This window comes from Rutidosis leptorrhynchoides, chromosome 11, assembly GCF_046630445.1.
Source record: "Rutidosis leptorrhynchoides isolate AG116_Rl617_1_P2 chromosome 11, CSIRO_AGI_Rlap_v1, whole genome shotgun sequence".
In the NCBI taxonomy this organism is placed as follows: Eukaryota; Viridiplantae; Streptophyta; class Magnoliopsida; order Asterales; family Asteraceae; genus Rutidosis; species Rutidosis leptorrhynchoides.
In genome coordinates, this window is record NC_092343.1 from 201881846 (window position 1) to 201953934 (window position 72089).

Genomic DNA, 72089 nt, shown 5'->3' on the forward strand with positions numbered 1-72089 from the left:
TCGTCCATAAATTTTTAGCTGTAGAAGGTGTTGACGAATCTTCTGGAAATAGGTGCGGGTATTTCTTCTTCATCATATCTTCATGCTCCCAGGTGAACTCGGGTCCTCTATGAGCATTCCATCAAACCTTAACAATTGGTATCTTGTTTTGCTTAAGTCTTTTAACCTCACGATCCATTATTTCGACGGTTCTTCAATAAATTGAAGTTTTTCGTTGATTTGGATTTCGTCTAATGGAATAGTGAGATCTTCTTTAGCAAAACATTTCTTCAAATTTGAGACGTGGAAAGTGTTATGTACAGCCGCGAGTTGTTGAGGTAACTCAAGTTGGTAAGCTACTGGTCCGACACGATCTATAATCTTGAATGGTCCAATGTACCTTGGATTTAGTTTCCCCCATTTACCAAATCGAACAACGCCTTTCCAAGGTGAAACCTTAAGCATGACCATCTCTCCAATCTCAAATTCTATATCTTTTCTTTTACTGTCCGTGTAGCTCTTTTGTCGACTATGGGCGGTTTTCAATCGTTGTTGAATTTGGATGATTTTCTCGGTAGTTTATTGTATTATCTCCGGACCCATAATCTGTCTATCCCCCACTTCACTCCAATAAATCGGAGACCTGCACTTTCTACCATAAAGTGCTTTAAACGGCGCCATCACAATACTCGAATGGTAACTGTTGTTGTAGGAAAATTCTGCTAACGGTAGGTGTCGAGCCCAACTGTTTCTGAAATCGATAACACATGCTTGTAGCATGTATTCAAGGGTCTGTATCGTCCTTTCACTTTTCCCATCAGTTTGTGGATGATAAGTAGTACTCATGTCTAGACGAGTCCCCAATGCTTGTTGCAGTGTCTGCCAAAACCTTGAAACAAATCTGCCATCCCTATAAGAGATAATTGAGATTGGTATTCCATGTCTGGAGACAACTTCCTTTAAATATAATGCCAACTTCTCCATTTTATCACCTTCTCTCATTCGCAGAAAGTGTGCTGATTTGGTAAGACGATCGACTATTACCCAAATAGTATCATAACCACTTGCAGTTCTTGGCAATTTAGTAATGAAATCCATGGTAATGTTTTCCCATTTCCATTCTGGGATTTCAGGTTGTTGAAGTAGACCTGATGGTGTCTGATGTTCAGCTTTGACCTTAGAACACGTCAAACATTCTCCTACATATCTCGCAATATCGGCTTTCATACCCGGCCACCAAAAATGTTTCTTGAGGTCCTTGTACATTTTTCTCTTACAATGCGAATCGCATTTTTGTAACATACGATTTCCGCTCTCTCCTTTTTCAACCAGTCCATACCGATTATCACATCAAAACTCCCTAACTCTACTGGTATCAAATCAATCTTAAACGTTTCACTAACCAGTTTAATTTCTCGATTCTGACATATCTTATCTGCTGTAATTAATTTATCGTTTGCTAATTCGAGTAAAAATTTATTATCCAAAGGCGTCAATGGACAAATTATTTTAGCACATAAATCCTTACTCATATAGCTTCTATCCGCACCCGAATCAAATAAAACATAAGCAGATGTATTATCAATAAGAAACGTACCCGTAACAAGCTCCGGGTCTTCCTGCGCTTCAACCGCATTAATGTTGAAGACTCTTCCTCGGCCTTGCCCATTATTATCCCCTGATTTGGACACGCATTTTGTAATGGCCCTTCTTCTCGCATCCGAAACAGGTAATGTCGGCATAACTTGTCCCGACATTATTTGTTCCCTTAGCCATTGATCCGTAGATTTCGCACTTTGTCGCACCATGGCCCTTTCGTTTACACTTAGTACACACTGCCGTTGATAATGCTAAAAACGAACATATATTTCATAGCATTATCCCTCAAGAAAGACAAGCTTTTAGTTGCAATTGTTCTATTTACAAGTGATATTCGTTTAAATAATAAAAGGTTAAGACAAAAGACAGATTCGACGAATTGAAGACGCAAACTACCAAAAAGCTCAAAAGTACAAAGTATAATCAAAGAGGTTCCAATTATTGATGAGAAACGTCTCAAAATTACAAGAGTACAAGACGCGAAACGCAAAGTACAAGATATTAAATTATACGCAAGGACGTTCGAAAATCCGGAACCGGGACCAGAGTCAACTCTCAACGCTCAACGCAACGGACTAAAAATTACAAGTCAACTATGCACATAAATATAATATAATATATAAATAATTCTTAAAATTATTTATATATTATATATATTTAATTAAAACCGTCGGCAGAAGAAAACAACAACATGTGAGCCTCCCCAGCTGGCCATGCGATCGCATGGCCTTGAAGAGCAAAGCTCATGCGATCGTATGAGCCCCCTTTTCAGCTCACATGCCTATAAATTTCGAGCTTTGGTGCATTATTTAACATATCTTTTTCTCCTCATTCATCATACGATATATATATATATATATATATATATATATATATATATATATATATATATATATATATATATATATATATATATATATATATATTATATTTTAATTTTAATTTTAATTTTAATTTCTAATAATAAGGGTATGTTAGCGAATGTTGTAAGGGTGTAAGTCGAAATTCTGTCCGTGTAACGCTACGCTATTTTTAATCATTGTAAGTTATGTTCAACCTTTTTACATTAATGTCTCGTAGCTAAGTTATTATTATGCTTATTTAATACCGAAGTAATCATGATGTTGGGCTAAAAATATTAAAATTGGGTAATTGGGCTTTGTACCATAATTGGGGTTTGGACAAAAGAACGACACTTGTGGAAATTAGACTAATGGGCTTTATATTTGTTTAACTAAATGATAGTTTGTTAATTTTAATATAAAGATTTACAATTGGACGTACCTATAAATAACCATATACACTCAATCGGACACGATGGGCGGGATATTTATATGTACGAATAATCGTTCATTTAACCGGACACGAGAATGGATTAATAGTCAATGGAATTATTAAAACAGGGGTGAAATTATGTACAAGGACACTTGTCATAATTGATAACAAAATATTAAAACCTTGGATTACACGCAGTCGATATCTTGGTGTAATTATTAAACAAAGTATTAAGACCTTGTTACAGTTAAAGTCCCCAATTAGTTGGAATATTTGACTTCGGATATAAGGATAATTTGACGAGGACACTCGCACTTTATATTTATGACTGATGGACTGTTATGGACAAAAACCAGACGGACATATTAAATAATCCAGGACAAAGAACAATTAACCCATGAGAATAAACTAAAATCAACACGTCAAACATCATGATTACGGAAGTTTAAATAAGCATAATTCCTTTATTTTCATATTTAATTGCACTTCTAATTATTGCACTTTTATTTATTGTTATTGTATTTAATTGCACTTTTAATTTTCGTACTCTTTAATTATCGTAATTTTATTTTATCGCACTTTTATTTATCGCAATTTCATTATCGTTATTTACTTTACGCTTTAAATTAAGTCTTTTATTTATTTAATATTTTACATTAGGTTTTAACTGCGACTAAAGTTTTAAAAATTGACAAACCGGTCATTAAACGGTAAAAACCCCCTTTTATAATAATAATATTACTTATATATATATATATATATATATATTTGTATTTTTATAATTTAAACTAATATAGCGTTAAGCTTTGTTTAAAGATTTCCCTGTGGAATGAACCGGACTTACTAAAAATACACTACTGTACGATTAGGTACACTGCCTATAAGTGTTGTAGCAAGGTTTAGGTATATCCATTCTATAAATAAATAAATATCTTGTGTAAAATTGTATCATATTTAATAGTATTTCCTAGTAAAATATAAGCTATTTCGTATACGCCTCGCATAATAGCAAGTATTTTTGGCGCCGTTGCCGGGGAACATATCTGCTTAAACGCCGGAAGCGCAACGCTATATATAAAAAAAAAAATTTATTTTTAGTTTACTTTTATAAAAAAATATGCTTTTGTAAAAATACATTTTAAAAATTCAAAAATATAAAAAGATAAACAAAAATATAAATATTTTTAAGAGTTTGTTAAATATATAAGTTTTATAAAGTTTCTTTATTTTTATTTTAGTTTGTAAAAATATAAATTTTATTTAAATATTTTGTTTTAATATAAATCAAAACAGCAAAAAAAATATATAAAAAATAAAAACACTCGAGTCGAGTACTGTAGCAGCCCAGTCACTGGCCCGAAACCCTAGCTCATGCGATCGCATGAGCCCGAAGGCAATTTCTCATGCGATCGCATGAGCCCTGCTGACACGCCAAACAACCCTAATTCTGTAATCATTACGGAGTAATTATTATTATTATTATTTAAATTAAACCCTAATTAGGGTATTATTATTATATAATTTAGTTTTTATTATTATTTTGTATATTTAGTTTAATTAGTTTAATTAAATTATAAAATTAATAGTTTTATAAAATAAATAATCTAAAAATAATATTTTTATAAAAAATTGTACTTTTTACAACTTTTAGTATATTTTTATATTTTGTCTCTTTTTAATTATTTTAGCGTAATTTTTGTATTTTTCGCTCGTATTTAGTTTTAAGACATAGTTTTTGCCATAGTTATTTTTATTTCTAGATTTTTAGGCTTTGCCGTAAAATTCCTTAAGTGCTTTTTCTTTAGACTAAGATCTAGGTGCTTTAGAATTTTGCGACGCTGTTTTTAGTTTTAGTACCTTTTTAAGTTTAGACGCGCTACTTTCTTATTTTTATTTTTCGACGTTTTTCGACGCGCTCTTTTTCTCTCTTATTTCTCGCCATTCTAGTTTTTAGGACTTAGAATTTTCTCTATTTCTTATCTATTTCTTTAAATTTCAAACAAAAAATTATTTTAAGCGGTTAACTTGATAGACATCAAAATTTTCTGGTTCGTAGTAATAGTTGGATTTGTACGTGGACCGGGTTATTGGAGCCAAACAGTACTCAATTATATTGTGAAATGTCCCGTTCTTATTGATTAAAAACGTTCCATATTAATTGATTTCGTTGCGAGGTTTTGACCTCTATATGAGACGTTTTTCAAAGACTGCATTCATTTTTAAAACAAACCATAACCTTTATTTCATAAATGAAGGTTTAAAAAGCTTTACGTAGATTATCAAATAATGATAATCTAAAATATCCTGTTTACACACGACCATTACATAATGGTTTACAATACAAATATGTTACATCAAAATCAGTTTATTGAATGCAGTTTTTACACAATATCATACAAACATGGACTCCAAATCTTGTCCTTATTTTAGTATGCAACAGCGGAAGCTCTTAGTATTCACCTGAGAATAAACATGCTTTAAACGTCAACAAAAATGTTGGTGAGTTATAGGTTTAACCTATATATATCAAATCGTAACAATAGACCACAAGATTTCATATTTCAATACACATCCCATACATAGAGATAAAAATCATTCATATGGTGAACACCTGGTAACCGACATTAACAAGATGCATATATAAGAATATCCCCATCATTCCGGGACACCCTTCGGATATGATATAAATTTCGAAGTACTAAAGCATCCGGTACTTTGGATGGGGTTTGTTAGGCCCAATAGATCTATCTTTAGGATTCGCGTCAATTAGGGTGTCTGTTCCCTAATTCTTAGATTACCAGACTTAATAAAATGGGGCATATTCGATTTCGATAATTCAACCATAGAATGTAGTTTCACGTACTTGTGTCTATTTTGTAAATCATTTATAAAACCTGCATGTATTCTCATCCCAAAAATATTAGATTTTAAAAGTGGGACTATAACTCACTTTCACAGATTTTTACTTCGTCGGGAAGTAAGACTTGGCCACTGGTTGATTCACGAACCTATAACAATATATACATATATATCAAAGTATGTTCAAAATATATTTACAACACTTTTAATATATTTTGATGTTTTAAGTTTATTAAGTCAGCTGTCCTCGTTAGTAACCTACAACTAGTTGTCCACAGTTAGATGTACAGAAATAAATCGATAAATATTATCTTGAATCAATCCACGACCCAGTGTATACGTATCTCAGTATTGATCACAACTCAAACTATATATATTTTGGAATCAACCTCAACCCTGTATAGCTAACTCCAACATTCACATATAGAGTGTCTATGGTTGTTCCGAAATATATATAGATGTGTCGACATGATAGGTCGAAACATTGTATACGTGTCTATGGTATCTCAAGATTACATAATATACAATACAAGTTGATTAAGTTATGGTTGGAATAGATTTGTTACCAATTTTCACGTAGCTAAAATGAGAAAAATTATCCAATCTTGTTTTACCCATAACTTCTTCATTTTAAATCCTTTTTGAGTGAATCAAATTGCTATGATTTCATATTGAACTCTATTTTATGAATATAAACAGAAAAAGTATAGGTTTATAGTCAGAAAAATAAGTTACAAGTCGTTTTTGTAAAGGTAGTCATTTCAGTCGAAAGAACGACGTCTAGATGACCATTTTAGAAAACATACTTCCACTTTGAGTTTAACCATAATTTTTGGATATACTTTCATGTTCATAATAAAAATCATTTTCCCAGAATAATAACTTTTAAATCAAAGTTTATCATAGTTTTTAATTAACTAACCCAAAACAGCCCGCGGTGTTACTACGACGGCGTAAATCCGATTTTACGGTGTTTTCGTGTTTCCAGGTTTTAAATCATTAAGTTAGCATATCATATAGATATATAAAATGTGTTTAGTTTATTTTAAAAGTCAAGTTAGAAGGATTAACTTTTATTTGCGAACAAGTTTAGAATTAACTAAACTATGTTCTAGTGATTACAAGTTTAAACCTTCGAATAAGATAGCTTTATATGTATGAATCGAATGATGTTATGAACATCATTACTACCTCAAGTTCCTTGGATAAACCTACTGGAAATGAGAAAAATAGATCTAGCTTCAAAGGATCCTTGGATGGCTTGAAAGTACTTGAAGCAGAATCATGACACAAAAATAATTTCAAGTAAGATTTCCACTCGAAATAAGATTGTTATAGTTATAGAAATTGAATTAAAGTTTGAATATGATTATTACCTTGTATTAGAAAGATAACCTACTGTAAGTAACAAAGGTTTTTTGATCTTGGATGATTACTTGGAATGGATTTTGAAAACTTGGAAGTAAACTTGCAATCTTGGAAGTATTCTTGATTTTATGAAACTAGAACTTTTGGAATTTATGAAGAACACTTAGAACTTGAAGATAGAACTTGAGAGAGATCAATTAGATGAAGAAAATTGAAGAATGAAAGTGTTTGTAGGTGTTTTTGGTCGTTGGTGTATGGATTAGATATAAAGGATATGTAATTTTGTTTTCATGTAAATAAGTCATGAATGATTACTCTTATTTTTGTAATTTTATGAGATATTTCATGCTAGTTGCCAAATGATGGTTCCCACATGTGTTAGGTAACTCACATGGGCTGCTAAGAGCTAATCATTGGAGTGTATATACTAATAGTACATACATCTAAAAGCTGTGTATTGTACGAGTACGAATACGGGTGCATACGAGTAGAATTGTTGATGAAACTGAACGAGGATGTAATTGTAAGCATTTTTGTTAAGTAGAAGTATTTTTATAAGTGTCTTGAAGTCTTTCAAAAGTGTATGAATACATATTAAAACACTACATGTATATATATTTTAACTGAGTCGTTAAGTCATCGTTAGTTGTTACATGTAAATGTTGTTTTGAAACCTTTAGGTTAACGATCTTGTTGAATGTTGTTAACCCATTGTTTATTATAACAAATGAGATGTTAAATTGTTATATTATCATGATATTATGATATATAATATATCTTAGTATGATATATATACAGTTAAATGTCGTTACAACGATAATCGTTACATATATGTCTCGTTTCGAAATCATTAAGTTAGTAGTCTTATTTTTACATATGTATTTCATTGTTAATACACTTAATAATATATTTACTTATCATTTAACATAATTAACCAAGTGTATCAATATCTTAATATGATTCATATGTACCTAGTAAGACGTTGTTATAACGATAATCATTATATATATCGTTTTCGAGTTTCTTAAATTAATAGTCTCATTTTTATGTATATAACTCATTGTTAAAATACCTAATGAGATACATACTTATAATAAAATCATGTTAACTATATATATTACCATATATATGTCATCGTATAGTTTTTACAAGTTTTAAAGTTCGTGAATCACCGGTCAACTTGGGTGGTCAATTGTCTATATGAAACCCATTTCAATTAATCAAGTCTTAACAAGTTTGATTGCTTAACATGTTGAAAACACTTAATCATGTAAATAACAATTTCATTTAATATATATATAAACATGGAAAATTTCGGGTCACTACAGTACCTACCCGTTAAATAAATTTCGTCCCGAAATTTTAAGCAGTTGGAGGTGTTGACGTATCTTCTGGAAATAAATGCGGGTATTTCTTCTTCATCTGATCTTCACGCTCCCAGGTGAACTCGGGTCCTCTACGAGCATTCCATCGAACCTTAATAATCGGTATCTTGTTTTGTTTAAGTCACTTAACCTCACGATCCATTATTTCGACGGGTTCTTCAATGAATTGAAGTTATTCATTGATTTGGATTTCGTCCAACGGAATAGTGAGATCTTCTTTAGCAAAACATTTCTTCAAATTTGAGACATGGAAAGTGTTATGTACAGCCGCGAGTTGTTGAGGTAGCTCCAGTTGGTAAGCTACTGGTCCGACACGATCTATAATCTTGAATGGTCCAATGTACCTTGGATTTAGTTTCCCCCATTTACCAAATCGAACAACGCCTTTCCAAGGTGAAACCTTAAGCATGACCATTTCTCCAATTTCAAACTCTATATCTTTTCTTTTACTGTCTGCGTAGCTCTTTTGTCGACTCTGGGCGGTTTTCAATCTTTGTTGAATTTGGATGATTTTCTCGGTAGTTTCTTGTATTATCTCCGGACCCGTAATCTGTCTATCCCCCACTTCACTCCAACAAATCGGAGACCTGCACTTTCTACCATAAAGTGCTTCAAACGGCACCATCTCAATGCTTGAATGGTAGCTGTTGTTGTAGGAAAATTCTGCTAACAGTAGATGTCGATCCCAACTGTTTCCGAAATCAATAACACAAGCTCGTAGCATGTCTTCAAGAGTTTGTATCGTCCTTTCGCTCTGCCCATCAGTTTGTGGATGATAGGCAGTACTCATGTCTAGACGAGTTCCCAATGCTTGCTGTAATGTCTGCCAGAATCTTGAAATAAATCTGCCATCCCTATCAGAGATAATAGAGATTGGTATTCCATGTCTGGAGACGACTTCCTTCAAATACAGTCGTGCTAACTTCTCCATCTTGTCATCTTCTCTTATTGGCAGGAAGTATGCTGACTTGGTGAGACGATCAACTATCACCCAAATAGTATCATAACCACTTGCAGTCCTTGGCAATTTTGTAATGAAATCCATGGTAATGTTTTCCCATTTCCATTCCGGGATTTCGGATTGTTGAAGTAGACCTGATGGTTTCTGATGCTCAGCTTTGACCTTAGAACACGTCAAACATTCCCCTACGTATTTAGCAACATCGGCTTTCATACCTGGCCACCAAAAATGTTTCTTAAGATCCTTATACATCTTCCTTGTTCCAGGATGTATTGAGTATCTGGTTTTATGAGCTTCTCTAAGTACCATTTCTCTCATATCTCCAAATTTTGGTACCCAAATTCTTTTAGCCCTATACCGGGTTCCGTCTTCCCGAATATTAAGATGCTTCTCCGATCCTTTGGGTATTTCATCCTTTAAATTTCTCTCTTTTAAAACTCCTTGTTGCGCCTCCTTTATTTGAGTAGTAAGGTTAGTGTGAATCATTATATTCATAGATTTTACTCGAATGGGTTCTCTGTCCTTTCTGTTCAAGGCGTCGGCTACCACATTTGCCTTCCCTGGGTGGTAACGAATCTCAAAGTCATAATCATTCAACAATTCAATCCACCTACGCTGCCTCATATTCAGTTGTTTCTGATTAAATATGTGTTGAAGACTTTTGTGGTCGGTATATATAATACTTTTGACCCCATATAAGTAGTGCCTCCAAGTCTTTAATGCAAAAACAACCGCGCCTAATTCCAAATCATGCATCGTATAATTTTGCTCATGAATCTTCAATTGTCTAGAAGCATAAGCAATCACCTTCGTCCGTTGCATTAATACACAACCGAGACCTTGCTTTGATGCGTCACAATAAATCACAAAATCATCATTCCCTTCAGGCAATGACAATATTGGTGCCGTAGTTAGCTTTTTCTTCAATAATTGAAACGCCTTCTCTTGTTCATCCTTCCATTCAAATTTCTTCCATTTATGCGTTAATGCAGTCAAGAGTTTTGCTATTTTGAAGAAATCTTGGATGAATCTTCTGTAGTAACCAGCCAATCCTAAAAATTGACGTATATGCTTCGGAGTTTTTGGGGTTTCCCACTTTTCAACGGTTTCGATCTTTGCCGGGTCCACCTGGATACCTTCTTTGTTCACTATGTGACCGAGGAATTGAACTTCTTCCAACCAAAATGCACACTTTGAAAACTTAGCGTACAGTTTTTCTTTCCTTAATACTTCTAGCACTTTTCTCAAATGTTCTTCGTGCTCTTGATCATTCTTTGAGTAAATAAGTATGTCATCGATGAAAACAATGACAAACTTGTTAAGATATGGCCCACACACTCGGTTCATAAGGTCCATGAACACAGCTGGTGCATTAGTCAATCCAAACGGCATAACCATAAACTCGTAATGACCATAACGCATCCTAAAAGCAGTTTTTGGAATATCATCCTCCTTTACTCGCATTTGATGATATCCAGAACGTAAATCAATCTTTGAATAAACCGACGAGCCTTGTAGTTGATCAAATAAGTCGTCAATTCTCGGCAGTGGATAACGGTTTTTGATGGTAAGTTTGTTCAACTCTCTGTAGTCAATACACAACCTAAATGTACCATCCTTCTTCTTGACAAACAAAACAGGAGCTCCCCATGGTGATGTGCTTGGTCGAATGAAACCACGTTCTAATAGTTCTTGCAGTTGGCTTTAATAGTTCTTTCATCTCACTGGGTGCGAGTATATAAGGAGCACGAGCTATTGGTGCAGCTCCTGGTACAAGATCTATTTGAAATTCAACAGATCGATGTGGAGGTAGTCCCAGTAATTCTTTCGGAAATACATCGGGAAATTCTTTTGCGACGAGAACATCATTGATGCTCTTTTCTTCAGTTTGTACTTTCTCAACGTGTGCTAGAACAGCATAGCAACCTTTTCTTATTAGTTTTTGTGCCTTCAAATTACTAATAAGATGTAGCTTCATGTTGCCCTTTTCTCCGTACACCATTAAGGGTTCTCCTTCTTCTCGTACAATGCGAATTGCATTTTTATAACATACGATCTATGCTTTCACCTTCTTCAGCCAGTCCATGCCAACTATTACATCAAAACTCCCTAACTCTACTGGTATCAAATCAATCTTAAATATTTCGCTACCCAGTTTAATTTTTCGATTCCGGCATATATTATCTGCTGAAATTAATTTACCGTTTGCTAATTCGAGTAAAAATTTACTATCCAACGGTGTCAATGGACAACTTAATTTAGCACAAAAATCTCTTCTCATATAGCTTCTATCCGCACCCGAATCAAATAAAACATAAGCAGATTTATTGTCAATAAGAAACGTACCCGTAACAAGCTCCGGGTCTTCCTGTACCTCTGCCGCATTAATATTAAAAACTCTTCCGCGGCCTTGTCCATTCGTGTTCTCCTGGTTCGGGTAATTTCTAATAATGTGGCCCGGTTTTCCACATTTATAACAAACTACATTGGCATAACTTGCTCCGACACTACTTGCTCCGCCATTACTCGTTCCGACACCATTTGTTCCTTTCGTTCTGTTAACCCCTGGTCCGTAGACCTCACACTTCGCCGCGTTATGACCATTTCTTTTACACTTGTTGCAAAATTTGGTGCACAACCCCGAGTGATACTTTTCACACCTTTGGCATAGCTGCTTCTGATTGTTGTTGTTGTTGCGGTTGTTATTGTTGTTGGGATTATTGTTGTTGTTGTTGTTGTTGTTGTTGTTGTTGTTGTTGTTGTTGTTGTTGTTGTTGTTGTTGTTGTTGTTGTTGTTGTTGTTGTTGTTGTTGTTGTTGTTGTTGTTGTTGTTGTTGTTGTTGTTGTTGTTGTTGTTGTTGTTGTTGTTGTTGTTGTTGTTGTTGTTGGGCCATTTGTTGTAGTTGCGATTGATGTTGCGATTGTTGGGATAATTGTTGCGATTATTATTGTAATTGCTGTTGTTGTTGTATTGGTGATTCTTATCACCGTTTTCCTCCCACTTTCTTTTGACTTGCTTCACATTGGCCTCTTCAGCCGTCTGTTCTTTAATTCTTTCCTCAATCTGGTTCACTAGTTTGTGAGCCATTCTACATGCCTGTTGTATGGAGGCGGGCTCGTGTGAACTTATATCTTCTTGGATTCTTTCCGGTAATCCTTTCACAAATGCGTCGATCTTCTCTTCCTCATCTTCGAACGCTCCCGGACACAATAGGCACAATTCTGTGAATCGTCTTTCATACGTAGTAATATCAAATCCTTGGGTTCGTAACCCTCTAAGTTCTGTCTTGAGCTTATTGACCTCGGTTCTGGGACGGTACTTCTCGTTCATCAAGTGCTTGAATGCTGACCACGGTAGTACGTATGCATCATCTTGTCCCACTTGCTCTAGATAGGTATTCCACCATGTTAACGCAGAACCTGTGAAGGTATGCGTAGCGTACTTCACTTTGTCCTCTTCGGTACACTTACTTATGGCAAACATAGATTCGACCTTCTCGGTCCACCGTTTCAATCCGATCGGTCCTTCGGTTCCATCAAATTCCAAAGGTTTGCAGGCAGTGAATTCTTTGTAGGTACATCCTACACGATTTCCTGTACTGCTAGATCCAAGGTTATTGTTGGTATGTAGCGCAGCCTGTACTGCGGCTATGTTTAAAGCTAGAAAAGTACGAAATTCCTCTTCATTCATATTCATGGTGTGTCGAGTAGTCGGTGCCATTTCCTTCAAAATAGTCAAATGGAACAAGTTAATTATACATAATATTAAGAGTAGTTAATAGTATTTCGTAGCATAATATGAACTTATTTATAAAAGCTTTTTCTTCATATTAGCGTTTTATAAGTTTAAATTCGGGTAGTACCTACCCGTTAAGTTCATACTTAGTAGCTAATATACAATTCAACTACTACAATTCTATATGAAAAACTGCTTATAATAATATTTCGCGTTCAAACTTTTATACAATATTTTACAAACTTACAATACCGCTTATTTTACATAAAGCATGAAATATAGCACACAATAACTTTGATACAAGATAGTTGTGAAGATAATTCTAGCTAGTACACAAGTCGTTCAGCAAAGGCAATAAAGACACGTAATTCATACGTCCAGAAACAAGTCATGCATTCTGGTTTTACTATGACTACTTCCCATCCTTGGTCTTGTGGAACATAATCGTTATGGCCGTTGATAAGACAGTGTGTTGTAACGTCGTCAAAGGGACGAGGGTTACGTAATGACCAACAGTCTCGTAATAACATAAAACCTCATTTCTTACCCCAATTACCGACTCCGTCACTTATGGGAACGTTTTGTTTAATAGTTGTAGCCCGGTGTTCTTTTTCTCACTTTGTTGAGAAGCGAACATTACTAACCCGTAAGCATAGCATGCTTATTTATAATGCATGTTAGCCGCTTTTTCTAAATCATGAAGTCCTATATTCGGATACATTGAGTCAAAATAATTTCTTAACCCGTTGCGTAAAATAGCATTTGGGTTCCCCGCAATATATGCGTCAAAGTAAACACATCGTAACTTATGGGTTTCCCAATGTGATATCCCCCATCTTTCAAACGAAAGTCTCTTATAAATCAAGACATTCTTGGAACGTTCTTCGAATGTCTTACAAACTGATTTCGCCTTAAATAGTTGTGCCGAGGAATTCTAACCGACTCTAGACAAGATTTCATCAATCATGTCTCCGGGTAGGTCTCTTAAAATATTGGGTTGTCTATCCATTTTGTGTTTTTATACTGTAAAATAGACAAGAGTTAGATTCATAAAAAAAAAATTCTTATTAATACAAGCAATTTTTACATATATCATAAAGCATAAGCACACTATATTACATATATTACACCACACGAATACAACTATCTTATTCCGACTCGCTCGTTTCTTCTTCTTCGGTTTTCGTTCGTTTTGCCAAGTTTCTAGGGATATATGATGTTCCCCTAATACGAGCCATCGTTTTCCACATTGGTTTAGAAAAACCTGGTGGTTTAAAGGTTCCCGGGTCATTGTTACAACTTAAGGACTTCGGGGGTTGACGATACATATAAAGTTCATCGGGGTTGGAATTAGATTTCTCTATTTTTATGCCCTTTCCCTTATTATTTTCTTTTGCCTTTTTAAATTCAGTTGGGGTAATTTCTATAACATCATCGGAATTCTCATCGGAATCCAATTCATCGGAGAATTGGTAATCCTCCCAATATTTTGCTTCCTTGGCGGAAACACCATTGACCATAATTAACCTTGGTCGATTGGTTGAGGATTTTCTTTTACTTAACCGTTTTATTATTTCCCCCACCGGTTCTATTTCCTCCTCCGGTTCCTCTTCTTCCGGTTCTGATTCTTCTTCCGGTTCTTCTTCGGGACTTGGGAATCACTCCAATATATATTCGACTCTTCGTTATTATTAGGTGAGTCAATGGGATTTGTGCTAGAGGTAGACATCTATCACACAATATCAAACATGTTAAGAGATTAATATATCACATAATATATACATGTTAATAATATATAGTTTCCAACAAAAATGTTAAGCAATCATTTTTAAAGAAAATACGGTCGAAGTCCAGACTCACTAATGCATCCTAACAAACTCGATAAGACACACTAATGCAAATTTTCTGGTTCTCTAAGACCAACGCTCGGATACCAACTGAAATGTCCCGTTCTTATTGATTAAAAACGTTCCATATTAATTGATTTCGTTGCGAGGTTTTGACCTCTATATGAGACGTTTTTCAAAGACTGCATTCATTTTTAAAACAAACCATAACCTTTATTTCATAAATGAAGGTTTAAAAAGCTTTACGTAGATTATCAAATAATGATAATCTAAAATATCCTGTTTACACACGACCATTACATAATGGTTTACAATACAAATATGTTACATCGAAATCAGTTTCTTGAATGCAGTTTTTACACAATATCATACACACATGGACTCCAAATCTTGTCCTTATTTTAGTATGCAACAGCGGAAGCTCTTAGTATTCACCTGAGAATAAACATGCTTTAAACGTCAACAAAAATGTTGGTGAGTTATAGGTTTAACCTATATATATCAAATCATAACAATAGACCACAAGATTTCATATTTCAATACACATCCCATACATAGAGATAAAAATCATTCATATGGTGAACACCTGGTAACCGACATTAACAAGATGCATATATAAGAATATCCCCATCATTCCGGGACACCCTTCGGATATGATATAAATTTCGAAGTACTAAAGCATCCGGTACTTTGGATGGGGTTTGTTAGGCCCAATAGATCTATCTTTAGGATTCGCGTCAATTAGGGTGTCTGTTCCCTAATTCTTAGATTACCAGACTTAATAAAAAGGGGAATATTCGATTTCGATAATTCAACCATAGAATGTAGTTTCACGTACTTGTGTCTATTTTGTAAATCATTTATAAAACCTGCATGTATTCTCATCCCAAAAATATTAGATTTTAAAAGTGGGACTATAACTCACTTTCACAGATTTTTACTTCGTCGGGAAGTAAGACTTGGCTACTGGTTGATTCACAAACCTATAACAATATATACATATATATCAAAGTATGTTCAAAATATATTTACAACACTTTTAATATATTTTGATGTTTTAAGTTTATTAAGTCAGCTGTCCTTGTTAGTAACCTACAACTAGTTGTTCACAGTTAGATGTACAGAAATAAATCGATAAATATTATCTTGAATCAATCCACGACCCAGTGTATACGTATCTCAGTATTGATCACAACTCAAACTATATATATTTTGGAATCAACCTCAACCCTGTATAGCTAACTCCAACATTCACATATAGAGTGTCTATGGTTGTTCCGAAATATATATAGATGTGTCGACATGATAGGTCGAAACATTGTATACGTGTCTATGATATCTCAAGATTACATAACATACAATACAAGTTGATTAAGTTATGGTTGGAATAGATTTGTTACCAATTTTCACGTAGCTAAAATGAGAAAAATTATCCAATCTTGTTTTACCCATAACTTCTTCATTTTAAATCCATTTTGAGTGAATCAAATTGCTATGGTTTCATATTGAACTCTATTTTATGAATCTAAACAGAAAAATTATAGGTTTATAGTCAGAAAAATAAGTTACAATTCATTTTTGTAAAGGTAGTCATTTCAGTCGAAAGAACGATGTCTAGATGACCATTTTAGAAAACATACTTCCACTTTGAGTTTAACCATAATTTTTGGATATAGTTTCATGTTCATAATAAAAATCATTTTCCCAGAATAACAACTTTTAAATCAAAGTTTATCATAGTTTTTAATTAACTAACCCAAAACAGCCCGCGGTGTTACTACGACGGCGTAAATCCGATTTTACGGTGTTTTTCGTGTTTCCAGGTTTTAAATCATTAAGTTAGCATATCATATAGATATAGAACATGTGTTTAGTTGATTTTAAAAGTCAAGTTAGAAGGATTAACTTTTATTTGCGAACAAGTTTAGAATTAACTAAACTATGTTCTAGTGATTACAAGTTTAAACCTTCGAATAAGATAGCTTTATATGTATGAATCGAATGATGTTATGAACATCATTACTACCTAAAGTTCCTTGGATAAACCTACTGGAAATAAGAAAAATAGATCTAGCTTTAAAGGATCCTTGGATGGCTTGAAAGTTCTTGAAGCAGAATCATGACACGAAAACAATTTCAAGTAAGATTTCCACTCGAAATAAGATTGTTATAGTTATAGAAATTGAATTAAAGTTTGAATATGATTATTACCTTGTATTATAAAGATAACCTACTGTAAGTAACAAAGGTTTCTTGATATTGGATGATTACTTGGAATGGATTTAGAAAACTTGGAAGTAAACTTGCAATCTTGGAAGTATTCTTGATTTTATGAAACTAGAGCTTTTGGAATTTATGAAGAACACTTAGAACTTGAAGATAGAACTTGAGAGAGATCAATTAGATGAAGAAAATTGAAGAATGAAAGTGTTTGTAGGTGTTTTTGGTCGTTGGTGTATGGATTAGATATAAAGGATATGTAATTTTGTTTTCATGTAAATAAGTCATGAATGATTACTCATATTTTTGTAATTTTATGAGATATTTCATGCTAGTTGCCAAATGATGGTTCCCACATGTGTTAGGTGACTCACATGGGCTGCTAAGAGCTGTTCATTGGAGTGTATATACCAATAGTACATACATCTAAAAGCTGTGTATTGTACGAGTACGAATACGGGTGCATACGAGTAGAATTGTTGATGAAACTGAATGAGGATGTAATTGTAAGCATTTTTGTTAAGTAGAAGTATTTTGATAAGTGTCTTGAAGTCTTTCAAAAGTGTATGAATACATATTAAAACACTACATGTATATACATTTTAACTGAGTCGTTAAGTCATCGTTAGTCGTTACATGTAAATGTTGTTTTGAAACCTTTAGGTTAACGATCTTGTTGAATATTGTTAACCCATTATTTATTATAACAAATGAGATGTTAAATTGTTATATTATCATGATATTATTATATATAATATATAATATATCTTAGTATGATATATATACAGTTAAATGTCGTTACAACGATAATCGTTACATATATGTCTCGTTTCGAAATCATTAAGTTAGTAGTCTTATTTTTACATACGTATTTCATTATTAATACACTTAATAATATATTTACTTTTCATTTAACATAATTAACCAAGTGTATCAATATCTTAATATTATTCATATGTACCTAGTAAGACGTTGTTATAACGATAATCGTTATATATATATCGTTTTCGAGTTTCTTAAATTAATAGTCTAATTTTTATGTATATAACTCATTGTTAAAATACCTAATGAGATACATACTTATAATAAAATCATGTTAACTATATATATAACCATATATATGTCATCGTATAGTTTTTACAAGTTTTAACGTTCGTGAATCACCGGTCAACTTGGGTGGTCAATTGTCTATATGAAACCCATTTCAATTAATCAAGTCTTAACAAGTTTGATTGCTTAACATGTTGAAAACACTTAATCATGTAAATAACAATTTCATTTAATATATATATATATATATATATATATATATATATATATATATAAACATGGAAAAGTTCGGGTCACTACATATTGAGACCAAACGAATCCTGCCCCTCTGCTGCATCTTTTGGCTATTCGAAACGTGGGCAAAATCAGAAAAGTCTATTAATTTGGTAACTTATATAATTTTTCTTATTTTTATAACTAATAGGATATTCAGTGAATGCACCGAGCAAAACGTTCACCACCTTTTGTACGTTCACCACCTGTAACTCGATCAAGACATCTAGCAAATATTGTCGCCGTTGATTTTTCTTTAGAATCGTCATCCAGTCGACCAAGTACTCCAATTCAAATTTCCGATAATCCATTTTTTGAACCCGACCTCACAATTGAGAATCCGGAGAATATTCAGGGACGATTCCGAGATCCTGAACCATTAATCTTTCCTCCGGAACCACCAATCATTCAAACAGAGATTGTTGAGGAACGAACCATTAAATCAGAATCCTCTAGTGATTCAGATTCAACAAATTCAATCATGGAAAATCTGGAACCTCTAAGTATGGAAGACTGAATGAGAGTTAAACGCACTGGCCAAGGTCACGCAATTACTCAACCTGACATAAATGCGCCAGATTATGAAATCAAAGGACACTACACATGGTGACTAATCAATGCCAATTTAGTGGTGCACCGAAGGAAGATCCAAATGAACATCTTCGTACCTTTAATAGGATCTGCACTCTATTAAAAATATGAGAAGTTGAGGATGAATAGATATATCTCATGTTATTTCCCTGGACTCTAAAGGGAGAAGCCAAAGATTGGTTGGAATCGTTACCTGAAGGGGCGATTGATACATGGGACGTTTTAGTTGAAAAATTTCTTAAACAATTCTTTCCGGCATCTAAAGCCGTGAGACTTCAAGGAGAAATTGTTACGTTCACACAAAAGCCAAACGAAACTCTATATGAGGCATGGACAAGATTTGAAAAGTTATTAAGAGGATGTTCGCAACATGGTTTAGACACCTGTCAAATAGTACAAATATTCTACCAAGGGTGCGACATCACTACAAGGAAAGGCATAGACATAGCAGCTGGTGGTTCCATTATGAAGAAAATCGAAACTGACGCTTATAAGATTATTGATAACACTGCTTTCCACTCACATGAGTGGCACCAAGAAAAAGATATCGTTAGATCATCTAAAGCAGCTAGAGTCGATTCTAGCCATGACTTAGATTCCATTTCTGCAAAGATAGATGCTGTCGAGAGACGAATGGAAAAGATGACTAAAGATATTCACTCAATACGAATTAGTTGTGTGCAGTGTGGAGGACCACATTTGACAAAAGATTGTCTCAGTATTGAACTAACAATGGAACAAAGAGAGAATGTTTCATACATAAACCAAAGGCCTGGAAATAATTATCAGAATAATTATCAACCGCTAAGACCGATTTACAATCAAAACCAGAATTATAACTGAAATGTTCCATACAATAACCAACAAGGTCCTAGCAATCAATAAGTATCCAATAATACTTACAATCAGCAAAGACCTAATTTTCAAAACAAACCACCACAAACCGATGATAAAAAGCCAAATTTAGAAGATATGATGACGAAGCTAGTTGAATCTCAAACTCAATTTTTCACATCTCAGAAACAAACCAATGAACAAAATGCTCAAGCATTTAGAAATCAACAAGCTTCTATTCAAAATTTGGAACAAGAAGTAAGTAACCTAGCAAGGTTAATAGGTGAAAGAAAACCGGGAAGTCTACCTAGTGATACAAATGCTAACCCCCGGAATGAAACAGCTAAAGCCATTACCACAAGAAGTGGTATTACACTTAAACCATCTGAAATACCTGTAATTTCTGATGAGGCTATTCCTACTCCACAAGAACCACAACCTGAACAAAATAAGGAAAAAGAACCGGTAGTTGAAAAGGTTAATGAAGATAACACAGTTAAGGCTAAACCTTATGTTAAACCATACCAACCACCACTTTCTTACCCGAGTAAAATGAGAAAAGGGAGACTTGAAGCCGAGCAATCCAAATTCTTGGATATGTTTAAACAGATAAATGTAAATCTTCCTTTCATTGATGTGATTTCAGGAATGCCTAGATATGCTAAATTTCTGAAAGATCTAATCTCGAATAGAAAGAAAATGGAAGAACTCTCGGCTGTTACTATGAATGCTAATTGTTCTGCAGTGCTGTTGAATAAGATACCAGAAAAACTATCTGATCCAGGAAGTTTCACAATTCCATGTTTTCTGGGTAGTCTTAATTCAATAGAAGCATTGGCAGACTTAGGTGCTAGTATAAATTTAATGCTGTATTCACTATACGCTAAACTAGACCTTGGATAATTGAAACCAACACGAATAAGCATACAACTAGCCGATAGATCAGTAAAATATCCTAGAGGGATAATGGAGAACATGCTAGTTAAAATTGGTACTTTAGTATTTCCAGTAGATTTTGTTGTTCTGGACATGGAAGAAGATTCTCGAGTACCTCTCATATTAGGAAGACCATTCTTAAACACGGCTAAAGCAATAATAGATGTGTTTGGTAAGAAACTGACCCTAAGTATAGAGGACGAGAGTGTTACCTTTTCAGTTGATAGAGCCATGCAACAACCGAAATCTGCAGATGATACATGTTATTATATTCAAACTATAGAATCACATGCAGAATTGTTAGAAGAATTTTCAGAATTACAAGGAACATGAGAATGTTCTTTAGGAGATATCGATATAAATCATCGATAGAAGAACCACCGACATTAGAGTTAAAGCCACTTCTAAACCATTTGGAATATGCTTATTTACATGGTGAATCTGAATTACCTGTAGTAATATCGTCTTCTCTAACTGAAAATGAAAAATCTCAACTCATTTCTGTGTTAAAAGCTCATAAACCAGCTATTGCATGGAAGATTCATGATATTAAAGGCATAAGTCCTTCGTATTGCACACATAAAATCCTTATGGAAGAAGGTCATAAAACGTATGTGCAACGCCAAAGAAGACTAAATCCTAATATGCAAGATTTTGTTAAGAAAGAAATTATTAAACTGCTAGATGCAGGTTTAATTTATCCAATCTCTGATAGTCCATGGGTAACCCAGTTCAATGCGTGCCTAAGAAAGGTGGCATGACTGTCATTACAAATGAGAAAAATGAGCTTATTCCTACTAGGACTGTAACAGGATGGCGTGTTTGTATTGATTATAGAAAATTAAATGACGCCACCAGAAAAGATCACTTTCCCTTACCTTTTATTGATCAAATGTTGGAAAGATTAGCCGGAAATAGTTACTATTGTTTTCTTGATGGTTTTTTCGGATATTTTCAAATTCCAATAGCACCCGAGGATCAAGAGAAAACCACATTCACGTGCCCTTATGGTACTTTTACTTACAAACGCATGCCATTTGGACTTTGCAACGCCCCTGCAACCTTTCAAAGGTGCATGATGGCGATTTTTTACGACATGATAGAAGAATGCATGGAAGTTTTCATGGATGACTTTTCAGTCTTCGGTGATACTTTTGAATCATGTCTAGTTAATCTTGAACGAATGCTTATTAGATGTGAACAATCAAATCTAGTTCTTAATTGGGAGAAATGCCATTTCATGGTTAAAGAAGGCATCGTTCTTGGACATAAAATTTCAAAGGAAGGAATTGAAGTGGATAGAGCTAAAGTAGATGTAATTGCTAAACTTCCACATCCCACCAATGTTAGAGGAGTTAGGAGTTTTCTAGGGCATGCCGGTTTTTACCGACGTTTCATAAAAGATTTTTCTAAAATTGCCACTCCTATGAATAAACTCCTAGAAAAGGATGCTCCATTCATCTTTTCAGATGAATGTATCAAATATTTTAATATTCTTAAAGAGAAACTCACTAATGCGCCGATTATGATAACTCCAAATTGGAATCTACCGTTTGAACTAATGTGCGATGCAAGTGATTTTGCAATGGGAGCCGTTTTAGGACAAAGAATTGAAAAACGATTTCAACCAATATATTATGCTAGTAAGATGTTACAAGGAGCACAAACGAATTATACAACTACTGAAAAAGAACTCCTTGCTATTGTCTTTGCTTTTGACAAATTTCGATCATATCTCGTTCTAGCAAAAACGGTGGTCTATACCGACCATTCTGCTCTTAGATACCTATTTTCGAAACAAGATGCCAAACCACGATTAATCCGTTGGATCTTACTCTTACAAGAGTTCGATATTGAAATTCGAGACAAAAAGGGAGCAGAAAATCTCGCCGCTGATCATCTCTCTCGTCTTGAAAATCCTGAATTAGAAGTTCTAAATGAATCAGCCATACAAGACAACTTTCCTGATGAATATCTATTGAAGATAGATTATAATGAAATTCCATGGTTTGCAGACTATGCAAACTACTTAGTATGTGGATTCCTTGAAAAAGGATTATCGTACCAAAAACGAAAGAAATTCTTTAGTGATATAAAACACTATTTCTGGGAAGATCCACATTTGTTTAAAAGTTGTCCCGATGGAATAATACGCCGATGTGTATTCGGAGATGAAGCTAGTAAAATCTTAAACTATTGTCACACAGGACCAACAGGAGGGCATTATGGGCCTCAACTTACAGCAAGAAAAGTTTACGATGCTGGATTCTATTGGCCTACAATTTACAAAGACGTACACCTTCTTTGCAAATCCTGTGATGCTTGTCAAAGGGCCGGAAAAATAAGTCAACGTGATGAAATGCCACAAAATGTCATTCAAGTATGTGAAGTATTTGACATTTGGGGTATTGACTTTATGGGTCCATTTCCAAAATCTCATAATAATCTCTACATTCTCGTAGCCATTGATTATGTATCTAAATGGGCGGAAGCACAAGCTCTCCCAACTAACAATGCACGAGTTGTAGTCAACTTTTTAAAACGTCTTTTTGCAAGGTTTGGAACACCGAAAGCTTTAATAAGTGATCAGGGAACTCATTTCTGTAATAATCAACTTGAGAAAGTTCTTAAAAGATATGGAGTAACTCATAAAATCTCCACTGCTTATCATCCACAGACAAGTGGACAAGTTGAAAATACCAACCGAGCTTTAAAACGTATTCTAGAGAAAACTGTAGGATCAAATCCGAAGGAATGGTCCATAAAATTGGAGGATGCACTCTGGGCTTTTAGAACAGCCTACAAAACTCCATTTGGAACCACACCTTTCAAACTCGTTTACAGAAAAGCATGTCATCTTCCAGTAGAAATTGAACACAAAGCATTTTGGGCTTTGAAGACATGTAATCTTGATTTACATGAAGCCGAACGTCTACGATTAAGTTAACTAAACGAATTAGAAGAATTAAGACATGAAGCATACGAAAATTCGTTAATCTATAAGGAAAGAACAAAGAAATCGCATGATAAAAGAATCAGAAGTTCAAAAGAATTTAAAGAAGGAGACAGAGTTCTTCTTTTCAATTCACAATTCAAGCTATTTCCTGGAAAATTAAAATCAAGATGGTCTGGACCATTCATAGTCAAAAGAGTTTTCCCGTACGAAACAGTAGAATTAATAAATTCAAATGGGATTGAATTTAAGGTTAATGGTTACAGAGTTAAACATTACATAGATAGTCCAATGGAAGTCGATAACGAAGTTAATCACAATTTCAACACCACAGCTAACTAAGTGTGGGGAGAATCAAGTCTTTAAAGGATAATATGTATTTCCGTTAGAGTTAGATTTTCTGTTTTCGTGTAGTTCTCGAAAATGGAACCCGAATGGTCTTTCCCTAGCAGACCCTAAAGAATTAGTCTTCTCCCCCCATTCTGAATTTTTATTTTTTTTTAGGTTTTACGAAATGAAGACTTCCTATGAACTAAACCATGGTCTAATGCTACACGCTTTGATCACAAAACGTAATAATGACACCCTTCCAAGTGAAATAGTATCATTAATCAGAGGTAAATTGGACGGAGTAAGAAAAGAATCCAGATGCGAAAATAATAAGTTACAATTTGGTAAAGGAAAATCAAAATCCGCAGCGAAAAGAAGAGCACGACACCTTGAAAGATGTCTCAAATGCAGAAAATGGTCACACGAAGGAAAATGCTCGACGAATCAGACATATTCCAATACCGAGTTCGTTATTTTATGCAGAGAAGGACCGTTTATATGTTTAAAAGAAAAAACGTTGAATGCTCGAGGTTACGCCTATGTAGCTATGGAAAAACCAATTAGTCCGACTATCTTATGAGTGGGCTAGAGTATATCACTAAGAAATCTATCTCACAGGTAAGTTTGTACAGTTTTTATTTTTATTTTTAACCTTTTGATAATAAAAGCTAATTTGTTCGCTATAAAGTATTAAATTGGTATTCGATAAAATTAGGTCTTGCGACCGAAATTATTGATATCATAAAAAAAATTTACTACATCACTGCGAAATTTACCGTTTATTCTTAAGGTATAAATATCTTTAATCAATCAACCCAAAATATTTCAAAAATTCGTCATGAGTTAAATTAGGTATTTAAACCGAAATTACTTTACCGAAAAGAGGGGCGTATATTTTTGATAATATTTGATTGATTAAAGTGGGATAAAAGACCAAAAAGATTTTCAATTTTATTTTTACCATATTTTTAAAATTAATATAAATATTAAATTAATATTGTAAACTTCTTTAAAATTGTAAATATCTGAAAAATTAATATTTTTAATATAAATTTGTATGTATAAAAACAAAAATATAATTTAAGTTTGGTGTAAATTTTTAATATGAATTTTTAATTTTATGCATCTTAAATTTAAGTTTGGTGTGAATTTAAAAACAAAAATTTACTTTATTTCGTTAAGTTAAAAATATGATTCTTAAAATTCGCCATGAGTTGAAGACTAGGTCGTTGAACCGAAATTGCTCTACCCAAGGGAGGAACGAGAACTTTTATTATCATTATTTTTTAATCTTATTGAATTAAAGTATGCCAAAAACATTAAAAAACCCAAAAATCTTTATTTTTAAAACCGCGCTTTGAATTGACAAATTTTAAAATTTTGTCGAGGGACGGACTAGGACAACGATCCGAAACACCCTCGCTCCTAAAGGAAAACAAAAATTTTTAGAATTTAATTAAATAAATGTTTTAAAAAAGTTATAAGGTTTTATAAAAAAAAAAAGCCAAAAACACTGTACCCGGCACCCCATGCGATAGCATGGGGTTTACACACCAACCTCATGCGATCGCATGAGGCTGGAAAACTGGCCAGATAGAAAAGCTCAGCGAGTCTGTGTTCTTTACCACTCCACACACATACATTCGAAAATACCCCAAAATACTCTCTAAAATTCAAAAATTTTCACCGTAATTCGTCAATTTTCTTGTTCTAATCATGCCTAGCTTCGCATTCTTCAGCAAAAAGGTAAAAATTACACCCCTAAACTCATAAATTTTCTAGTTTTTGTGATAATTACCAATATTTTACCTAATGTAATTTTGTTGATTTCTAGTGTAGTTAGTGTTAAATTGTTAGTATTTTATGTATGTATAACCTAGATTGATGCTATTTAACATGATTTGAAGCCAAAAACTTCAAAATTTTTAGAAATCTAGGGTTTGTGTTCTTGAGCAATTTGGGGCTTTTTGATATAAACAGGTTATGGCCGATTTTGTCATGAATTATTGCTAAATTGAGTAGTCTAACATGTTTAGGTAGTTAAATGATCCAAACATTGATCCTAAACATGATTTTTGGAGATTAAAGTAGACTTTTTAAGTCCAAAATTCATGAACTTGATTAATTTGATATATTTGCCATTTGAGACTTGTTTAATTGTTAGTAATGACTATTTTGACATGTTATTTGAGTTAAATGCTTATGAACGTTGTCTACATTTCCATATGTGCTTATTTGAAAAAGTATAGAATTGTAAAAATTGTGAAAATGTGTATAAATTTAATTTTGATTTAACATGTTAGTGTGATTTTTTTAAGTTGATATTTTGCTAACACTAATGCATATTTGGATGCACAAATTTCGTGTTTAATGTGTTTTGCAGAAAGCCGATACTGGAGGTTCAGGATCATCATCATCTAGACGACCTGCTCCAGCTCCAGAACCAGAACCAGAAATGCAATACGAGCCAGAACCTGAACAAGTATCACAACAGGAACCACAACAACAGCCTGATCAGCACGTACCTTATTATGACCCGCTACAGTTACCTAATGAATTCATAGTATTTCTGCTACATCCACCTGTAGAATACCCAACGATTTCTGAACACACATTGCATCCTAATTTGAGATTCGATAGACGATGCAGAGATTACCCATCATATCAAAGTAATAAATTCAAATTAGTAACAATAGAGGTAGAGGTGCCGAGGGTAATTGATTGGAATCCTTTGGAAATGGTCCATCTAGCTGACCGTGTTAGACAGCATTTGATTCAAAGGTATGGCAGTTCTTCTTTTACAGATTGGGAACGTCTTTTCACCATTCGTAGACCTGTATATAAGGAATGGTGTGTTGAGCTGATGAGTACTATAGCGTTAAATGTAGATGTAGATAGGTTAGATGATAGAAGTTTTCTTAGATTTATCCTTGGCGGTAGGATGTACAGAATGTCCATGATGGACATGGCCAGTGCATTACAAATTTACACTCCTAGTGAATTGCTACTACCTGATTGTATGAGTTTGATTTATCGTGGTGAAAGGGTAGATAGGAATTTTGACGAGAACGCTGTTTGGAGGCGTATGTCAAACTATAATGTTTTTACACTAGGAGGAAAACACTCCTACTTACATATTAACAAAGCCGAGCTTCGTGTAATTCATAGATTTTTGGCTAACTCGATTACACAGAGAGGTCACAATAAGGAGAAAATGACCTTACATGATTTATTTTACCTAAAGTGTATTCGAGACCCGAGAAGCTTTGTTAATATCCTTTACTGTGTTGGTTTTTATTTATCTAAAATGGTAGAAGGAATGCAGGACGGGAGTATAATAGGAGGAGGTATTTTTGTTACTCTCATTGGAGAGTATTTAGGTGTTGATAGGAACCAAGGGGGTCCATTACAGGTTTGTAGAGAAAAGGATGAGACCATAGGATTGCGGGTTTATGCGGGTGCTAAGGTATTGAAGAGTAGACGCAACCAGCCAGCTCCCTATGAAGGTAATCATCCTCAGGTAGAGAGAGGCTCAGACGAGGAAATGGAGGAAGCGGAAGACATTAGGGATGTCTTTCGAGATGCTATTCTTGACGTCCACGTTCGTATAGATGAGGAAGCAATGACGAGCGCGGCCAGACATAGTATGTACGAGCAAAGGAACTCCGAGCGAGTATACAAGGATTATAGGCGATGCCAACACGATAGCTGGTTAGTTCATCAGCACCAAATCATGAACCAACTATCATATCGGGTACCAAATAATTACGTGCCTACTCGACCTGCTCATTTTTCGCCACACAACCCCGACATCCGACCACCCTTTAACCGGTATGACTATAACCAAGCCTATCAGAACACCTATAACCAACAATGGAACCCACCTGACGAGATGAACTGGAACCCCTATCCAGACTGATTTGGTTCCATTGGTTATTTTTATGATTTTTATGTTTTTATCTTTGTACTTATTCATGTTTAAACTTATGTTATTGGATATATTTATGTAATTTTTATCATTTTTATTATTATTGTGTACTAATATTTCACATTTAGGATTTGAAAGTGGGATATTAAGTCCCATTTCAAATTGTCATATATGTTTATATTTGTATTGTATGTATATTGTCAATTATACAAAACTGGGTAAAACAGCACAATTTTCAAAAACTGGCATTAAGTTCAGCAAAAGCTAGTAATTTTGACGACAAGATGAAAAACAAATGCGATGTAACAACAAGACGGAATGAACAAATGATGTGCACCATTTATCATTCAGCAAACAAACGCCAATATGTTTGGAAATTTTGGTAAAATTTAATCAATTTTCTACGCTAATCACCCTCAATAATTTAAAATGTTACTGATTTCTTGCAAATGAGGGCATTGCAAGATCTTAAGTGTGGGAAGGGGTTAAATTCTTTCGGATTTTTAAAATTTTTATCTTAAACACTTGGTTACCATTAAAAATACTAGTAAAGCAGTAGTTGTATTAGAATCTAGTGCTCTCTGATAATATAGAACAGCCCTAGTCTTATATACTGACTACCCAATTCTAGTAAAATTTTCAAAATTTCCAATTAAATGAACTCAAAATCATGTTTATACTTATTTATGAACGATAAAACTAGGTATTAAACACCGAAATTATTGTTACCTCGAAAAGGACATAAATTGAGAAATAAACCAAAATGTTAGAATTAATTTAAAATGGAATAGAGGACAATAAAAAGGCAAATAAAAGAAAATAAAAGCCAAGTGTGGGAAAATTTACCAAGTTATTTTAAACATATGTCACATATTTCTGTAACAAATAATTGAAGATACTTTTGCTTTGGACTAAAAACTAAACAGTTTTACCCGATTTACTGTAATATATTTGCAAGAAAAAAGGATCTACACGATGAATCAATTCCATCATTAAAAGGAAGTAAAGTCTTCTGAAAAAGAAACGCGCTTCTTGATTTAGGTCATGAAGTTGTCGTCCAGACCAGCTGTAGGTTGACGAAAAATCTAGAAAAGTCATCTCTAAAATTAGTAGGAAATCCACGGACCTCAACATCAAACAGGGTCGCCAAGTGGTCAGACTTATCCTAACCATGAGAGGATCTGTCTCGTAAAATGGGGAGGACGCCGTGCAAATTAGCTTGATAAGACTAATGAATCAGATCCCCAGAAAAGGATAATCTCCTTAAAATCAAAAATCAGCTTTTAAGCCTGATATTACTCAATCCTAGAGATTGACCTTAAAGATTGAGAATTACAAACTCATGAAATTCAATGATATATAAACTCGAGCTTGAACGAGAAAATATTTTCATCAAAATTTCAAACCGATTTGTTTTCTGAAAACCCATTTTTCAATGCGTTCATTACCATTGAACGTAAAATCCTAGGAATTCACCTGGAATTCATTAGGTCACCTGAACCAAATCGGGTGTCAACCGTAAGAACGGTGGTTGCGTAGCATGGTCAAAGACAGGACCTTGTGCCAGACCGTAAAATTATAAGGGTGAGCTTTACTATTGCTCCTACAAAGGATAGTAATTGCGTCCGACACGTTATAGACCATAATTAAAAGCATGTCAGGGGACATTGCCTTAACAGTTGCTTGTTCAACGCTTTTCTTTACAACCGGATGGTAGTTTACCGAAAGGTAATATTCGGAGCAAGTATACTGGACGTGTTGCTTTCCCAATACAAGGTTAGCAAGTGGGTGACACAAAACCACAAGTTTTGAGCTAAAATTTTCAAATCTGAAACCCACCAAACCCACAAAAAGAATTTGCAAACACCGGTGAAGGGTTATTCCGAAAAACTTATCTAGGGTAAAAGCTAGATTTAATTTTCAAAAAGATCAAATGTTTTCATAAAGATCCAATTTCCCTAATGGATCTAAATTTTATAGTCATGTGGGACGGTAAACCACTTCGTTACTACCATTGTTTATACCGCCGTATAGAAATCACTTGTAGTGACCCCGACAAATCATCAAATGACGGCGTCATCTACGTATGGTCCCGTTACATGGTCGTAAGTCTTTATAACAAAGTTTGACCTAAAAGTATGTCGCATTCATTTCATAAATAAGGGTGTTTCAAAGTTTACAAAAGTAGTTTCCATAACAAGTACATAACAATGTTTAAAGATTGTATGAAACACGTGCGACACAATTAAAAGTAGTCAAAAAGACGCTCCACGTATGCAAGTATACTCGACATCCAATGCAAGTATCAAAAAGTATGAGCGGAAGCATATATCACCTAAGTTCAAGGACCTGAGAAAAACATAGAGAATCTGTCAACGAAAACGTTGGTGAAATCATAGGTTTAAGTGAGTAAGTGAGTAAAAGTAAGTTGAACCACAAGATTTGCAACATCGATAAAGTCATAGTACATTCTAAAAGTTAATATTCACGAGCACTCAATTATCAAAGCTTAACATTCCGTCCGTTGAACCCCGTAATAATAGTGTTAGAACATACACTGTTTCCCGAAAATATATTTCACCCGTAGACGGTAGCGAACCGTACGAAGTGAGGGTTTGTCAAACCCATAAGGCCATATAACATAAGTTCTCGCTTACACCATCTGATGTAATTAATGATAATCGAATTGAGGATTTGTGTTCAAACTCGTATGTAGAATGTTTGTTTTCCCTGTACTTGTGTTCACGTAGTTTAAAAGAACGTTTATGTTTTCTCATCCCAAAAGTAAGTTCAAAAAGAGTAAAAGTGGGACTATGATCTCACCTTGTATGCACGAACCAAAAAGTACTTCGACAAGTAACGTGTGCAAAGAACAATGCTAGTCTTGACCTAAACAAATAGGTTGTATCAATAACGATAGTCACGAAGGGTCAAAGATGTTCAATTAGTCCTATGGCTAGTTACGACTCGATTATATTAACATGTGAATCAACTAGTCAAGTTTCATGCAAGTTACAAGTAAATAATCATGTTAGAAAGGTTGCATAAGTATTTGGTTAAGTTTGACAAAAAGTCAAACTTGGTCGAGTCCAAGTCAACGGAAAAGTCAACATGTTCGGGTCGGGTCTCGGACAAATTTTCTATGCTAGTTATTCATATATAAGCATGTTAAAACAAGTTGCAAGTGAATTGGAGGTCTAGAACATCCCAAACATTTTTCGTCAAATGACAACCCAAACAGTCAGTTTTAGTACAATGGGACGGCGTCCCAAATGGCTAGACGGCGTCCCAAAATGAAGGATGGGACGGCGTCCTGATATCCTAGACGGCGTCCAGGTTCAAAAGGTGGGACGGCGTCCCCAGTATCTGGACGGCGTCCTGATCGGTTTCCAGGCCCTGTTTGCTGTATTTCCTAAGTGCACGAACCAAAACACAAACCAACACATTTCATGACCCGCAAACAATCAAGATATGTATCTTATATCATCGGAAAGGTAATTTGACAAGGAACATAACTAAGCACTTTTCATTAATCAAAATTCCACTTACAACTACCAAAAACCACCATCAATGTTCCTCATTCAATGCATACAAGTCATAAATGCCATTTAATGATTCGGTAACCAAATTACATGAACAATATGCCGTTTCGAAGGTAATTAAGCATACAACACAACCTAACACTTACAACTAACATTCCATGTCATTCAAATCATTAAAAGTCCATTTTAAGTTCATGAAACCTTAACCTAAATTCACCAAATTTCATAATCAAGTTTAGGAGGTTTCATTAATCAAACTATACATCATAATGAAGCTAGTAACACTAGAAACACAATTAAAACATGAACTCTTAGCATCAAACAACATATGAACACTCAAATTTCAAGATTAAGCATGTCATCTTTCAATATGAACTAGTTACATCAAAATATCAAAAACGAGCATACAAATCACATAAACAAACTAGACTCGAGCCATAGACACTAATTAACAACCTTATAACTTAAAAATCTCAAGAACACAAGAATTAGTGATTTTAGAAAGTTACCCAAAATTGATGAAATCGGTATGGAAACGAAGAGGAGATCACGAGGAGTTCAAATATGCAATTTGTTTTGATCGAATCCTTCTTGAACGAATTTGGATGATGATTGAAGGTTTGAGGGTTTTGAGAGAAAAGGTGAAGTAGTAAAATGAAAGAGATGAATGAATGGATGAGAATAAGGGTTGACTCTTTGACCTAGTCAAATGTTTCAACCTTTGGCAAGTTTGGTCCCTCAACTTTAAACCGAGTGCGGGAATTACCTAAACGAGATAATTCAACGCATATTAACGGGATGTGTTATAAACATATAACGGAACTTAAATAGTTAAACGGAAAAGTAAACGGAAAAAGGCGGGATGTTACATTACCTACACCTTAAAAGAAATTTCGTCCCGAAATTTAGGTAGGCGTAGTAGTCGTTGTTTCTTCCTCGGAATCTGACGTTTCCGGGACCGGGAATAGATGAGGGTGTTTCTTTCGCATTTGATCTTCTCTTTCCCAAGTAAACTCGGGTCCCCTTTTGGCATTCCAACGGACCTTAACAATCGGGATCCGGCTTTGTTTTAATTCCTTCTCGACGTAGTCCACAATTTCAACCGGTTCCTCCACAAAATGGAGTTTGTCATTAATAGTAAGTTCCTCGAGAGGGACGACGATATCGGGCTCGGCGAGACACTTCTTCAAGTTAGATACATGAAAAGTAGGATGGACGGAGCTTAGTTGAGACGGAAGGTTTAAACGATAAGCAACGGTTCCAATACGCTCTAAGATTTCGAAAGGACCAACGTACCGCGGATTTAGTTTCCCACGTTTCCCAAAACGGATGACACCTTTCCAAGGTGCGACTTTTAATATGACGCGGTCACCGACTTGAAATTCGAGGTCCTTGCGTCTTTTGTCGGTATAGCATTTTTGACGACTCCGGGCCGTCCGAAGCCTATCTCGGATTTGAAGAATCTTTTCGGTTGTTTCGTGAATGAGTTCGGGCCCGGAAATTTGCACGTCACCCACTTCGGCCCAACAAAGAGGAGAGCGACATTTTCGACCATATAACGCTTCAAAAGGTGCGGCCTTAATACTCGCGTGATAACTATTATTGTAAGAGAATTCGGCGAGAGGTAAGTGATTGTCCCAAGCTTTTCCAAAATCAACAACGCAGGCTCGTAACATATCCTCTAAGGTTTGTATTGTACGTTCACTTTGCCCATCGGTTTGGGGATGATATGCGGTGCTCATGTCCAAACGCGTTCCCAACGCTTCTTGTAACGTACGCCAAAATCTAGAAACGAAACGGCCATCTCGGTCGGAGATAATCGATAACGGTACTCCGTGTCGGGCTACAATCTCTTTAATGTAAATTCGTGCAAGTTTCTCCATTTTGTCGGTTTCTTTCATGGCGAGAAAGTGCGCGGATTTGGTGAGACGGTCAACAATGACCCAAATTGTATCATAACCGCCCAACGTTTTCGGTAGTTTGGTGATAAAATCCATCGTGATCCTTTCCCACTTCCATTGCGGGATCTCGGGTTGTTGAAGTAACCCGGACGGTCTTTGGTGTTCGGCTTTGACTTTAGCGCAAGTCAAACAATTGGCGACGTATCTAGCAACCTCCTTTTTGATGTTCGGCCACCAATATTGTTCTTTAAGGTCATGGTACATCTTATTGGCGCCGGGATGAATCGAGTATCGCGATTTGTGGGCTTCGTCTAGGATGAGGTTTCGTAGATCGCCATATCTAGGCACCCAAATTTTTCCGGCGTAATATCGAAGTCCGGTCTCCTTAACTTCGAATCGGGAGACGAGAATGTTTAAAAGTTCGCGTGCGATGTTGTTGTCCTTAAGAGCTTCATCTTGGGCTACCCGAATTTGGCTATTAAGGTTGGAGTGGATGGTGATATTCAAAGCTCGGACACGAAGAGGCACCGCTCTTTCCTTTCGACTTAAGGCATCGGCCACTACATTTGCCTTCCCGGGGTGGTAACGAAGCTCGCAATTATAATCGTTCAAGGTCTCAATCCACCTTCGTTGTCTCATGTTTAGTTGCTTTTGATCGAAGATATGTTGGAGACTTTTGTGATCGGTAAAGATAGTACTCTTGGTACCAAGAAGATGATGTCTCCATAGCTTAAGTGCAAAGATGACGGCACCAAGTTCAAGATCATGTGTCGTGTAGTTTCGTTCGTGAACCTTGAGTTGTCGAGAGGCATAAGCAATGACTTTCTTTCGTTGCATTAGTACACACCCATAACCGTTTTTCGAGGCATCACAATATACAACAAAATCATCATTGCCTTCGGGAAGTGACAAGATAGGAGCGGTGGTTAGTTTAGTTTTCAAGATTTGGAAAGCGGTTTCTTGTTCGGATGACCAAATGAACTTTTGGTCCTTGTGAGTTAACGCGGTTAAAGGGCGAGCGATTAAGGAAAAGTCCTTGATGAATTTACGATAGTATCCGGCGAGACCCAAGAATTGACGAATTTGAGTAGGAGTAGTAGGAGTCTCCCATTTACTAATGGCTTCGATTTTTGCGGGATCGACTTTAATGCCTTGATCACTTACAACATGACCAAGAAATTGAACTTCCTTTAACCAAAATTCAAACTTGGAGAACTTGGCATATAGTTGCTCTTTTCTCAAGAGCTCGAGCACGAGTCGGAGATGTTCTTTGTGTTCCTCTTCGCTTTTAGAATAGACCAAAATATCGTCAATGAACACGATAACGAATTTGTCGAGGTAAGGTTTGCACACGCGGTTCATGAGATCCATGAACACCGCCGATGCGTTAGTGAGACCGAAAGGCATGACAAGGAATTCATAACTACCATAACGAGTCCGGAAAGCGGTTTTGGAGACATCTTCCCCCTTAACCCTTAGTTGATGATAACCCGAACGGAGATCGATTTTTGAATATACACGAGAACCTTGTAGTTGATCAAAGAGATCATCGATGCGAGGAAGGGGATATCGGTTCTTAACCGTCAATTTGTTTAGTTCACGATAATCAATGCACATTCGTAGGGATCCGTCTTTCTTCTTGACGAATAAAATCGGAGCGCCCCATGGTGAATGGCTAGGTTGAATGAAACCACGGTCAAGTAACTCTTGAATTTGACTTTGTAATTCTTGCAATTCGGATGGAGCGAGTCTATATGGTGCACGCGCTACGGGTGCGGCTCCTGGAATAAGATCGATTTGAAATTCAACCGGTCGATGAGGTGGAAGACCCGGTAATTCGTCGGGAAATACATCGGAAAAGTCACTAACAATTGGCACATCTTCGATGCGCTTTTCGTCGGCCTCGACTTTCTTAACGTGAGCAAGAATCGCGAAACAACCCTTGCGAAGTAGCTTTCGAACTTTAAGGCACGAAACGAGATTGAGTCCGGTGCAATTTTTGTCGCCATAGACAATCAATGGTTCACCATTCTCGATAGGAATTCGGATTGCGTGAAGATCGCAAAGAATGTGAGATTTATTTTTGACCATCCAATTCATACCGATTATTACATCAAAACTCCCTAATTCCATGGGTATCAAGTCAATTTCAAATTCCTTACCCAAAATGTTCAAAGTACACCCCCGGTAATATGTGTCGGCACTTAAGAGTTTTCCGTCGGCCACTTCGATGGAATAAGTAGTATCTAAAGGGTGTGGTGGAGTGCAAAGGGTAGGAGCCAAAGTCTTAGACACAAAACATTTATCGGCACCCGAATCGAATAAGCAAGTAACATAAGAGTTGTTGAGAAGAAACGTACCCGTGACTAGTTCATTGTCATCTCGGGCTTCCTCGGTGTTGATGTTAAAGGCTCAGCCTCGGTTGTTGGGGTTGGCTTTCTTTTTCGGGCATTCGTTCTTATAATGGCCCGTTTGGCCACATTCGTAACAAGTGACCGTTTTTGGAGGATTGGGCCCCTTTCGAGCAACGGGGGCGGCGCTTGTGCAATTGTTGGCCCTATGACCAACACCTTGGCAACGGTGACAAACTAGCTTGTTACATTCGCCGTGATGATGCTTGTGGCATTTGTTGCAAAAAGGTAAGTTTCCGACATAACCCTTCTTGCCGTCGTTGTTGAAAGGCTTTTTGGTGAAGGTGTTGTTGTAGTTGGTTGATGGAGTGGCTTCCCATCTCCTTTTGTTGCCACCCGACTTGTCCTTGGCCTTAGGAGCCGGCACTACGACTTCGTCAACCGTTTCAATTAGTTGGCGAGCCATGTTCATAGCGGCTTGATGAGTAGTGGGTTTGGATGACATCACCCCTTGTTTGATGCTTTTTGGAAGACCGAGCATGTAGAGCTCAATCCTTTGAGATTCGGGGTTAACAAGATTAGGACACATCAAGGATAGTTCGGCGAAGCGTTGATTATAAGCTTTAAGATCATTTCCGACCGCTTTCAAAGCTCTTAGTTCTTCCTCAAGCTTTCGGGTTTCTTCGCGCGGAAAATATTCAACAATCATCTTTTCCCTTAGATCGGCCCAAGAGAGGGCATGAGCTTCATCGGTACCCACCGATTGAACATAGGTGTTCCACCATGTTAGAGCAATTCCGGAGAAAGTGTGGGTGGAGTATTTGACCTTGTCTTGATCCCGACAACCGCTTATGCTAAAGACAGCCTCGGTTTGTTCAAACCAACGAGTAAGCACAACCGGTCCCCCGGTTCCATCATAAGTGTGAGGTTTGCACCCCATGAAAGCTTTGTAGGAGCACCCTTCGCTAGAGTTACCGGCTCCTTGGTTATTGTTGTTGTGGTTGGTGTTATTGTTGTTGTTAGACGAGTGACCGGCCATGGCCGCATCCACGGCGGTGGCTATCATGCGTTGTAAGGCTTGTTCGGGAGTTTCATTGCGTCATACACGGCGAGGAGCCATTGTTCCTTCAAAACAAAAGAATACCATTGGTTAGTATTCTAAATAATACTAACCGTGATATGGGATAAAGATAGAGAGAAAATTATCCTTGACCTGCCTTAAATTCTTTATGTCATAATGTCGGTATGTTCATATGAGTCACCGTAATATAATTTCCGGGAATTATATTACCCTAATTCATATGTGTATTCGACATTACATCATATAGTCAAGGTGGCGTGTCAATTAAATTATATAACGCAAGATTTAGATAGAATAAGAGCAGAGATGAGTAGAAGAGTTAGAGTATAAATGCACAATTTGTCAAGTAATTCCTATGTCAAGTCTATATGCCGGTTGTAGTCTAGACTCACCAATGTACCCTATGACTCGGGGTTGACACCAATGAACTCTAAATCCCTACAACCAAAGCTCTGATACCACTTGTAGCGACCCCGACAAATCGTCAAATGACGGCGTCATCTACGTATGGTCCCGTTACATGGTCGTAAGTCTTTATAACAAAGTTTGACCGAAAAGTATGTCGCATTCATTTCATAAATAAGGGTGTTTCAAAGTTTACAAAAGTAGTTTCCATAACAAGTACATAACAATGTTTAAAGTTTGTATGAAACACGTGCGACACAATTAAAAGTAGTCAAAAAGACGCTCCACGTATGCAAGTATACTCGACATCCAATGCAAGTATCAAAAAGTATGAGCGGAAGCATATATCACCTAAGTTCAAGGACCTGAGAAAAACATAGAGAATCTGTCAACGAAAACGTTGGTGAAATCATAGGTTTAAGTGAGTAAGTGAGTAAAAGTAAGTTGAACCACAAGATTTGCAACATCGATAAAGTCATAGTACATTCTAAAAGTTAATATTCACGAGCACTCAATTATCAAAGCTTAACATTCCGTCCGTTGAACCCCGTAATAATAGTGTTAGAACATACACTGTTTCCCGAAAATATATTTCACCCGTAGACGGTAGCGAACCGTCCGAAGTGAGGGTTTGTCAAACCCATATGGCCATATAACATAAGTTCTCGCTTACACCATCTGATGTAACTAATGATAATCGAATTGAGGATTTGTGTTCAAACTCGTATGTAGAATGTTTGTTTTCCCTGTACTTGTGTTCACGTAGTTTAAAAGAACGTTTATGTTTTCTCATCCCAAAAGTAAGTTCAAAAAGAGTAAAAGTGGGACTATGATCTCACCTTGTATGCACGAACCAAAAAGTACTTCGACAAGTAACGTGTGCAAAGAACAATGCTAGTCTTGACCTAAACAAATAGGTTGTATCAATAACGATAGTCACGAAGGGTCAAAGATGTTCAATTAGTCCTATGGCTCGTTACGACTCGATTATATTAACATGTGAATCAACTAGTCAAGTTTCATGCAAGTTACAAGTAAATAATCATGTTAGAAAGGTTGCATAAGTATTTGGTTAAGTTTGACAAAAAGTCAAACTTGGTCGAGTCAAAGTCAACGGAAAAGTCAACATGTTCGGGTCGGGTCTCGGACAAATTTTCTATGCTAGTTATTCATATATAAGCATGTTAAAACAAGTTGCAAGTGAATTGGAGGTCTAGAACATCCCAAACATTTTTCGTCAAATGATAACCCAAACAGCCAGTTTTAGTACAATGGGACGGCGTCCCAAATGGCTAGACGGCGTCCCAAAATGAAGGGTGGGACGGCGTCCTGATATCCTAGACGGCGTCCAGGTTCAAAAGGTGGGACGGCGTCCCCAGTATCTGGACGGCGTCCTGATCGGTTTCCAGGCCCTGTTTGCTGTATTTTCTAAGTGCACGAACCAAAACACAAACCAACACATTTCATGACCCGCAAACAATCAAGATATGTATCTTATATCATCGGAAAGGTAATTTGACAAGGAACATAACTAAGCACTTTTCATTAATCAAAATTCCACTTACAACTACCAAAAACTGCCATCAATGTTCCTCATTCAATGCATACAAGTCATAAATGCCATTTAATGATTCGGTAACCAAATTACATGAACAATATGCCGTTTCGAAGGTAATTAAGCATACAACATAACCTAACACTTACAACTAACATTCCATGTCATTCAAATGATTAAAAGTCCATTTTAAGTTCATGAAACCTTAACCTAAATTCACCAAATTTCATAATCAAGTTTAGGAGGTTTCATTAATCAAACTATACATCATAATGAAGCTAGTAACACTAGAAACACAATTAAAACATGAACTCTTAGCATCAAACAACATATGAACACTCAAATTTCAAGATTAAGCATGTCATCTTTCAATATGAACTAGTTACATCAAAATATCAAAAACGAGCATACAAATCACATAAACAAACTAGACTCGAGCCATAGACACTAATTAACAACCTTATAACTTAAAAATCTCAAGAACACAAGAATTAGTGATTTTAGAAAGTTACCCAAAATTGATGAAATCGGTATGGAAACGAAGAGGAGATCACGAGGAGTTCAAATATGCAATTTGTTTTGATCGAATCCTTCTTGAGCGAATTTGGATGATGATTGAAGGTTTGAGGGTTTTGAGAGAAAAGGTGAAGTAGTAAAATGAAAGAGATGAATGAATGGATGAGAATAAGGGTTGACTCTTTGACCTAGTCAAATATTTCAACCTTTGGCAAGTTTGGTCCCTCAACTTTAAACCGGTTGCGGGAATTACCTAAACGAGATAATTCAATGCATATTAATGGGATGTGTTATAAACATATAACGGAACTTAAATAGTTAAACGGAAAAGTAAACGAAAAAAGGCGGGATGTTACATCACTGATGTACAAAGTGTGAAGAATAAAGAAGTGGTTCTAGTATATTTCAAGACTATATTGCTTGAGGACAAGCAACGCTCAAGTGTGGGAATATTTGATAATGCTAAAAACGAACATATATTTCATAGCATTATCCCTCAAGAAAGAAAAAATTTTAGTTGCAATTGTTCTATTTACAAGTGATATTCGTTTAAATAATAAAAGGTGAAGACAAAAGACAGATTCGACGAATTGAAGACGCAAACGACCAAAAAGCTCAAAAGTACAAAGTACAATCAAAGAGGTTCCAATTATTGATGAGAAACGTCTCAAAATTACAAGAGTACAAGACGCGAAACGCAAAGTACAAGATATTAAATTATAAGCAAGGACGTTCGAAAATCCGGAACCGGGACCAGAGTCAACTCTCAACGTTCGACGCAACGGACTAAAAATTACAAGTCAACTATGCACATAAATATAATATAATATATAAATAATTCTTAAAAGTATTTATATATTATATATATTTAATTAAAACCGTCGGCAGAAAAAAACAACAACATGTGAGCCTCCTCAGCTGGCCATGTGATCGCATGGCCTTGAAGAGCAAAGCTCATGCGATCGCATGAGCCCCTTTTTCAGCTCACAGACCTATAAATTTCGAGCTTTGGTGCATCATTTAACATATCTTTTTCTCCTCATTCATCATACGATATATATCTATATATATTATATTTTAATTTTAATTTTAATTATAATTTTAATTTCTAATAATAAGGGTATGTTAGCGAATGTTGTAAGGGTGTAAGTCGAAATTCTGTCCGTGTAACGCTACGCTATTTTTAATCATTGTAAGTTATGTTCAACCTTTTTACATTAATGTCTCGTAGCTAAGTTATTATTATGCTTATTTAATACCGAAGTAATCATAATGTTGGGCTAAAAATATTAAAATTGGGTAATTGGGTTTTGTACCATAATTGGGGTTTGGATAAAAGAACAACACTTGTGGAAATTAGACTATGGACTATTAATGGGCTTTATATTTATTTAACTAAATGATAGTTTGTTAATTTTAATATAAAGATTTACAATTAGACGTACCTATAAATAACCATATACACTCAATCGGACACGATGGACGGGATATTTATATGTACGAATAATCGTTCATTTAACCGGACACGGGAATGGATTAATAGTCTATGGAATTATTAAAACAGGGGTGAAATTATGTACAAGGACACTTGGCATAATTGATAACAAAATATTAAAACCTTGGATTACACGCAGTCGATATCCTGGTGTAATTATTAAACAAAGTATTAAGACCTTGTTACAGTTTAAGTCCCCAATTAGTTGGAATATTTGACTTCGGATATAAGGATAATTTGACGAGGACACTCGCACTTTATATTTATGACTGATGGACTGTTATGGACAAAAATCAGACGAACATATTAAATAATCCAGGACAAAGAACAATTAACCCATGGGAATAAACTAAAATCAACACGTCAAACATCATGATTACAGAAGTTTAAATAAGCATAATTCCTTTATTTTCATATTTAATTGCACTTCTAATTATTGCACTTTTATTTATTGTTATTGTATTTAATTGCACTTTTAATTTTCATACTCTTTAATTATCGTAATTTTATTTTATCGTACTTTTATTTATCGTAATTTCATTATCGTTATTTACTTTACGCTTTAAATTAAGTCTTTTATTTATTTAATATTTTACATTAGGTTTTAACTGCGACTAAAGTTTTAAAAATCGACAAACCGGTCATTAAACGGTAAAAACCCCCTTTTATAATAATAATATTACTTATATATATATTTGTATTTTTATAATTTAAACTAATATAGCGTTAAGCTTTGTTTAAAGATTTCCATGTGGAACGAACCGGACTTACTAAAAACTACACTACTGTACGATTAGGTACACTGCCTATAAGTGTTGTAGCAAGGTTTAGTTATATCCATTATATACATAAATAAATATCTTGTGTAAAATTGTATCATATTTAATAGTATTTTCTAGTAAAATATAAGCTATTTCATATACGCCTCGCATAACATCAGCTGTACAGAGCCCAGACCGATGGTATCCTTCACACCTCTGACATGGTTTCTGCCTCTTGTTGTTATTGTTGGGATTGTTGTTGTTGCGGTTGTTATTTTTGTTGAAACGGTTGTTGTAGTTGTTGCTGGGGTGGTTGTTGTTGTTGCGTTTGTTGTTGCAAAAATTGGTGCGATTGTAGTTGTGATTGTTGTGTTGATTGTTAAAATTGTGACCCTTGTCACTAGTTTCTTCCCACTTTCTCTTGATTTGTTTCGTTTTGGCTTCTTCGGCCGCCTGCTCTTTAACTCTTTCCTCAATCTGATTTATGAGTTTATGAGCCATTCGACTCGCCTTTTGTATGGAGGCGGGCTCGTGTGAACTTATATCTTCTTGGATCCTTTCTGGTAACCCTTTTACAAATGCGTCGATTTTCTCCTCTTCATCTTCGAACACTCTTGGGCACAATAAACACAACTCCATGAATCGTCGTTCGTATGTGGTAATGTCGAAACCTTGTGTTCGTAATCCTTTAAGCTCTACTTTGAGCTTATTAACCTAGTTTCTGGGACGATACTGCTCAGTCATTAGATGTTTGAATGCTGACCACAGTAGTGCGTACGCAACATCTTATCCCACTTGCTCTAGGTAGGTATTCCACCATGTTAACGCAGTACCTGTGAAGGTATGCGTAGTGTACTTTACTTTGTCTTCTTCAGTACACTTACTTATGGCAAACAACGATTCAACCTTTTCGGTCCACCGTTTCAATCTGATTGGACCCTCGGTTCCATCGAATTCCAAAGGTTTACAGGCAATGAATTCTTTGTAGGAGCATCCTATACGATTTCTTGTGGCGTTATTTGTATTGCTAGATTCAGAGTTATTGTTGTTGTTTTACATTGCAGCCTGTACCGCGGCTATGTTTGCTTCAAGGAAAACACGGAAGTCTTCCTCGCTCATGTTTAAATTCTGACGAGTCGTCGGTGCCATTTCCTTCAAAAATAGCTCAAAAGAATTAAGTTAATCATATAGAATATTAAGAGTAGTCAATAGTATTTCGTAGCATAATATGAACTTATTTATAAAAGCTTTTTCTTCATATTACCGTTTTATAGTTTTAATTCGGGTAGTACCTACCTGTTAAGTTCATACTTAGTAGCTAATATACAATTCAAATACTACAATTCTATATGAAAAACTGATTATAATAATATTTCGCATTCAAACTTTTTATACAATATTTTACAAACTTACAATACCGCTATAATACATATAGCATGAAATATATCACACAATAACTTTGATACAAAACAGTTGTGACAACAATCCTAGTTAATACGCAAGTCGTTCAGCAAAGGCAATAAAAACATGTAATTCATAAGTCCAGAAATAAGTCATGCATTCTGGTTTTACTAAGACTACTTCCCATCCTTGGTCTTGTGGAACATAACCGTTGTGGCCGTTGACAAGACAGCATGTTGTAATGTCGTCAAAGGGATGAGGGTTTTGTAATGCCCAACAGCTCCGTAATAATCTAAAAACCTTGTTTCTCACCCCAACTACTGAATCCGTCACTTGTGGGAAGGTTTTATTTAAAAGTTGTAATCCGATATTCTTTTTCTCACTTTGGTGAGAAGCGAACATCACTAACCCGTAAGCATAAGATGATTCTTTATGTTGCATGTTAGAAGCTATTTCTAAATCACGAAGTCCTATGTTGGGATATGTTGAGTCAAAATAGGTTTTTAACCCGTAGCGTAAAATTGCATTTGGGTTCCCCGCATTTAACGCTTTAAAGAAAACACGGCGTAACTTACGGTGTCCCAAATGTTCTACACACTAATTTCGCCGTAAATAATTGTGTCGATGAATTCTGACCGACTTTAGACAAGATTTCATCAATCATGTCCCCGGGTAGGTCTTCTAAAATTTTTGTTTGTCTATCCTTAACATCCATTTTTGTTTTAATACTGTAAAAATAGATGAGGGTTAGATTCGTAAAAGATAATTATCAAATAATACAAGCAATTTTCACATACTACAATAAAAGTACAAGCACACTTATTTTACATATTTTACACCTCTTGATTACAACTCTTTTTTCCGACTCACTAGTTTCTTCCTCTTCGGACCTGTTTCGTTTTGCTAATTTTCTAGGGATATATGATGTTCCTCTAATACGAGCTGTTGTTTTCACAAATGGTTTAGAAAAACCTGGTGGCTTAGAGGTTCCCGGGTTATTGTTACAACTTAAGAAATACGGGTGTTGACGATACATATAAAGTTCATCGGGGTTAGAATCAGGTTTCTCTATTTTGATGCCCTTTCCCTTATTATTTTCTTATGCCTTTTCAAATGGGTCAAGGTAATTTCTATAACATCATCGGAATCCTCATCGGGATCCGATTCATCGGAAAATTGGTAATCTTCCCAATATTTTTCTTCCTCGGCAGAAACACCATTGACCATTTTTAACTTTGGTTCATTGTTTGAGGATTTTCTTTTATTTATTTGTTTTTCTATGGTTCCTAATATTTCCTCCTCCGAAACCTCTTCTTCCAGTTCCTCTTCTTCCGGTTCCTCCTCTTCCGGTTCCTCTTCTTCTGGTTCCTCTTCGGGAATTTGCGAATCTTTCCAAACTATATTCGACTCTTCATTATTATTAGGTGAGTCGATGGGATTTGTCTACCTCATCTAACAACCATAACCTTTATTTTATCAATAAAGGTTTAAAAAGCATTACGTAGATTATCAAATAATGATAATCTAAAATATACCGTTTACACATGACCATTACATAATGGTTTACAATAAGAATATATTACATCAAAAATAAGTTTCTTGAATGCAGTTTTTACACAATATCATACAAGCATGGACTCCAAATCTTGTCCTTATTTTACTATGCAATAGCGGAAGCTCTTAATAATCACCTGAGAATAAACATGCTTAAAACGTCAACAAAAATGTTGGTGAGTTATAGGTTTAACCTATATATTATCAAATCATAATAATAGACCACAAGATTTCATTTTTATAACACATCTCATAACAGGCATTTCGCAAACTGCATAGAAATAAAAATCATTCATATGTTGAACACCTGGTAACCGACGTTAACTTAATGCATAGAATATCCCCAAAACAGAACCTCTCGTATGTATAATAATCTCGAAGTACTAAACTATCCATAACCTGAATGGGGGTTGTTAAGCCCAATAGATCTATCTTTAATATTCGCGTTAATTAGGGGCCATTTCCCTAATTCTTAGGTTACCTGACTTGAAGGGCGATATTCGGTTTAATAATCCAACCATAGAATATAGTTTTGCGTACTTGTGTCTATTTTTTAAAACATTTATAAAGCTGCATGTATTCTCATCCCAAAAAAAAAAATATTAGATTGTAAAAGTAGGACTATAACTCACTTTCACAGATTTTTACTTTACCGGAAGTAAGACTTGGCTACTTGTCAATTCACGAACCTATATCAAATATGTACATATATATCAAAGTATGATAAAAGTATATTCACCACATTTATTACGTTTTAATGATTTAAGTTTGTTAAGTTAGCAGTCCTCGTTAGTAACCTATAACTAGTTGTCCACAGTTAGATGTATAGAAATAAATTAATATATATTATCTCAAATCAATCCACGACCCAGTGTATACAAGTCTTAGGCTAGATCACAACTCAAAGTATATATATTATTTTTGAATCAACCTCAACCCTGTATAGCTAACTCAAACATTACTGCATATAGAGTGTCTATGGTTGTTCCGAAATATATATATAGATGGGTCGATATGATATGTCAAAACATTGTATACATGTCTATGGTATCCCAAGATTACATAATATATATAATATAATATAAATTAGTTAGGATATGATTAGTGTAGATTTGTTATAAAATTTTCGTAGCTACAACAAGTAAAATTTTTCAATTTTGTTTTACCCATAACTTCTTCGTTTTAAATCCGTTTCGTGTGATTCAAGTTGCTATGGTTTCATAATGAACTGTAATTTATGAAACTAAATAGAAAAAGTATAAGTTTATAGTCGAAAATACAGGTTACAAGTCATTTACTAAAGAGGTAGTCATTTCCGTCGTAAGAACGCCATCTTGATAACCATTTTGAAAAACTTACTTCCACTTTGAGTTTAACCATGATTTTTGGATATAGTTTCATGTTCATAAGAAAAATCATTTTTCCAGAAGAACAACTTTTAAATCAAAGTTTATCATAGTTTTTAATTATCAAACCCAAAACAGCCCGCGGTGTTATTACGACGGCGTATGTTCGGTTTTACGGTGTTCTTCGTGTTTCCAGGTTTTAAATCATTAAGTTAGCATATCATATAGATATAGAACATGTGTTTAGTTGATTTTAAAAGTCAAGTTAGAAGGATTAACTTTATTTGCGAACAAGTTTAGAATTAACTAAACTATGTTCTAGTGATTACAAGTTAATCTTCGAATAAGATAGCTTTATATGTATGAAATGAATGATGTTATGAACATCATTACTACCTTAAGTTTAGTAGGTAAACCTACTAGAAGTGACAAAAAATGTTCTAGCTTCAAAAGATTCTTGAATGGCTTGAAAGTTCTTGAAGTAGAATCATGACACGAAATCAAGTTCAAGTAAGATTTCTGCTCGAATTAAGATTGTTATAGTTATAGAAATTGAATCAAAGTTTGAATATGAGTATTACCTTGAATTAGAGAGATAACCTACTGTAAGTAACAAAGGTTTCTTGATCTTGGATGATTACTTGGAATGGATTAGAAAGCTTGGAAGTAATCTTGCAAACTTGAAAGTGTTCTTGATTTTATGAAACTAGAACTTATAGAATATATGAAGAACACTTAGAACTTGAAGATAGAACTTGATAGAGATCAATTAGATGAAGAAAATTAAAGAATGAAAGTATTTGTAGGTGTTTTTGGTCGTTGGTATATGGATAAAATATAAAGGATGTGTAAGTTTGTTTTCATGTAAATAATTCATGAATGATTTATAATATTTTTTGTAATTTTGTGAGATATTTCATGCTAGTTGCAAAATGATGGTTCCCACATGTTTAATGACTCACATGGGCTGCTAAGGAGCTGATCATTGAAGTGTATATACCAATAGTATATACATCTAGAAGCTTGTATTGTACGAGTACGAATACGGGTGCATACGAGTAGGATTGTTGATGAAAATGAATTAGGATGTAATTGTAAGCATTTTTGTAAGTAGAAGTACTTTGATATGTGTCTTGAAGTATTTTAAAAGTGTACAAATACATCTTAATACACTACATGTATATACATTTTAACTGAGTCGTTAAGTCATCGTTAGTCGTTACATGTAAGTGTTGTTTTGAAACCTTTAAGTTAACGATCTTGTTAAATGTAATTAATTCATTGTTATTATACTTAAATGAGATGTTAAATTTTTATGTTAACATGATAACATGGTGTATGAATATATCTTAACATCATATATATATATGTTAAAATACTATTACAACGATAATCGTTACGGATATATATTGTTTCGAAATTCTTAAGTTAGTAGTCTTATTTTACATATGTAGTTCATTGTTAATATACTTAATGATATATATAATTATCATTTTATCATGTTAAATATAGTGTAACAATATCTTAATATGATACATATGTATTTAGTAAGACGTTGTTATAACGATAATCGTTATATATATCGTTTCGAGTTTCTTAACTTATTAGTCTTATTTTTATGTATATAACTCATTGTTAATATACCTAGTGATATACTTACTTATCATAATCTCATGTTAACCATATATATCTATATATATATCATCATGTAGTTTTTACAAGTTTTTAACGTTCGTGAATCGCCGGTCAACTTGGGTGGTCAATTGTCTACATGAAACTCATTTCAATTAATCAAGTCTTAACAAGTTTGATTGCTTAACATATTGGAAACATTTAATCATGCAAATATAGTTTTCATTTAATATATAACCATTGAAAAGTTCTGGTCACTACACTTTTTACTTGTGAACGTGTATATGGCTTAGGATCCAAAACTCAATCTTATATTCTTCTCACCCACCAAACATCTTAGAGAGGGAGAGGAGAGTTCTAGTGAGATAAAGTTCAAATGGTGAAGAAGATGGTGATTTTTGTTCAAATTTGAGTTCATCATGGTCTGTCTAGCCTCTAGGCTTCTCATTGATGCTTGAAGTAAACCCTAATCCTCATTTTGTTGTTTAATATGCATTTCTAGTTAGAGTTTGTGTTAGTGTTGGATTATAAACCCCATTTCCTTTGAAATTGGTTATGTTTGTAATGATTTTGGGGGTTAATCACTAGATTGGAAGTGATTGTGTTTTTGTTGTTCTTAAGAACAAGTATTGGTCAAAATTGTGTGTTCACTTTGATTTGGTGTTAAAATAAGATTTGAGTCAAGCTTTTGTAATTTATGTATGTAAATACTTGATTTATGTATTGATTGGTGTTTTGAGACATAATCACTACCCATTTGTGATTATTGGTGAGTTTGACATAAGTCAAATGTGGTCAAGCGCAATATGGGTCAATATTGCGTATGTTGTAAGAAATGGTGTAAGTGGCGTTTTAATATGATAACTAACTAGCTAGTGATCCCTCACCTAAGGGATGTTTGTGTCGGGTTCTCTTTTAGAGAATGGCTATTTATGCTTATATTGTACTTATGTGTGATATAGGTGGTTACTTGCTCGGATTTGAGGACAGAGATCATGTTATACAAGACTTGTGCGGGCATTCTAAGGTGAGTGGATAATTATACGTGTATGTATATAGTGTATTTATTTGTGTGTTATGGTATGAACCAAAAAGCCGGTAGTACCATAGCATGTGCAGATGGGTGCTATGATGTGAACCAAAGAGCCGGTTGCATTATGGCATGTGTGTTGTAGTGTGAACCAAAGAGCCGGTAGCACTATAGCATGAGTTGTTGGGGTTTGAACCGAAGAGCCTGAAACAACCCAACCCGTATTCCATACGATATTTTTTTTTTTAAATAACAAACCTTTAACGCTCAATTAAACAGTTACATGTAACCCATTTAAACGATATCACAAGTTAAATGTTTACAAACGGCATGAAGGCCCTTAACAAATGTAATACAAGTTTGACCCATTTACAAACGATAGTTTTAATCCAAACAACACCTCGAGCATGGTTTGGGCTAAACTACCCAAAACACTAGGCCAACTTCAAAAGCTTCAACAAGCATCACCAAGGGACACCTAGTGCCGAACAACCCCTTTTCCCCTATCCGCACCTGCATCTAAAAAGATAAACAACGAGAGGGGTAAGCTAATGCTTAGTGAGTGCAACAATTACATGATTACATATACAACCTACTTACTTGCAATCACTTACGCATTTACCGCATACATGCTAGCAATATAAATAATCATACCATTGCAAGTATAATAGCTAAACTTCCAATCACACGAGCTAGCATAACGATAGCATATAACTCGAACAATAAAATATGATACAATACAACGCACAACCATGGTTAACCAATCGAATGAGAGAACAGTAGTTAAAAGACCGTCGGAGTTCATAACAACCATTAGTGCACTTAACACGTCGTACACAAACCCCACGGGTGGCATCTTAACACGTCGATACTTCACCCCGGGTGGTACCTTAACACGTCGACACTTCACCCCGAGTGGTGTCTTAACACATTGACATTTCACTCGTTACATCTCTCAGAGTGGCATCTTAACACGTCGATGCTTCACTCCCGAGTGGTGTCTTAAAACGTCGAAACTTCACTCGCCAAGTGAGAAGTGGTGTCTTAACACGTCGACACTTCACAACTCATACCACACAAATAAATACATCATATATGCACACATATAATTATTCCACTCACCTTATCACGTCGGTGGTGATTAATTACTCCCGAATGCTTCAAGCAAGGTACCTAATACATAAGTACACATTCAATACACAACAAGTGGAATTAACCACCTTACTCACTCTTGAGCATTTAATGTCCTAACCGCATTAAATGACTCACACCCACCAAACCGCCCATTAATGGCCATGACTCGTCATAAATCACTAAAAGCTAGTGATTAGAGCCTACTATCACCAATTAACACAAACTTAGGGTATTTCATACCCATTTCACCCAATTAGGTCAACCATGACTCATTTGACCCATTTTAACACTTATACCCACAAACTTGGTCAAACTTAACCCCTTAACATGCTTTTATAATTTACAAGTGTGTTAGTGACTAGCAACTCAATTTAACACTTACAAAACCCCAATTACATGAACAAACCCTAGGTTAAAACCATTTGGGTTTTCTTACATCAAATTAACCCAAATCCACCCATTAAATCCCCAAATGGGTCTTACAAGTCCCAAATGGCCAAACCCTAGCCATAAATTAACTAAAACTCAAAATACGGAGTTAAGACTTACCAACACTATCCACTCGTAGCTAAGAACGAGGAGAACAACTTTAATTCTTGCTCCAAAGATCAACTCTAAATTCTTCACTCTCAAATCTCACTTTGAATCTAAGTGGGTTTGGTGTTTTGAGAGAAAAATAGAGAAAAAAATGGAAAAGAAATGAATTAAGTGGATAAGATTTGGGGTCATATGGCTGGTCACACGTGTAAATTACCAATTTGCCCCTTAAAACCCCTTAAATGAGCTAAATCTGAAATCAGCCAAGCAGGACTGCCGCGACGCGGCCCCATTAGTCGCGGCGCGACATATAAAGGGAAAACCGACCCTTCTTAGCATGCCTCCTGACTTTGGTTTGCTTAAGATGCCGCGGCGCGACCAGAAACATCGCGGCGCGAGAATGCACAAGATTTTTAACCTGCATATCATGACTCCTGATTCTTGTTTTGGGTTCAACCTCGTGGCGCAGCAAAAGCCTTCGCGGCACGACGATAGCCTAAGGCAGATCAGTTTTTCGACAACAAAACTAAATATTGATTTCACAACTCGTATGCCGCAAACTTGCTTCGTATGTACATCTGGACTTCACCATGAAGCCTCACTCGACTTAATACCTTCCTAAGTCAAATATATCCTTATACATGTGTAATATATATACATATCGTACACATCGAAATAGCACTTAAGTCATTTAATCACATGGACAATGAAATATAATCGTACAGACGATTAAGTATGTACCTTAATCTATGTATGTGAATAGTGGGATGTTACAACTCTCCCCCACTTGAATCGAAGCGTGTCCTCGCAATCCAAGCCGCATGACAAGCCGGAAGATAGAACAAAACAAACACTTTGGATTCCCACGTAAATTGTTGATGGTGGTGCTGATGATATTGGTGGTGCTGACGATATTGTTGATGCTGATGATACTGTCGGTAACTGCTGGTGATGCTTGTATAGCAAGTCTAGCTTGTAAATCGTTCACCATTCTTGTCAGGGTTTCGATTCTTCTCCCTATCATCTCTATCTATTCTACTCATCTGATTTATGGATAAGGCTGAAATAGATAATCCCTAAGACTTTAGAGATTACATTATCATCGTAGGATGTTTCTCCGATGAAGTTATGAATCAATACCTCATCGTTTGTTGTTGTTGGTATTCCTTGGTATCTATGGTGCATGTGATGTTGATATTCGAGGTACAGATTGTGATGTTGAGGCGTGTGATGCGGATGTGATTGTTGGTGGTGGTACTGATCCTGTTGATGTTGATGGTGGTGGTGCTGTTGATGCCGGTGATGCTGCTGAAGCTTGTGGTATTGAGGCTTGCGATGTGGATGTTACTGGCGGTATTGGTTATGCTGCTGGTGCTGCTGGTGGTGTTTGTAATCCTTGCACCATGTGTTCCAAAGCCACTACTCGGGCGCGAAGTTCGTTAATTTCTGCTAGTACACCGGGATGATTGGCGGTTGGAATGAGCGGATGAATAAGATTCACAATATGGGATAGTATATAATCATGACGAGATACTCTAGCAATGAGTGAGAAAATGGTGTCTCGAACAGGTTCACCGGTAAGTGCTTTAGGTTCATCGCCAAGAGGGCAATGTGGTGGATGGAAGGGATCACCTTCTTCTTGTCTCCAATGGTTGAGTTGACTACGGACCCATCCCCAATTCATCCAAAAAAGATGATGGAAAATTGGTTGATCCATTCCGGTGACGCTACTTTCAGAGCTCAGGTAGATATCCATATCAGAATAGCTGTCGGAATCTGAGGAATTCGAACTGGTTGAGGGATCCATCTCGTAGGATCAGGGAAAGAATTTTTGGTATGAAATAGATTGTAGAATTTAGATTTGGTATTCTTCAATTACATAATTTGCATATGTATATATAATACCAAAATTCCGTAAATTACGGAGAATCTTTGAAAAGATGTCAGTCAAAGTTCACGGTAATAGATGTGCTAAGATAAGAATTCGTCTATACACTATTATGCAATAAATGCAGGAAAACGCGTCTAGACTTAAGATGATAAACAGGTAATTTTCTAAATATAATAAGTAGATGATTTCTGACTAGAATTGATAAGCAAACTTTTTGACATGCAGACACGGTCGAAGTCCAGACTCACTAATGCATCTTAACAACTATCAGTCAGACACACAAATGCAAGACCTGGTTCGCTAAGACCACCGCTCTGATACCAACTGAAAGGATCCGTTCATATACATTATAAACGATTCACAATAGTTGATTACATCACGAGGTATTTGACCTCTATATGATACGTTTTACAAACATTGCATTCGTTTTTAAAAGACAAACTTTCTTTGCATCAAAAATTGACGGTATACATACCATTTCATATTACTTCCAACTATAATTGACTTAATATTAATCTTGATGAACTCAACGACTCGAATGCAACGTCTTTCAAAGTATGTCATGAATGACTCCAAGTATTATCCTTAAAATGAGCTAATGCACAGCGGAAGATTTCTTTAATACCTGAGAATAAACATGCTTTAAAGTGTCAACCAAAAGGTTGGTGAGTTCATTAGTTTATCATAATCAATCATTTCCGTAATAGTAATAGACCACAAGATTTCATATACATAAACGTTTTAATAAAAATATTCTAAGTGGTTGAGCACTTGGTAACCATACTTAACATTTAATCAACGTCGCATATTCCCTTTATTATGAAATCTCACTACACTGTACCAAGTGTAGTCACTGAAACGAAGTACTGTGCAACCGTTGAATACTGGTCGTCCAGTCCGGTTGGGGTTGTCAGGCCCGATAGATCTATCAACAGGATTCACTTTTACAATACCGTATGTAAATGGTAGTTACCAAGCTATTAGGAAAAAATATGTAAAGTGGTACAACTCAACGTAGAATATGTTTTTAGTACTTGTGTCCATTTCGTAAAACAGTTATAAAACAGTGCATGTATTCTCAGCCCAAAAATATATATAAAAAGGGAGTAATGAAACTCACAATACTGTATTTCGTAGCAATTATGTATATGACGGCACTGAGCAAGTGCAGGGTTTGTCTCAGATTCACGAACCTATATTAAGTATATATATTTATATGTTGGTCAATATCTGTCTAACAATTTAGGTCAAGTCGTAGTGTTTCACAATCCTAATGTTCGAGACCGACATGCAAAAATCAACAAAAGTCAACTTGACCCAAAATGACTTCCAAAATCTATACATGTTTATTATATAACTTATATATAGTCGTTTTATATATTTAAATATATTTATCAGATCTTATTATACTAAATAATACAAGTCATTTGTAAAAATTTATATTAAAATTCATATATGATAAAAATATACTTTTATATATCTCGAGTAATAAAATTTATAAAATTCACTTAATATCATAAAAATATAGTGGTATGTATTATTAATGTAATTATATTACGTGTGGTAAAAATATCTTTGTACGCATATTTATTTTATAAAATAATATTGATAATAATAATAATGATAAAAATAATAAAATGATAGTTTCAATAAAAATATTAATTTTTAGCAATAAAGATAATTTTAGTAATAACATCAACTGATAACAATTATAATAATCGTTTTAATAATAATATTAAAATTAATGATAATTCAGTTGACCATATCTTTTAATCCGTTCATCGAACCCACACGATTTCTAAATGAAAAGTTATTAATTTTTCTTTAGCTTTTCAACGACATGCATATCATATACCTTATCTCAGTAGCATATGTATCAAATTCGTGATTTATCATAAACTATTTAACGACGAAACTAAGCATACAAACATGCATAATCATATATACTCGAGCACTAGTCATGGATACACTATTAATATATAAAAGATAAGATATGAATGCTCACATATCAATATTGTGATTCAATATTGCAGGAAAGTACGTGGACGCAACGAAAATGATAAACGTTAGATTGACCTCACGAGCAATACCCTCGAACAATACCCATAACCTCCATAGCTATAACCCATAATTTCCTTAGCTCTATCCCATTTGAAAACTTATTTTGAAATCGTCTGAATATAACTCCGTCATAGTATTTTATGTATACTAATAATATCTTGAAATAATACTAAGTAAATATATATATGTAATTCGATTGAGAGAGTTTAGAGAAATATATTTTCAAGTTTCTATGAAATAATGAAACCTATTGAATTCTATTTATAATAGATTTTTGAATTATTAAAGTGAATTATTAAAGTATGAATTATTAAAGTGAATTATTAAAGTATGAATTATTAAAGTGAATTATTAAAGTATGAATTATTAAAGTGAATTATTAAAGTATGAATTATTAAAGTGAATTATGAAAGTATGAATTATTAAAGTTAAAGTAAAGTAAAAGTAAAGTAAAGATAAAGTTAAAGTATAGTAAAAGTATAAAACTATGTACGTATAATACGCGTATAAATATATTGAATATTAATTTAAATCGTTATATCATAAAACATTTTAGAAAAGTAGAATTATATATATTCATAATAGGTTTCAAGTTTTTAAATTACAGTCTGTTGGTGAAGCATGGGATAAAGTCCAAAGGTTAAATAAATATATGAAATCATCTTAATGAAAAATGTCGAGTTACTTAACTTGTCGATATCCAACATCTAAGTTATTTACACTCCACGTTCTTACTTTCATATTAAATAAAATGAAGGTTAACATAGTTATCTTATCAAGGTCACAAGGAAAATATTATAAAACATGACTTGAAAATTAAACAGGAATTTCCACTAACCCTTGTCTAGTTCCCATTAATTGACACATTTGTTCTTACTTATAAATCACTTTACCATTTTCCGAATATTGTCAAAAAGAATAGATTTCTTAAATCACAGTGGACCTCATAACATTGGCCCGTAATCATATCATAATGTATCTGATAATTCATTCATTTGATATTATCTCTTAATTCTGTCGATAAATATATCGAAACAAATACGTTCATGTAAAGTATCATATATCTAATACTTTGTTAATGTTTTTAGTTAATATTATATATTATATATACATATCTATATACACATAATTGTTCGTGAATCGTCGAACACGGTCAAAGGGTAATTGATTACATGAATGTAGTTCTAAACTTTTTGAGATTCAACATTAGAAATTCTGCTTATCGTGTCGGAAACATATAAAGGTTAAGTTTAAATTTGGTCAGAAATTTCCGGGTCGTCACAAAACCGAGGAGCTAACTTTCCTCACTTTCGAAACCGGATAACACCCTTCCATGGAGAAACCTTAAGCATCACCATGTCACCTTCTTGAAATTCGATCATTCGTCTACCTCTATCGGCATAAGATTTTTGTCTATCTTGTGCCGCCTTAAGTCGAGCCCGAATCATCTCAATCTTACTATTTGTCTCTAGGACCAAATCGGTACTCCCGATTTCTCATTGTCCCACTTCACCCCAACAAATAGGAGTTTGACACCTACGCCCATAAAGCATCTCATAAGGTGGCATTCCAATACTAGTGTGGTAACTATTATTGTACGAGAATTCCACCAATGGTAAGTGCTCGTCCCAACTACCACCGAAATCAATAATATACACCCTTAATATATCCTCCAATGTTTGATTCGTATGCTCGGTTTGACCGTCCGTTTGAGGATGATACGCCGTGCTCATTTTCAATTGAGTTCCCATATCTTCATGAAACTTATTCCAAAACCGAGACGTGAAATGAGTATCTCGATCCGAAACAATAGATATAGGAACCCCATGTCTCGATATCACCTCCTTGATAAACAACTTGGACAAAGTCTCCGACGATATCAATTCCCGAATGGGAAGAAACAAAGCACTCTTCGTCAATCGATTAACTATCACCCAAATTGTATCATATTGGGTTCTCACCGTCTTTGATAACTTGGTAATGAAGTCCATGGTAATGTGCTCCCATTTCCATTTCGGGACTTCCAATGGTTGTAACTTACCGTACGGCTTTTGGTGTTCGGCTTTAACTTGCAAACATGTGATGTATTATTTAACATACTTAACAACATCACGTTTCATGCCCGGCCACCAATACTCCTTCTTTAAATCAAGGTACATTTTCGTCGCGCCCAGATGAATGGAATACTTTGACTTATGTACTTCATCAAGTAGCACCCGTCGGTAATCACCCATCTTAGGCACCCAAACTCTTCCTTGAAAAGACAACGAACCATACGGGTCTAAAGTAACGAACTCTGTTTGCCCCACGATTTGTTCCTCACGCTTGTTGTGAACATACACTTCTATTTGAATCTCACCAAGCTTTACAAGGAAATCGTTAGTAATGATCATGCGTAACGATCCTACTCGTATTGCCGGATGTTGACTCTTTCGACTTAGCGCATCCGCGACCACGTTCGCCTTACCCGGATGATAGAGTATTTCGCAATCATAATCCTTTACCACATCCATCCACCTACGTTGACGATAACTCAAATCTTGTTGGTTAAAGAGGTGTTTCAAACTCTTATGATCCGAATAAATCGTACACTTGACACCATACAAGTAGTGGCGCCAAATTTTCAACGCATGAACCACCGCCGCCAATTCGAGGTCATGAGTCGGGTGTCTCTTTTCGTGTTCCTTTAATTGTCGAGAGGCGTAAGCGATGACTTTAACTCTTTGCATTTGAACACACCCGATTACACTTAATGAGGCATCACAATAAACCGTCATATCTTCGATCCCTTCCGGTAATACCAACACCGGAGCTTGACACAACTTCTCCTTTAATAATTGGAAAGCAATTTCTTGCTCGTTTTCCCAATTAAACCTCACGTTCTTCCTCGTCAACTTCGTCAAAGGAGAAGCAATTTTAGAAAAGTCTTGGATAAACCGACGATAATAACCGGCCAATCCGAGAAAACTTCGGATTTTCGTAGGCGTAGTCGATCGTCCCCAACTCTTCGCCATCTCTATCTTCCCCGGATCTACTTGAATACCATCTTTTTTCACAATGTGTCCAAGGAATTGAACTTCCCTTAGCCAAAATTCACATTTAGAGAATTTAGCATACAACTTCTCCTTCCGCAACATCTTCAACACTTCACGCAAATGGTGTTCATGTTCCTTCATACTCTTAGAATAAACAAGTATGTCATCAATGAACACGATTACCGACTTGTCCAACATAGGTTGGCACACTCAGTTCATTAGATCCATGAATGCCGCCGGTGCATTCGTGAGACCAAAAGGCATAACTACAAACTCAAAATGCCCGTAACGAGTTCAGAAAGACGTTTTATCTATGTCCTCCTCACGGACCCGCACTTGGTGATAGCCGGACCGTAAGTCAATCTTAGAAAAATACGTTGCACCTTGGAGTTGGTCAAACAAATCGTCAATCCGAGGCAATGGATAATGATTTTTGATCGTCACTTTGTTCAACTCCCGATAGTCGATGCACATCCGCATACTACCATCCTTCTTCTTCACAAATAAAACCGGAGCACCCCATGGCGAGGAACTCGGTCGAATAAAACCCTTTTCAAGAAACTCTTGGGTTTGATTTAACAACTCTTGCATTTCCATCGGTGCTAAACGATAAGGAGTTTTAGCAATGGGGGTAGCCCCCGGAACCAACTCAATGCGAAATTCAACTTGTCTTTCCGCCAGAACACCCGATAACTCATCCGAAAAAACATCGTCAAATTCGTTAACCACCAGAATTTCACGAATGGGTGGTGGCTCATCATGAGTATCAACTACATGGGCAAGAAAAGCCATGCCACCACTAACAAGGAAACGACGTGCACGTGCATAAGTGCATATCGGCACAAGTATTCTTCGCTTATCACCATGAATAATTAACTCTCCCCCACTTGGGGTCTTTACACGAATGAATTTATCATGGCATGCAATATCGGCTCTATAACGATCGAGCCAATCCATACCAACAACAATATCGAAATCACCCAAAGTCATCGGAATGAGATCGATCTTAAACTTTTCAGTACCAAACACAACATTACAATCATTACAAACATCAACCCCTAGCACCGTCTTACCATCCGCTATTTTGACTTCTACCGGATGACTTAACTTAGCTAGCGGTTTATTTAACTTAAGCATAAATATTGGAGACACAAATGACAAATTAGCACCACTATCAAAAAGTATCTGTGCCGGATTAGAGTTAAGCATGAAAGTACCTGAGACAACTTCGTTAGATAGCTTGGCTTCATCATTCGTCATCAAATAGTTGCGACCCCTAGCCGTACCCACCGCTTTCTCTAGTCACTTAACATTATCATTGCGCAAATCGGGACACTCCGGCCTCTTATGCCCTTCTTTTTCACAATCAAAACAAGTGAGCTTGGTTGTGGATGATGGTTTCGAGCACTCACGAGCCATGTGTCCTCTTTGCCCACAATTGTAGCAAGCATAAGTAAAATCTCCGGAAGCCCCCTTTTTCACGCTACCAACACTCTCAGAGCCCCTCTTGTGTTTCTTGTTTGAAAAGTTCGAATGACTAGGGGGTTCAAACTTCTTTTTGCCTAAGGTAAAGCCACTCTTTCTCAAGATGAGCGACTTGAAACCTTTGGCCATATCAAACAACTCATCAAAACTCTTCACCACGTTCACACTAATCTTCTCTTGGTAATTGTCATTCAAGATTCGATAGAAGTCTTCCTTCAACATTTTATCATTCCCGACATACTCCGGGCAAAATTGGGTCTTGGACAAGAAAACGGATTTGAGAGTGTTCAAATCCATCGACCCTTACCTCAAGGAACGTAATTCGTCCTTAAGCCTTGTAAGATCGGCTGAAGTTCGGTATTCGTTGAAAAATTCCTCCTTGAATTCATCCCAAGTGAATTCCATGCATTGTTCCTCACCATAAACTTGGATCTTCGCGTCCCATCATAACTTGGCATCGCCCTCAACATGTTACAACCGTACCTCGTCTTTTTATCAAGAGGGCATTCACAAGTACGAAAATCCCCCTCCATGTCGGAGATCCACCGGGCACTCTTAAGTGGGTCCCGTTCGCCCTCAAAAGTAGGAGGTTGAGCATCTTTAAAATTCTTATAGAAAAAGTCTCGTCTCCCAACATTTTCCTCTTGAAGGACAACTTTAATTTGCTCCTTTACTACGTTGACTAATTGCTCGTCAATCATATCTAGAAACATAAACCTTGATTAATTGAAATGAGTTTTATGAAGACAATTGACCACCCAAGTTGACCGGCGATTCACGAACATTAAAAACTTGTAAAAACTACATGATGATATATATATGGATATATATATATATATATGGTTAACATGAGATTATGATAAGTAAGTATCTTACTAAGTGTATTAACAATGAGTGATATACATAAAAATGATATTATTGAATTAAGAAACTCGAAATGATATATATAACGATTATCGTTATAACAACGTCTTACTAAATACATATGAATCATATTAAGATATAGATACACTATGTTTAAAATGATAAAATGATAATTAAGTATATCATTAAGTGTGTTAACAATGAACTACATATGTAAAAACAAGACTACTAACTTAAGGATTTCGAAACGAGACTTATATGTAACGATTATCGTTGTAACGACATTTTAATGTATATATATCATATTAAGATATATTCATACATCATAATATCATGATAATGTAATAATTTAACATCTCATTAGATATAATAAACAATGGGTTAACAACATTAAATGAGATCGTTAACTTAAAGGTTTCAAAACATCACTTACATGTAACGACTAACGATGACTTAACGACTCAGTTAAAATGTATATACATGTAGTGTATTAAGATGTATTTGTACACTTTTTAACGACTTCAAGACACATATCAAAGTACTTCTACTTAACAAAAATTCTTACAATTACATCCTCATTCATTTTCATCAACAATTCTACTCGTATGCACCAGTATTCCTACTCGTACAATACACAGCTTCTAGATGTATATACTATTGGTATATACACTTCAATGATCAGCTTCTTAGCAGCCCATGTAAGTCATTAAACATGTGGGAACCATCATTTGGCAACTAGCATGAAATATCTTACAAAATTATAAAAAATATTATAAATCATTCATGAATTATTTACATGAAAATAAACTTACACATCCTTTATATCTAATCCATAACCAACGACCAAAAACACCTACAAACACTTTCATTCTTCAATTTTCTTCATCTAATTGATCTCTCTCAAGTTCTATCTTCAAGTTCTAAGTGTTCTTCATAAATTCTATAAGTTCTAGTTTCATAAAATCAAGAATACTCTCAAGTTTACAAGTCTACTTCCAATCTTTCTAATCCATTTCAAGTGATCATCCAATCTCAATAAATTTTTCTTATTTACAGTAAGATATCTTTCTAATTCAAGGTAATACTCATATTCAAACTTTGATTCAATTTCTATAACTATAACAATCTTATTTCGAGTGATAATCTTACTTGAACTTGTTTTCGTGTCATGATTCTACTTCAAGAACTTTCAAGCCATCTACGAATCCTTTGAAGCTAGATTAATTTTTATCACTTCCAGTAGGTTTACCTACTAAACTTGAGGTAGTAATGATGTTCATAACATCATTCTATTCATATATATAAAACTGTCTTATTCGAAGATTTGAACATGTAATCACTAGAACATAGTTTAGTTAATTCCAAACTTGTTCGCAAACAAAGTTAATCCTTCTAACTTGACTTTTAAAATCAACTAAAAACATGTTCTATATCTATATGATATGCAAACTTAATGATTTAAAACCTGGAAACACGAAGAACACCGTAAAATCGGACATACGTCGTCGTAGTGAAACCGGGGGCTGTTTTGGGTTAGAAAAATAAAAACTATCTTAATCTTTGAATTAGAAGTTTGTTTTCTCAAAAAATGATATTACATATGAACATGATACTATATCCAAAAATTATGGTTAAACACAAAGTGGAAGTATGTTTTAAAAATGGTCATCAAGATGTCGTTCTTTCGACGAAAATGACTACCTCTTTAAAAAATGACTTGTAACCTATATTTCTGACTATAAACTTATACTTTTTCTGTTTAGTTTCATAAATTTCAGTTCATTATGAAACCATATCAACTTGAATCACTCAAAACATATTTGAAACGAAGAAATGACGGGTAAAACAAAATTGGATAAATTTGCTAGTTTTAGCTACGAAAATTTTGTAAAAAATCTAGACTAAACATATCCTAACTAATTTATATTGTATTATACATATTATGTAATCTTGGGATACCATAGACATGTATGCAATGTTTTGACATGTCATATCGACCCATCTATATATATTTCGGAACAACCATAGACACTCTATATGCAGTAATGTTTGAGTTAGCTATATAGGGTTGAGGTTGATTCCAAAATAATATATATACTTTGAGTTGTGATCTAGCCTGACACTTGTATACACTGGGTCGTGGATTGATTCGAGATAATATATATTGATTTATTTCAGTACATCTAACTGTGGACAACTAGTTGTAGGTTACTAACGAGGACTGCTAACTTAACAAAATTAAATCATAAAAACGTAATAAAAATTGTTGTGAATATATTTCAATCATACTTTGATATATATGTACATATTTGTTATAGGTTCGTGAATCGACCAGTGGCCAAATCTTATTTCCAACGAAGGAAAAATCTGTGAAAGTTAGTTATAGTCCCACTTTTAAAATCTAATATTTTTGGGATGAGAATACATGCAGCTTTATAAATGTTTTACCAAATAGACACAAGCACGCGAAACTACATTCTATGGTTGGATTATTAAACCGAATATTGCCCCTTCAAGTCTGGTAGCCTAAGATAGGGAAATGACCCTTAATTGACGCGAATCCTAAAGATAGATCTATGGGCCTAACAAACCCAATTATGGAATTTGGAATGCTTTAATACTTCGATTTATATGGTGATTGCGATTGCCAATTTATGACATACTTGCGAGTATGCGGGGAATATTCTATATGCATTATGTTAATATCGGTTACTAGGTGTTCATCATAGAATGATTTTTATACACTTGCGAGTGTAAGATTATTGAATAAATGAAACCTTGTGGTCTATTATATTAATTTGATAATATATAGGTTAAACCTATAACTTACCAACATTTTTGTTGACGTTTTAAGCATGTTTATTCTCAGGTGATTATTAAGAGCTTTCGTTGTTGCATACTAAAATAAGGACAAGATTTGGAGTCCATGATTGTATGATATTGTGTAAAACCTGCATTCAAGAAACTTATTTCGATGTAATATAATTTTATTGTAAACCATTATGTAATGGTCGTGTGTAAACGGTATATTTTAAATTATCATTATTTGATAATCTACGTAATGTTTTTTTTAAACCTTTATCGATAAAATAAAGGTTATGGTTGTTTTAAAAATGAATGCAGTCTTTGAAAAACGTCTCATATAGAGGTCAAAACTTCGCGACGAAATCAATTAATATGGAACATTTATAATCAATATGAACGGAACATTTCAGTTGGTATCCGAGCGTTGGTCTTAGAGAACCAGAAAATTTGCATTAGTGTGTCTTATCGAGTTTGTTAGGATGCATTAGTGAGTCTGGACTTCGACCATGTTTTCTTTAAAAACGATTGCTTAACACTTTTGTTGGAAACTATATATTATTAACATGTAAATATTATGTGATATATTAAACTCTTAATGTGTTTGATATTGTGTAATAGATGTCTACACTAGTACAAATCACATCGACTCACCTAATAATAATGAAGAGTCGAACATATTTTGGAAAGATTCACAAATTCCCGAAGAGGAACCGGAAGAGAAGGAACAGGAAGAAGAGGAACCGGAAGAGGAGGAACCGGAAGAGGAGGAACCGGAAGAAGAAGAGGTTCCGGAGGAAGAAATATTGATACCTACAGTAAATCGATTAAATAAAAGAAAATCCTCAACCAATGGACCAAAGTCAATAATGGTCAATGGTGTTTCTGCTGAGGAAGCAAAATATTGGGAAGATTACCAATTTTCCAATGAATCGGATCCCGATGAGGATTCCGATGATGTTATAGAAATTACCTCGACCCAATTTAATAAAGCAAAAGAAAATAATAAGGGCAAAAGGTATAAAAATAGAGAAACCTGATTCCAACCCCGATGAACTTTATATGTATCGGCAACATCCGTATTTCCTAAAATGTAACAATAACCCGGGAACCTCTAAACCACCAGGTATTTCTAAACCATTGTGCAAAACAACGACTCGTATTAGAGGAATACCATATATCCATAGAAAATTAGGAAAACGAACCAAGTCCGAAGAAGAAGAAACCAGTGATTCAGATTAGAGGGTTGTAATCATGTTGTGTATTATATGTATTGTAGTGTGCTTATACTTTTATGTTCTATGTAAAAATTGCTTGTATTGTTTGTTAATTATCTTTTACGAATCTAATCCTTGTCTATTTTACAGTATAAAAACACAAAATGGACGTTAAGGGTAGACAACCGAATATTTTAGAAGACCTACCAGAGGATATGATTGATGAAATCTTGTCTAGAGTCGGTCAGAATTCATCAGCACAATTAGTTATGACGAAATTAACTTGTCAAACATTTGAAAGACTTTCCAGAAATGCCTTAGTTTATAAAAGGCTTTCCTTTGATAGGTGGGGTATATCACATTGGGGAGACCGTAAGTTACGCCGTGTTTTCTTTAAAGCATTAAATGCGGGGAACTCAAATGCAATTTTACGCTACGGGTTAAGAACCTATTTTGACTCAACATATCCCAACATAGGATTTCGTGAGTTAGAAAGAGCTTCTAACATGCAACATAAAGAAGCATGTTATTCTTACGGGTTAGTGATGTTCGCTTCTGAAAGGACCCGTTCATATATATTATAAACGATTCATAATAGTTGATTACATCGCGAGGTATTTGACCTCTATATGATACATTTTACAAACATTGCATTCGTTTTTAAAAGACAAACTTTCTTTACAACGAAAGTTGACGGCATGCACACCATTTGATAATACATCCAACTATAATTGACATAATAATAATCTTGATGAACTCAATGACTCGAATGCAACGTCTTTCAAAATATGCCATGAATGACTCCAAGTAATATCCTTAAAATGAGCTAATGCACAGCGGAAGATTTCTTTAATACCTGAGAATAAACATGCTTTAAAGTGTCAACCAAAAGGTTGGTGAGTTCATAGGTTTATCATAACAATCATTTCAATATATTAATAGACCACAAGATTTTCGTTTATAAATATATGTACACTCGCAAGTGTATAAAAGTATTCTATAAGTTGTAGGCACCCGGTAACAAGCCTTAACGTTCATGTTTTACCCTCTGAAGTACACCAGATCAGGTGTGTTTAAAATAACCTCGAAGTACTAAAGCATCCCATAGTCAGGATGGGGTTTGTCAGGCCCAATAGATCTATCTTTAGGATTCGCGCCTACCGTACATAGACAAGTAGTTTAATGTTACCAAGCTAAGGGTATATTTCTGGTTTAAACCCACGTAGAATTAGTTTTAGTACTTGTTCCTATTTCATAAAATATTTATAAAAACAGCGCATGTATTCTCAGTCCCAAAAATATATATAAAAGGGAGCAAATGAAACTCACCATACTGTATTTCGTAGTAAAAATACATATAACGTCATTTAACAAGTGCAAGGTTGGCCTCGGATTCATGAACCTATATTAATTATATATATTTATATGTTGGTCAATATTTGTCTAACAATTTTTGGTCAAGTCATAGTGTACCACAATCCTAATGCTCGAGACTAATATGCAAAAGTCAACAAAAGTCAACTTGACTCAAAATGACTTCTAAAATTTATACGTGTTTATTATATAACTTAACTATAGTAGTTTTATATATTTAAATATATTTATTAGATTTTATAATAATAAAAGTCATTTATTAATAAAAATTTATATTAACGTTTATATATAATAAAATATACTTTTATATATCTTAAGTAGTAAAATTTATAAAGTTCACTTAATATCGTAAAACTATAGTGGTAAGTATTATTAATGTAATTATATTACGCGTGGTGAAAAATATCTTTGTATCCCCTATTTATTTGATAAAATAATATTGATCATAATAATAATAAGTAAAAGTTGTATTATTTTGTAATAATAATTATTATTATTCTATAACAATATTTATATTTACTAAAAATGGTATTATGATAAAATGATAATACTAACATAATAGTAATAATGATATTTTATAATAACAATGATATTTTTATTAAAATAATAACGACGATAGTAATAATAATCATTTTAACAATAATACTAAAATTCAGTTGACTATAACTTCTAATCCGTTCATCGAAACCATTCGATATCTAAATGAAAAGTTCTTAATTTTTCGCTAGCTTTCCAATGACATGCATATCATATACCCTATCTCAGTAGCATATGTATCTAATTCAGGATTCAACAAACCTATCTAAGGACAATATCGAATGTACAAGCATGCATAATCCTATATACTCGAGCACTAGTCAGGGATACACTATTGATATATAAAAGTTAAGTTATGAGTGCTCACGTATCAATATTGAGATTCAATATTGCAGGACAGTACGTAGACGCAACGGAGATGATAAACACTAGATTGACCTCACGAGCATACCCATGAACCATACCCATCACCTCCATAGCTATAACCCATAATTTCCTTAGCTTCGACTCATTCAAAAAAACTATTTTGAAATCACTCGGACATCACTCCGTCGTAATATTTTATGTATACTAATAATATCTTGAAATGATACAGAGCAAATATATATATATATATATATATATATATATATATATATATATATATATATATATATATATATATATATATATATATATGTAAATCGATTGAGAGAGTTTAGAGAAATATATTTTCAAGTTTCTATGAAATAATGAAACCTATTGAATTCTATTTATAATAGATTTTTGAATTATTAAAGTGAATTATTAAAGTATGAATTATTAAAGTAAATTATTAAAGTATGAATTATTAAAGTGAATTATTAAAGTATGAATTATTAAAGTGAATTATTAAAGTTAAAGTAAAGTAAAAGTAAAGTAAAGGTAAAGTTAAAGTATAGTAAAAGTATAAAAACTATATATGTATAATACGCGTATAAATATAGATAATATTAATTTAAATCGTTATATATATTTAATGAAATAAAATATAAATATCGTTATATTTATTATACTGGTTAAGTAATGAGTTGTCAAAAGTGATTCTAGATATTTATAAAAGTTATATACGTTTTAATAATAAAGTTCTTTTTAAACTGAAAATGTTTTTGTACGTTTGAAAATAGATTAATAGAATATTATGGAAACCAATTTTCCACTAGCTTTTGTCTAACTTTCGTAAATGACACTTTTTATTTTTATTTATAAATAGCTTTACAAATTATTCCGAATATTGTTAAGAGGAATAGATTTTCTCAAATCATAGTGGACCTCTCAACAGAGACTTGTAATCATAATTCAATGTTTCTGATAATTCAATCATTTAATATATTTTTTTTAATTTCGTCGATAATCATATTGAAACAAATACGTTCATATAAAGCATTATACATTTAAATACTTTGTTGACATTTTCAATTTATAACATATACACATATACATACATATTCATATATGTTCATTTAATGGTTCGTGAATAATTGGAATTTGGTCGAGGTTTAAATGAATGTATAAACATAGTTTAAAATCCTTGAGATTTAACTTAACAAACTTTGCTTATCATGTCGGAATAATATAAAGATTAAAGTTTAAATTTGGTCAGAAATTTCCGGGTCGTCACAGTACCTACCCGTTAAAGAAATTTCGTCCCCGAAATTTGATAGAGGTCGTCATGACTAACAATGAGAATGTTATTATAACGATTATAGAGTTTTATCATGTTCAAGAAGAATGGATAAAATAATTCGATTACTCGAAGCGTGTGAGTGAAGTTATCATAAATGAATGAAATAAGATAATAGTGATTCGTCGTATCTTTTGACGTCATCACGATTGATCTCCGAAATGAAAATCTTTGTAATCCATATTGGATTTGATTATTCGGCGATTAAGGAAATTATGATCCTCTTCGAATTAATGCGATAATCCATTTTGATTTCTCTGTCGAATATTTCACTATAAATCCACCTCATTTGTTTTCTTACAACTCACACCTTCTCAACTCATATTTTAAAGTATTTGTCAATATGCTTCATCCAGTGCTGATTCTTGATATACTCCTCACTTTCATATCTGTCGCTCCTCTTTTTCATCTGCCTCCGGAAGAATCTATTTACTTCTACTATACTCTTGGTTTTATAGTATTTTTAGTTCTCCCGTGTCTTTATATTGCTATATGCATTGATATATACGGTTTGTGATTTCTGGGTTGTTGTTGGGTTTTATATCTTCCCTTATATTTCAAAGTCCTTGCTTCTTCTATAATCATTGTCATCCACAGTTAATGCTCTCTTCTATTTGCTATGATTTATACTCTCATTTCTAGTTCGGAGCTTTGTCCTTTCGTTTCTTCTTCTTGCGATTAAGCAACGCTTGTAATAGTCCAGAATTCGCAGATATAAATTTCGGAATGAACATTGTTATTGTTCTAGGAAGAAAATTGTAATGGCACGATCTTGACTTGTCAAATTACCAGAATACCTCAGAAAAGGCCGAATCATCAAGAAATATTTTCTTGATATTTAGAGATCAAAGAGAATACAAGAGTCGTGTAACATAGCACATGATGACGTTATAATCTGTGAATCATCATGTTCCATTTAGAAACTCAGCATGAATTACTGTAATATAATCACGTTGATCAAGTGTCATTATATTATACTAACTCATGCTTCAACTCCCAACACTTCTTCAAGAATATTCCTCTTTTAAATTCAAATTTTTTTTTTTAGAATTTAGAAACTAATACAGTTTCTTTTTATGTTGTAACGCAGATATTGCGAAGAGATAAAATATTTCAGATAAGAATAGTTGTGAAAATATCTTCAGGAATATCGAAGATATTTATAATAAAATATACGATAATATCTTAGAATTCTTAACATAGATGGATGATGAAGAAGATTTGTCTGTGAAGGTTTAGAATAAGAAGTAAGGTGTTTGCTAACTATTTCAGTAGACACTGAATCATTTGGATCCTTTGAAGGCAGGTTTAGTCTTTGTGATTTGTCCACAGCCTCCTTCATGGTCTGCTCAATCCGTTTTCCAGTTTCAAACCTTCTCTTTTTCTCAGCTTTACCACCATACTATTCTTTATCATCAAACTTTTGACAGTTAAAGTCGTTTACAGTTTTTGCTGCTTCATCAGCATTTTTTCAATTTCGGAGAACTAGTTCATAGTTTGGGATGTTTTTCAGAAAATTCACATTCGAAGTATGTAAGTCTAGGAGATAGACGTTATATGTATACATATAACTTTTGACGTAAAATTGTCGCGAAATTCAAAATACTGATTGCTAATTCTCAGTAGTTGGTGTGATAATTATTGTTACAGGATGTAGGTGAGTACATGATGGGGTTTTAATGAATAAGTATAGTGGCTTTTCGGAGAGGCTTAAGTCGAAGGTTAATGAAGTTGTTGATAAGTTTACTGCTAATGTGGCGAGATATGAATGGTTCCCCGGTAACAATGATGAAGGGGTAATTGTTATAATAAGGTTTATTCGTATAAACAAATGAAGATGATTTGTTGAAGCTATGACAAAACTGTCTATTTTGGAAAGAGATTGAAAAATTATATTTGGTAATAAATATCAAAGGATCTGACACGGATACGTGTTAAACTATAACTTTGGTTTCGAGAGCTTTTCAGGTGCATGGCAGTGGGTAATGTGTGGTTGGATCATCATCTCGCATGTATTTAATAATTTCGAAGTGTTTGAACACATATTGTAATTGTTAATATACATATGATGTTCTAAGATTTTGAATGATACAAATATTTTTGTGAGTTCCATGAATAGAAATGAGGTTCTAGGACAGTTTTGAAGTCAAAGTATAGTTTTGAAAGATGTAGGAATCTAAGAGTGATGATTTCGGTTATATCTTGAATCGAATTATGAGATTTCAAAATTAGAATATGTAATTAGATTTTGAATGAGTATGGTTGTGTTGATTTCTATAAAAGAATGTATATTGTTGTGAAAATAGGGAGTATAATGGATGATTTGCTGAATCAGATTCGAAGAATGTAACATATTAATTGTGAATTTATATATCTCTCGGGTATTACCTACCCGTTAAAAAAATTTCACAATTAATATTTTGTACAAAAGAATTTTATTACAGTCTTTATGGAAATATATATGTGTATATTTCTTCAGATGTAATATTGATTTAATGAGTTAATATTAAATTAAACTCATTTGATTTATGGTTAAGGCTAGGATAGATAATTTCTAAACTTTAGAAATTACATAATCGCCGTAGAATGTTTCTCCAATGAAGTTATGAATCAATACTTCATCATTGTGGTATTCCTTGGTATCTACATGGCGTATGACATCGATGCTCGTAGGACAGATTGTGAAGTTGAGGTTTGCGATGCGGTTGTTGTTGGTGGTGGTAATGGTACTGTTGATGTTGTTGATGGTGGTACTAGTTATGCTGCTGGTGCTGCTGCTGGTGTTTGTAACCTTTGCACCATATTCTCCAAAGCCACTACCCGAGCGCGAAGCTCCTTGACTTCTTCTATTACACCGGGGTGATTGTCGGTTCAGATGAGCGGATAAATAAGATCTAGAATTTGGTATAGTATATAATCATGACGAGATACTCTGGAAATGAGAGAGAAAATGGTGTTTCGGACAGGTTCGCCGGTAAGTGCTTCAGGTTCATTGCCAAGAGGGCAATGTGGTGGATGAAAGGGATCACCTTCTTCTTGTCTCCAATGGTTAAGTAGATTACAAACCCATCCCCAATTCATCCAGAATAGATGATGGCTAATTGGTTGATCCATTCCGGTCACGCTGCTTTCGGAGCTCATGTGGAAATCCATATCGGCATAGCTGTCGGAATTCGAGGAACTCGAACTGGTTGAGGGATCCATCTTGTATGATCAGGGAAAGAATTTTTGGTATGAAATAGATTGTAGAATTTAGATTTGGTATTCTTCAATACATAATTTACATATGTATATATAATACCAAAATCCCATAAATTACGGAGGAATTTACGTGATATGTCAGGCAAAGTTTACAGTAACAGATACGCTAAGATATGGATTAGCAGATATGCTAAGATATGAATTTTGTCTATACACTATTTATGCAATCAATGCAGTAAGACGTGTCTAGACTAAGAATGATAAGCACGCAATTCCGACAAAAATGATAAGCAAAAATTTTGACATGCAGACACGGTCGAAGTCCATGCTCACTAATGCATCCTAACGACTATCAGTTAGACACAGTAATGCAGACCTGGTTCGCTAAGACCACTGCTCTGATACCAACTGAAAGGACCCGTTCATATATATTATAAACGATTCATAATAGTTGATTACATCGCGAGGTATTTGACCTCTATATGATACATTTTACAAACATTGCATTCGTTTTTAAAAGACAAACTTTCTTTACAACGAAAGTTGACTGCATGCACACCATTTGATAATACATCCAACTATAATTGACATAATAATAATCTTGATGAACTCAATGACTCGAATGCAACATCTTTTAAAATATGCCATGAATGACTCCAAGTAATATCCTTAAAATGAGCTAATGCACAGCGAAAGATTTCTTTAATACCTGAGAATAAACATGCTTTAAAGTGTCAACCAAAAGGTTGGTGAGTTCATAGGTTTATCATAACAATCATTTCAATATATTAATAGACCACAAGATTTTCGTTTATAAATATATGTACACTCGCAAGTGTATAAAAGTATTCTATAAGTTGTAGGCACCCGGTAACAAGCCTTAACGTTCATGTTTTACCCTCTGAAGTACACCAGATCAGGTGTGTTTAAAATAACCTCGAAGTACTAAAGCATCCCATAGTCAGGATGGGGTTTGTCAGGCCCAATAGATCTATCTTTAGGATTCGCGCCTACCGTACATAGACAAGTAGTTTAATGTTACCAAGCTAAGGGTATATTTCTGGTTTAAATCCACGTAGAATTAGTTTTAGTACTTGTTCCTATTTCGTAAAATATTTATAAAAACAGCGCATGTATTCTCAGTCCCAAAAATATATATAAAAGGGAGCAAATGAAACTCACCATACTGTATTTCGTAGTAAAAATACATATAACGTCATTTAACAAGTGCAAGGTTGGCCTCGGATTCACGAACCTATATTAATTATATATATTTATATGTTGGTCAATATTTGTCTAACAATTTTTGGTCAAGTCATAGTGTACCACAATCCTAATGCTCAAGACTAATATGCAAAAGTCAACAAAAGTCAACTTGACTCAAAATGACTTCTAAAATTTATACGTGTTTATTATATAACTTAACTATAGTCGTTTTATATATTTAAATATATTTATTAGATTTTATAATAATAAAAGTCATTTATTAATAAAAATTTATATTAACGTTTATATATAATAAAATATACTTTTATATATCTTAAGTAGTAAAATT